Source organism: Astatotilapia calliptera, chromosome 15 (assembly GCF_900246225.1).
Source record: "Astatotilapia calliptera chromosome 15, fAstCal1.2, whole genome shotgun sequence".
In the NCBI taxonomy this organism is placed as follows: Eukaryota; Metazoa; Chordata; class Actinopteri; order Cichliformes; family Cichlidae; genus Astatotilapia; species Astatotilapia calliptera.
The window spans coordinates 35442576-35514664 of NC_039316.1; the positions used below are offsets into that span (position 1 = coordinate 35442576).

Sequence of the window (72089 nt, forward strand, 5' to 3'; positions counted from 1 at the left end):
TTGGCTGACAAACAGCGTATCGTGTCTCTGTCGGCCCATCTCCCCCCTTTCCCAGCCTGTGGTGAGGGTGATGAACAAATGAAGGTGGGGAAGACAGAGTGGCAGGTAAAGGGAGAGCGACAGTGCCAAAAAGAGAGGTAGAGAGAGACACAGAGGAAGGTATGTATCGAATTAGCTCACTCCTGCCAAGGGAGCTGAAGAAGGCTTGCATTATTGGCATTTTTCATCTCCAGATCATCAACCCGACTCATCCAGTGTCCAGGTTGCCAGATGCTTCCTTGGAGAGCTCCGGTTTCACTCAGAGAAGAGGCCTTTGTCCTTGCACTGTTGCATTCAAGATACATGGCCCTCTGGCAAGGGCATAACCCAGACCGAGGTCATATACACGATAACTGTTCCTACTAAGGGTGCACATTATAGTGCTGAGAAGTTCACTTTTTGTCACTATTTATATTTACTGTATCTTTACGTGTCCATGAAAGAAATCGCATCATCTTTCAGTCACTTCTTGACTAAAAGCTGCCACTCACATAATTGCAGACGATGGAAGGAGATAACAGGGCCAGAGAGAGTAAGAGACACAAAAAAGGGACAGATGGTGCGCTATGAGTCACAGAGGCCTTAGCAGATGTTTACTTCTGGGGAAAGAAAAAAACGTGACCAGCCATCGCAAGCCTCTGTTGTGTGGGGCCAATGGGAGTGAGACTAAATTAAGTTAACATCAATTAGCATTGCATCCTCCTTTGCAGGTCAGCTCTACATAAATACAATTCAAGCTCGTTCCAGCTCAGTTTCAATCCTCAAGAGGGCCATATCTAAATTTCTAAATATTTATTTATTTTTAAACAAAAGAAATTCAAAATTTTTTCCTCACCAGTAGGGCAGAAATTCAGTCATGATTGAGCAGAGCGTTATCTTTGGCACCATTACATCTTTACTTCAGGCCTGCCACACAGGTTTGTTATGGCTGTCCTTGCTTTCCACTTGTTATTCATGCCTGACTCTGTGCACTTTAACACGTGATAAGCTGGAGTTTCAGGCTTTTTAGCTGATTAAAAGATCTACCCTACTAAATGTCAAACTTTATGTTTTAGTTGGAAAAAGGCACCGTGATAGTGTTTGATGTTTTTCGTCTGATCAGTGTTAATAATCTAGACGATCACATCCCAGAGTTTTCGCTGTTAATGTAAAGTCTTTTTACTGTGTTTACAAGTCAGGAGTGACAGCTTGAACAGCATCAGTCCCAACAGTTAAGAAGGTTAGCGTTAGTAATCCAATATGGGAGAACTCACTGCAGCATCTTATGTTCAGGTTTAAACACAGTCACAAAACTGTATGCGCTCTACTTAATAGGCAAACATAGTCAAACAAAGGAGACCTTTCAGGAGAAAATCAAATCTGGATCTCAGAACCCAGTCAGGAGTTTGAAATGGGAGTTCATGGATGAGAATGAAAGAGCATTTGTGTTCTGCAGCGTGCATGACATGATGCAAGCGTGTATGCATAAGGAAGGAAGGAAATGTCCAATGTTTGTGTGTAGAGCACAAATTTTCTCTTAATTGAGAAGCCAAGTAAAAATTGCCTGTTCCTACCCAACTTCCTACTTCCAACTTTAGACCGAGGTCACCCTTGCACTTTCAGCAGCCCCATACTATTCAATAGAATATGACTGCAGTATTATTAATAGGACATGAATGCGTGATTACTGTGATGGCATACTGAGGTGTGATGGTCAACTTTAGCAGTAACCCACAGGGGAGCTCCTGGGGTTTTTTTGTTGAAGAAATAAATTTGAGTTTTCCTGTACAGACCAATGCCAGAAAAATGATAAAGGTCAGTGAGTCATAACTCGAAACCCGCATGCAGACATAACAAACGTACCCACACGGACAGAGTCAAGGCTGAAACACGAATACTTGTATAAGCACTGAGTGAGTAAAAAATCACATTGCCAAAACCAGATGTTCCACCAAAAATCAGAAAATAAAAGGTCAGATCAAGACCCAGATCGTCTTAAGACAAATCATAAATGTGATAGCTCACTGTTTAAAGAATTCTTCGTTTTAAAAAAGACATGGTTTAGGTTCATTTTTTTCCCTTTTTTGGTTCAAAAGGTAATTAATATCTCATCTCATCTTATTATTGTAATAAAGTGCAAAAGATTAAAAGCTATTTCAAGAAAGATAACTGCAGATGATTGGTAGTATAGGGCAGCCAGTACGAAAACCCAACCATAAGGTAATGGAGCAAATGAAACATGTTCTTGTTACAATTCTAAATGTGTTGCAGAGTGATAAATGGTCAAAGTGAGGAAAAATGTCTCCTTAGCAAATGGAGCTACTTACTACCTAGAATGCTGTAACAGTTGCAACATTTCCAGACGTTGCTCCAGAGACACTCCCATTAAGAGGTAACAAATAAGGTAAGATTAGATGTACTTTATTTATCCTAAAGTTGGGAAGTTCCTGAACGTCTGCGTGTTGTGAGATGTTTCCATTTTCTGTGTGTAATCTTACTGCATGAGAGTGTGAAATCCATGCTTACTCTGTGTTAAATGCTGTTCACTGATGTAGTGAAGTATGAAGAAAATAAAAGCCACCTGTGATGTCTGTTTACCAACTTTACTGCAAATTCCAGCTCAAATATTAAGCAAATAGCTTCTATTCCACTAAACGGAGTACTTGTATTTGATTAAATTCTAAAGCACTGCTGTGTGAATGATTTTCTCTTGTAAAGCACTGCGCTTTCCCGTCTTATTCTCTTAACCTTTGTGAGCAGAGAACACGAGTTCAAGGATCACTCTTCACAGTCCATAAATACTGAGATTTCTGTATTTTTAGTGAATAATATTGACATTCCAATGGAACAGAACATAGTTTCTCAAGCGTCACGCAGCAAAGCTTCTCTATCCTTACAGTCATTACCTCTGGTCAGCATCTTTAAATGTAATACAGAGCAGTTCATTTGATAGGGGTCATGCCAATCACTGTGGCGCTGCTATCATTACACAGTAATGAACATGCTAATGGATGTAGAATGAAAGGCAGGACGGTGAGACAGAGTGTGATGGAAAGAGGATGAAACAAAATGTGGCCAGTAATCACTCCTATACGGCACACGCACAAGTGGTGGCACTATATCTCTCTGGAATGACTTGTGAAGCTTGCAGTTCGGTCACTCATTAGAACTTTAGGAAAATTAAACAGATGGAAGGGTATGGATGAAATGACTGCGGTTGAAGCAAAGTCCGGTACAGGACATTTATTTATCTGACTAGCTTATTAGTTTAACCAGTGCCTCTATGTCATGCAGTGGTCTGTATGAGTAAGTGCACGAAATACAGAGGTATCTACTGTAAATGACTCCAAATGGCAATGACATCACACTGCGGTTGTGGCCTCAACCAGTCATGCACAGTCATGAAATTTTGCTCTAGAAAGAAAGACAAGAATCAGATTTAGAACAGCTGTTTTTGTGACTGAGACAGCAAAACAATGCTATTCTTTTCTTACTTGAAGGTTTAGACAAAACAAGTGCTTTGTTGCAGTGATGCAGTGTAAGATGAGTAAAAAAAGGTTTTTCTCTTTCAGTTATTGAGTGTTCATGGAGTCGTGTAGTAGTCTTTATTCAGTCATTCAGTAAATCCTTGTTTGTATGCCTCTAATGCTTAAATTCAAAAAATAAATTCTATTTATTGTTCTATTCATTCTGTTTTGAAAATCTTCTGCCTCCAGCTCCTCCTTCTCATTTATTCCCTGCACTCACTCTCCCATCACTTGCCATCTCCTTTTATGTTTTTTCTCCCCTTTCCTGTCTGCACATACAACGTCAAGGAACTGCAGCTGATATGATCCTTCTTCTCTGTAATGCAGGGGGGTCCTAATTGCTGGTCTTCCAAACAAACACACAGTGCAGATTTATGTCTAGCTGGCCACACTTCAACAGACAGCCCAGCAGCAGGGCAGCCTACACGGTTCAACCCCACCAGCTACCACCATCACCTTCTCCGTCCACCACAATCACTATTAAAAAGCTCCAATTAAACCCTTACCCTGAGGAGTAAGCAGGAAGGAGGCGAAGCAGGAAGAAAACTGAGACAAAAAAAACCCCACATGTATTAAAGACAGTGAGAGGACACGCTTGGAAGAAATATAAAAAATAGCATTGTTTTGCCATGTAGGGGGAGAAAAAGAAGAAGGGAGGGGTGATATAAAGAAAGCGAATTAGGAGCGTGAGATTTCTTGCTATTGCACAAGACACATTCTCCCTGTAGCATCAGACTATATGTGATGCTACCGTAAGAAGGAAGGAAGGAAGGAAGGAAGGAAGGAAGGAAAGAAAGAAAGAAAAAGGAGAAGAGATACTGAGGCAGTGATTTACGCTCCTCTCATCTTCGTGTCCAAGGAGCCTGGGGGTAAAGGAAATGGCAGAAGGCACAGAGAGATAAAAGTCTTTGTTCTACGGAGGTGTAGAGATCATTACATTCCACTAGATAGCCTTACACTCCTGTCTAGCTTGGCTGACTGGAAACGCAAGCAAATATAAGAAACTGTCTGAGAATACCAGACACCATCTTTCATTATGCTTTTGTATGGTGGGCGCCCTTGGCTATTTTTCAATGTTTCATAGGCTTTCCTTGGAAATACCCATTGGAAACAGCTGTCAATAGTTGCCAAGGGAAATGGTCTTGCTCAAGATCAGCTATAAAGACAAGGACATACATATTGAGTATATGTATATATAAAGCAACAAATACAGTGTCTAGAGGATCTGGGTTGGACATTTATCCTTTCTCACGCAACAAGATCTAGTTGGTGTCTCATACATTGTTATGAATATCATTGCAACAGCAGCTGGGACTCTGAGTGATTCTCGCAAGGGTGCTGCCTGTGCAGGAGGCTGAACTCATGACACTCGCTTGCTAGGCAGCTCTCCAGATCATTCACACATCAAATGGACTTTGTAATAAGGAGTTGGCAGCTTTAAGACTGTTTAATGTCCAATTTGTCCAATTCTAATTGATTTGGATGATTTTGTCCTCAACAGGTAATAGCGAGAAAAGTTCATGGCTGCAATTCATGTGAAAATGATTTTACTTATGCTCTCATAATCCAGAAAAAAGTACAAGGACTGGACCAAGAAATAGTCCAGAAGATTTTTACACTTTCAATTATATTTCAGCACAATCCATCTCCTCATCCCACTCTAGACATCTGAAATATTCAGTCAAAGGCTACAACCAACCCACAAGTGTACAAGTTGCCAGATGTGCACTGAACCAGAGAAGAAATGCAATCAGTCATTCCCACTACTTTTGAAACTGGTACTGAGTGATGAAGCCATCTCCATATGAGCAGACCGAGGGCTAAATGTGTCACCAGTCATGCCACACAATTCATTATTGGCCTCTAGCTACCTGGAGGGTTGTGATACATGATAATACCTTCTGTTTTGTTTGTCATAAATTTGGACTCACGGGCAATACGAAAATCACCTCCCAAGACCTGTGCTACCTATTTACTCAAGGCGGCCAAGCGTTGAACCATCTGTGCTCGGTAGTTCATATATTCACCGACGCACCCCAAGGTGTGATACATCAGCTATAACAGGCTGAGGGCAGGGCTGGCATTGGCCATTATGCAGTCAGAGCGGTGGAAAATGACACAAAATGTCTCGTTCGACTTCACTCCGAAGCCATGCCAAAAAGTTCTTCTGGCACCGAGGCCTTTAATTCCATTTAACAGAGGGATGATTTTAAATAGGCAACAAGTCAAGCTGAGAACACTGCGAATGGGCCTCATCTAGGAAAATTGCCACTAATAGATTACTGTAGGTAGGCTGTGATACTCATCTCACATCTCACTGATATTTATTGCAACGGTGTGTGACGAGGTCCGTGCTGCCATCCTTGTATGGCGACACTTTGTTGTCATAAAAAGAGAAAGCTTCATAAAAGGAAAGGGGAAAGGAATAAGAAAATTGTAGCGCGACCAAAGGTTAATGAGAGGAAGACAGAGATTCAGGGGCCACCCTGAGGCCTTTTCAAGTGTGTGTGTGTGTGCGTGATGGAAGAGGACGTCAGGGTTAAAATTCAAGATAAGATAAGAAAGACAACAGAGGGTGGGACTGTTTTATTGTGTTTATTCAGAGATTTGTGGCTGTTGTGAATGTGTGTGTCTGTCTGAGGGTGAGCACCTCTGTAGGTCAACATGGCCTGGGAGTCATCTTAACTTAGTTTGACACAAGGGAAATGGATGACCACTGAAAAGGGCGGAGAACCAATACACACGAGATGTTTCAGCAGTGTTTGTAGCATCCTGTCCTCTTCTCCTTCAATACCATACGTCAGAGGCAAAGATGGACGAGATTCACCCCCTAACTAAACACATAATCATCCCCTTGTGTATTTTTAACTCCACAGATCCACCAATCCCCCAACACCAATTCATTCAGGCAACATAGCAGGGCTGAAGGCACTGACAAGCTAAAACACCACCCCTAGTTCCGTTAAGAGAAAAAACACCACGCTAATGGACAGAATAGTATATTACCACTTCAATCATCCCTGACATGTGTATAGCTAATCTTTTTGTTAGCCCCTGTTTCAGTGAGGCCATTAAAGTAATCATCCTCCAGGCTGGGAGGGGGGTGGTCAGGTAAAGCACTACACTCTACCTCATACATTACCTGTACGCCATAAGTTCACCACCCTCAGGCATAGATGAATGATAATGCTTTCTATTGCAACAGTTAAGTGTTCCTGTGTTATCACTTATCTGGTGTTGTTTTTGATTCTGTGGAAGTGCAGTTCAGACAGTTAACTCCCCAGACGTGAATGCAGACTCTCACCCCCGCTGGTGCCTCATTTTTACATGACCGTCTATTTAAAGACAGATGCATTGATAGATAGTTGTGGCTATGATGGTGTGACCATAAAAAAAGTGGCCAAAATCTAGCTTGCGGTGAGTTTGAGAATAATGCATTTTTATTTATTTTTTTAGTTTTTGCTCTCACAATCCCACTGACTCAAGATAATGCAAGCCCTGACAAACACCACATACATAAGTATGCCCTCACACCACGCAAACACAGATGGATGACGTGCCGGTGAATGCTAACAGGAAGTATGACGAGTAGCAGAAACAAAGAGGAGATGAGAGATTAAGATATCATCAGCAGAGAACCACATCATGTATTTTATTCCTGCACATCCCAGAGTTGCCCAGAAAATTCCCACAACCTCCTTAATACCAACGACACACACACACACACACACACACACACACACACACACACACACACACACACACACACACACACACACACACACACACACACACACACACACACAGTAGTGAAAACAGAAGACAAACTCATCATCTGAGTCTGACATGTAGGGATGAAAAGTCCATATAGTCCATTACTGACTGCCTGCTTCTAAGCATGAATTATGTACAGTAATGTTTATAGTTTTGTAATCTCTATTTACTTCATTTTTTGACTGTTGTTTTTTATCCAGTTTTGTTGTTTCGATTTCATTTTTATTATTCGAAAACACTCAGTTTTACGTTAGTTTTGGTCATTTTTAAAGTATGATTGTATGGATTGAATATGTCAAATCAGTACAGGTATTACAAGAAAAACACTTAACTGTCTGAGAGGATGTGACTCACAGTGTTGCAGACTGTGAGCCAGCTGCATAATAAACAGGTCCATCAAAGACTCATTAGGCAAGCTTTTTTTTAACCAAACTAACACTAAAAACTATATATACATATATATCTTTATAGCTTTAGTTTTTACTCTTCTTTAACTAACTTCATTTTTACATTTATTTTCTTTGTTTTTCTACTACCTCTTAGTATAAGGCCCTCACTATGGCACTATGGCCATTTTTCTTCCATATAATGCTACTGTAACACAATAATTTCCCTTGTGGGATCCATAAAATATCTATCGCTCTATCCATCAATCTACATCTTCATAGGAGATAAAATAATATGTTAGACGCAAAGTATACACAAGTGGGTAAGTAATTAGTAAATATTTACACCACAAAAAGGATAGCCAACAAGGGACTAGAGAGAACACGCTGTAGAGGGTGTGTCTATAACTAGCCAAACCAGATACATCGCCATTCAAAAACTGCCTTTCTCATGTACAGGTACAAAAAAACCCCAACAAAAAACAAGACAGGTCATGACTCACTGATTAAATTTAACTTCTCTCTGTTTTTTTAATGATGGGAATGAACCTCATTGTTAAAAATGATATGTCAGTAGGGGTGAAGAATGACATCATGGGGTATTTCAGTAATGATCTCTCATATTGTTAGTATTATATATATGTATATATATTTTAAAAATACTATAAACACATCAAATCAATTGAGCAAAGTCATTCCTGTATTCTTGCAAAATAACATTTTTACATATTAACTGGAAAAAGAAGAAAAAAAAAACAAAAAAGCATTCCAGTAACACAAGAGAGTGCTTATCTCAGAGTAACTGGCCACACACAGTTTTGTACCATCTCCTACTAAAAAAGAAATGCACTTTGTCCCCCACAGAGTTTAAGAGAGGTTGGTCCAACCAGTCCTAACATGCCCGGAGTCTCTTGCATAGATAGGATGATAAGACAAGCATGAGCACACCGTGTGGGGAAGTACGAGAATGGAGATCTTTTATTTAGAGCTGATAAATGATGGTTCAAATATGTTTTGTTCGGTAAATCTCAAAACTCAGTTATAAAACATATAAATCGATTTTCTTATTTGCCTGATTAGGACGTGCCCTCCAGGCAGTTTCTCAACAAATTTGGGAAATTTGTATAGTTGACAAAATTCAAAGTGAAGTATAAAACAGCAGTAGGTTAAAGGTTTTGTTTGGACATTATCAGTTTGTTTTGTAATGTACCACGTGACTTTAACCCTGATTAAGATGATTAAATTGTTGTCGTGGCCCGAAGAATCGCACAGCCTCTGTGATCGCTATCGATAGTTTAAAATTCTGTCAGTCGGTGTCTGAGTGTTAGCAAAGCCAGGTGACTTCTGGTATTTCCAAGTGTTACAGCTGCAGAGAGAAGGAACAGGGAATGCTGTTTTGGATCACACTGGGATTACGGTCTGCAAATTACAGAGTGATTAACTTATAACTGCGTTGCTAATTATAATAATTCTGCAGTGCACTAATGTATTAATGTATTCACAGAGAAGCAAAACAAAAGAGCAACAGCTTTATACATTCAGGATATGTGTAAATTATTCATGCTGTAGCGTTACCTTAATGACAACGATTGAGAAAATGAGTAATATAGATTAGATCAGTTCAGCAGAGATTTGTGCATGTGATTGTTTTAATATGGCTCTTTTATGACACTGAATATGATTTTTTTTACATGAGTGATTTTTACATGTTACCCAGATTATGCATGTTGCATCCATGTAATGCAGTGCTCAGAATTGGCGATCAGTAAAACATCTGAGGCCATGCTCTGCGTTATTTTGCTAAGACTTTCTGTGCCATGGTGCCCCCAACCCCCAACGTTTTGAAGTAAGCAAACTTCAGCTGCATGTCAAATGCACCCTGGTGTAGTCACCTTTACATGGAGCAGAGCTCCGCACACTGTGGCGCTTTTTAGTATATGTTTAACATTGTAAAAGGGTCTTTTTTTTTTATTGTCTTAAATTTAGCCAGATTATCTTGTCCATCTTGTTTTGAACATTAGAAGCTAGTTTCCAGTCTCATGTGTTAGATGATTAGACTTGTTTCAAGTATGTATTACTTTTTTTCTTATTCAGCCTGTAAATCTAAAAATGAACCATTTTACATTTATTTCAAGCAAAAGTAGCTTTTACACACACACACACACACACACACACACACACACACACATATATATATATATATATATATATATAAAAAAAAAACAAAAACATTGTAAAAGGGTCTACTTCAACAGAAACTAAGATCATTTCCAAACCCTGATAAATTAGTTCTGCTGTAAACAGAAGTAGAAGTGAAATGAAATAGGTGTGAAAAATATGGTAGTTTTTTTTACCCCTGTGTATTTGTTTCACCACTAAACCAACTGCATACTCTTTTCTTGATTTCTTAAAGCAGACCGTTATGGTGTTTCCTGAATGCTTGCATGGGTTGTTACACATGGCAGGAAAAAAAACAAGCAAACAATAAACCCACCATCATTAGCTGGAAATTTATTTGTTTTACTAGTAAACCGTCCTGACCGTTAAACTTATAAGGCAGCTGCAAAATTGAAAGGATATGATTTTACTTGAGACTGGGAAATGAGTCAAGAGCTCTTGACAGGGCGCGGAAGGAAATTAAATTATGTAACAAATGGGACAGAGATATTATTGGTGGAGAAAAAAAGATACCACACTGAAATAACATTTTCTTGTGGTTAACATTAAGGCAGTTCAGTCCTGAAATTCTGAAGGTTTAGCACCCTGCTCGTTATTATTAATGGCAAGCAGGCTTATAATTATCAGAGGCAAAGCTTTGATTCTATTACCATAACTTGTCCAACTAACTCATTTGTACAGAGAACAAAACTGTAGCAGTGAGGTCTCCGCTTGTGACACTCTTTCTTCACCGCTTCAACCTGAACTCTAACATCATGTGTCGAGCCTTTAATTTGCTCTTCTTTGGGAGGTGAAATTGGAGGGCGTTTGGTTGGGGAAATCGATGGAAAATGGGATAGAATCTGCTGAGTGGATCAAAGTGAATGGAGTCAGCCCTCATGGGCATAAAGAGAACACTGGAATGAGAAAGTCTGGACAATGTTTTTAACTTCAAGGAGGCTGAAGACAGCAATCTACTCCTTCAAACCCCTTGCAGAACGTGCTTGTAAGATAAATTTCTTGTTTTTCAGAATTGATCTCTCCTTTACACGCTCATTTGTGCCTGATTCCATTCAGCTCTGTCTTTTGGACATCTGCCAGTGGCACCACACATTCCAAGCACTGGGGTAAGGTTTCTAGAATGGAAGTTGACTGGCAGTTTTGCTCTTTGTTTTGAATACTGCTGTAGGCTTTTCGGAAGAGGAGTTTCTTTGTGTGGTAGATGTGGTTCAGAGGTAATAAGTTTGAACTTGCATTGTGGCAGTTTTTTGTATTTTATAATGATGATCTTAACCGCTAGCATCCTTTTATAGTTTAATTAAACATCAAAGACCGATTTCAAGTCTAGCACCTTAACTTGGAATTAGGGCTTGTTTGCTTTTCATTCCCATGGTAGGAACGACTACGTAACTGCTTTTTTTGGTCTGTTTTTTTTTTTTTTTTGAATCTGATTGTAAAAGCATTGCATGGAACAATGAGAGTCTGAGATACAGTAAAAGCTGCTGGTGTTAAAGCAAACTAAATTCAGTTACAAAGTATATTTTGGCTTTCGTGTAAGGAAGCTGGGATGGTCAAATATCACTTTCATTTACAGTAATTCCAGGTACAATACCATGGTATGGTATTACATTTCCATCATCTAATGACTTACAGGTGGTATCCTGTATTGCTTAAATACTTCCCTTGTCTTACTATTCCCTCCATTTCCAAAGCAAATTGCTCCATTTTTCTCCTTTGAAATGACCCAAAACTGCCCTGGACAGTCCTGAAAATGATCCTCATTTAGCCAATTAGAGCTGCGCCAGGAACAAGCTCTCTCTTTCTGTCATCAGACTGTGTGTCATCATTGCTGCACACCGCTAGAGTACTGGACACCCTGTGATGTACTGTCATCTAGGCCTAGACAGCTAGGCCTGTCAGTGTCAAAGCAACCTGTAGTATGTCTGTGGCACTGCCAACACGGCACACGGCGCTGTCACAGAATCATTCGGAGATCAAATTTTTCTTTTGACAAATTACCACGCCTGCATCGACAGCTATCTCAAGCTTTTACTTTCGCCTCCTTCCCGCGTCCCGCTGATGCCCACATCTCCTTTTAGGCATTTTTAGGTTGGTAAACAGAAGAAAAAAAAACAACCACTGTAGTTTCATTTTAGAGCCTGGTTAAAAGGACCGTATGCGGGCACGTTGCTCACAGTGACGCAAAAACAAATAAGTTGAGGCTCTGGAGGTTAATTTGACAGCTAAACCTATTTGTTACTTCTCGAAAGAGTAAATCTTTATTTCAAATTGAGACATGCTCAGTCACATGAACTCTGATAGCTTGTGGTTAATGAGCTCAGCATGGAGATGCTCCAACTGGCAACATTCATACTATCACTGATACAAGTTTTAATGCAGAGTGCGTTTTTTTGACTCTTACTTCTTTCTCTGAATCACACATAATATCTCTTGAATTGTGAGTGATAAACATAATACATAACATAGTGTCCTGTTAATTTTTTCTTGGATTAGTGTCCAAGCTACAGTCTAATGAGAAAAGTTGGCACTGATAGCCAGTTTGGTTTTTTCTGCCAACAATTCAAGTATTGCACTACAAAATCAACTTGCAGTGATTATGAAAGTACTGAACTTTTGTAGTTAGATCATTTTGACACATGGGTAAGTACAAAGAAAAACTCTTTTGTGGTATATTCCAGAAAAATGATACCGCTTGTGTTACCACAGAAAGAAAGTGTGCATGAGAGTATCTGTCTCTGACGTGAAACCCCAACAACTGTACTGCACATTATAAATATGGTGTGGCATTGTCTCTGAATTTGGTAGCCATATTCCCCTTAATCATAACGGGAAAACAGTTTTGTAGGTTTTAAGCTGGGAAATTACAGTTTCATGGCAGCTAAAACATAAAAACTAGCGAAATAAAATAAATGAAATGTTACAAAAGATAAGAGCTCAGAAATATATAATTTTTAATTCCAAAAAGGAAGGAGCTCGATATGTGAGTAAATGAAAATCTAAATGTAATACAAAACAACTTTCTGTATCTGTCCTTGTGGCAGTGGAGATGGAACAGATGTTTGACAAAGTGCTCCACTATCTGTCCAGTAAGTGGTGTAGAGGGTGGTCCAGGTTTATTAACCATCACCACTCACCCTGGCCAGTGTCACCATCAGCTGATAGAGGAATCCAAACTGTCTGTGCAGTGTACTGCAAAGATAATTCAACAATAAAATCCTTTCCACATTCCAGGTAGCAGTTTAATATTCATGTGACCACCAATGAGAGTGCAGGATTCCAGTGTTAGGTAAATTCCCAGTGATAATTGCTGGAACACACACACACAAACACACACGCGTATATATATACAGTGGGGCAAAAAAGTATTTAGTCAGCCACCGATTGTGCAAGTTCCTCCACTTAAAATGATGACAGAGGTCAGTAATTTGCACCAGAGGTACACTTCAACTGTGAGAGACAGAATGTGAAAAAAAAATCCATGAATCCACATGGTAGGATTTGTAAAGAATTTATTCGTAAATCAGGGTGGAAAATAAGTATTTGGTCAATAACAAAAATACAACTCAATACTTTGTTACATAACCTTTGTTGGCAATAACAGAGGTCAAACGTTTACTATAGGTCTTTACCAGGTTTGCACACACAGTAGCTGGTATTTTGGCCCATTCCTCCATGCAGATCTTCTCGAGAGCAGTGATGTTTTGGGGCTGTCGCCGAGCAACACAGACTTTCAACTCCCGCCACAGATTTTCTATGGGGTTGAGGTGTGGAGACTGGCTAGGCCACTCCAGGACTTTCAAATGCTTCTTACGGAGCCACTCCTTTGTTGCCCGGGCGGTGTGTTTTGGATCATTGTCATGTTGGAAGACCCAGCCTCGTTTCATCTTCAAAGTTCTCACTGATGGAAGGAGGTTTTGGCTCAAAATCTCACGATACATGGCCCCATTCATTCTGTCCTTAACACGGATCAGTCGTCCTGTCCCCTTGGCAGGAAAACAGCCCCATAGCATGATGTTTCCACCCCCATGCTTCACAGTAGGTATGGTGTTCTTGGGATGCAACTCAGTATTCTTCTTCCTCCAAACACGACGAGTTGAGTTTATACCAAAAAGTTCTACTTTGGTTTCATCTGACCACATGACATTCTCCCAATCCTCTGCTGTATCATCCATGTGCTCTCTGGCAAACTTCAGACGGGCCTGGACATGCACTGGCTTCAGCAGCGGAACACGTCTGGCACTGCGGGATTTGATTCCCTGCCGTTGTAGTGTGTTACTGATGGTGACCTTTGTTACTTTGGTCCCAGCTCTCTGCAGGTCATTCACCAGGTCCCCCCGTGTGGTTCTGGGATCTTTGCTCACCGTTCTCATGATCATTTTGACCCCACGGGATGAGATCTTGCGTGGAGCCCCAGATGGAGGGAGATTATCAGTGGTCTTGTATGTCTTCCATTTTCTGATGATTGCTCCCACAGTTGATTTTTTCACACCAAGCTGCCTGCCTATTGTAGATTCACTCTTCCCAGTCTGGTGCAGGTCTACAATACTTTTCCTGGTGTCCTTCGAAAGCTCTTTGGTCTTGGCCATGGCGGAGTTTGGAGTCTGACTGTTTGAGGCTGTGGACAGGTGTCTTTTATACAGATGATGAGTTCAAACAGGTGCCATTCATACAGGTAACGAGTGGGGGACAGAAAAGCTTCTTACAGAAGACGTTACAGGTCTGTGAGAGCCAGAGATTTTCCTTGTTTGAGGTGACCAAATACTTATTTTCCACCCTGATTTACGAATAAATTCTTTACAAATCCTACCATGTGGATTCATGGATTTTTTTTTCACATTCTGTCTCTCACAGTTGAAGTGTACCTCTGGTGCAAATTACTGACCTCTGTCATCATTTTAAGTGGGGGAACTTGCACATCAGTGGCTGACTAAATACTTTTTTGCCCCACTGTATATATATATATATATATATATATATATATATATATATATATATATGTGTGTGTGTGTGTGTGTGTGTGTGTGTGTGTGTGTGTGTGTGTGTGTGTAAAAGCTACTTTTGCTTGAAATAAATGTAAAATGGTTCATTTTTAGATTTAGAGGCTGAATAAGAAAAAAAGTAATACATACTTGAAACAAGTCTAATCATCTAACACATGAGACTGGAAACTAGCTTCTAATGTTCAAAACAAGATGGACAAGATAATCTGGCTAAATTTAAGACAATAAATCTTGTTAAACTACAAGAAATTTGCAGTGTATCTCCTCCTCTGAGCCGTTAACTTAGCTCCAATACTGAAACCCTGTTTTCTCCTCTGCATCCAGTTCTATTTTTGTGCAAAGCTTACTGGACGTTGTGCTTTTTTAACATAATAATACAATAATATCAGTAGATGGAACACAAACTTTAGTCTGTTTTTTTATTCTAATTGTACTCAGCTTGAACCAGAAAAAAAAGAAGGAAAATAAAAAAGATCTCTATTTTCTGTTGCCTACATTGTAGAGGGTGACTTTGCCTCTAAAGAGTAAAATGTGTACAGACAGGGGTTAAAGTGGGATTCAGCAGGTGGAACCCTAAAACCAGTTATAATGGCTCAATGTAGGGGAAAGAATCATAACACACAATATTTTCCATTGAGAGCTCCAGTAGGTTTTCTTAGTATACAGGCTGTGATCAGCTGATCTGGTCTGAGGTTACTGCTGTTTGTGGATTCACACAACTTATCCAAACTTAACGATCTACAGTCAATTCTTCATATTTAAACTCTGCTAGCGTTACAAAACAGCTATTAGAATAATTTTAGTTGTTATATAACTAACAGAGTCTCCATTATTACATGTATTAATAACATTTGACCACTTCCTCCTGTGTTATTCATTATCTTGATTAACCTGCAGCAACACTGAAAAACGGATGCAAATGATAAGCCATAACAAGCTTGTATTTATGCATTTCAAAAATACTGCAACCACACAAACAATGCTACAGACTTTATATCACAGATACCATGAACAAGCGCAATGTATGTGTTGCACAAGGGGTTAAAATAAATAATTATCGGTGTAATAGAATACCATCATGTTCAGGAATGTTTTGACTTCACTGGGCCTCACTCAAAGCCATTAGTGGCCTCCATCAAAGCAACAGACTTGTGCGCAACTTACTGTATATAGCATTTAATGTCAAGTAAAGCCCGGCCACATTACCCAGCAATTTTAATGATACTCCCGTATAGCCTGTGCCAAGGGACTAATGATCAAACTGGAAATGTACATAAACATGTAAAAGCCACTCAACACTGCACTTAATAACTGGCTGAGTTGCTTTGGAGAGTTCATAAAACTGTGCTAAACAGATACTGTCTCCATTTCTCACGCAAGAGCTGGAAGCTAATTATTTCACCATTGTGCAATGGAGAAGGCTGCTGCATGGGTGTTCACAGTATGGGAGCTCCTTTGATGTCACAAACCTGTCCACTCTTCAGCCTCAGACACCAGACTGCTAATGATTATTTGGCTCTAGGTTTCTTTGTTATTCTTCAGCACACGTATACATTTAGACAGCCGCATGACAAGCAGGTTTTGCGCACACACCTTAACACAGCTCTGCTCCAACTCTGCCCCCATCTAAGCACTCTTTGCAAAGTTTATGAGTGCTTATTGTGACATGCTCCGGTGATGGCACCGTATATGTGCAACCAGCATCTCTGTGTTTCCACGTGGAAAACCAGCGGTGACACGAGGTCACTGATGCTCTGAGCTATGCAATGTGCTTTGTAAATCGCCACTTAAAGGATGTCTGTGAGCTTCCCTTCCTGTCAGAGCCAGCAGTCCACTTGAGACTCAAGTACCAACACACATTCACACAATCACCCAAAATAACCCTAGCAGTTTGCGGCAGCAGGGGAAAGGCAAGGGGCTGCCATTTACAGGAAAACAAACAAGATAAAAAAAATTTAAAAAAAAAAAGAAGAAGTGATATAGGATCTTGTATCTTGCAATGTTTGGCCATCTAACACCTTCCACTGTTTAAAAAAATGTATGGGTATGTTATTGTTAATGACAGAGAAGAACTGCTCTACTTGTTAACAGCTACTAAAAATGCATATCAGCTTATAGAGTAGCTGCATCACATTAGCCAGTGGCTGTCATGTTGTAAAGAAGAAAAAAATACTGCTCTTCTTGGGTTATTCTCGGACTTCTGTACTGTAACAGCTGCAGGCAAGTAAACTGCTACCTTTCTCTGCTAGCTGTCAGCCTCTCAGTTGAATTATTCTGTTTCTCCCCTCATCTCTCACTGTTCCTAGCTTGTAATGAAATTAATGCCACTTTAATTTGCATCAGCCTCTTGTTAAGTCTAGGAATGCAGTGCGAATGTGGCATTGTTTGACTGCAGGACTCGTGAAAAACACAACGCTCTGGCTTGGAAAACTGCCGAGTGTCTGTGTGTGTTAAGTGACAAGTAAATGGATCTCATAAAGTTTTTTTCAGCACTGCTACTTGCTTCAGAGGTGTGATTAACATATTGTTCTGTTCTTTGTTCTTTTTTTCCATCTTAGCGCCTATGGTTTCCTCACATGTCCATTAGTCCCCAGAATTGGCAGCAAAAGTGCTGCATGCCTCACTGGAGGTGTGTGATATGCCCCAACTCAGGTGATACACTGAACGATTCATTGTGAGAAAGCGAATAGCAGTTCATTGATCACTCTGCTCCCTCTTATCATGGCATCAGTCTCTCTGAGCAGAATCGGGGAAAAATATGTATTTTCAATGCAAAATGAGCAGAGCTATTACTCTGCAGGCTGACAACCAATCAATTCCACTACACTGTTCTCTGTCTTCTGTTGGAAAAGATGCTCGATAAAATGAGCAAGATAAACTGGGCATGTGAATCTGGCTGTCAGAACACTTCTACAGATGGACGTTTTATGAACTGGAGTGAAAGCCAGTATGACTGACAGCTTTGTATGCATATCCTCCTTAACTCCTGATAATAATTATGGTTTAATGTAAAATGTGTGCATGAGTGTAACTTTGTGTAGCTGAATGGCAGTGTGTTTCCTAGAGGTGAGCGGATCGATCCAAATTTGGATAGCGTCAATACCAATGCTGGTACTGTTATCAGATCAATACTAGCACAACAGGATCGATACTTTGCTGCCATCCTTTAAGGTCAGTATCTAACCCACTGAGCTGTATTAAATAAATTATTTTTGGGGGAAATGAAAAAATATACCTAAAACATGCACTGCGAAACCTTTTTGTGTTGACTTTATTTACAGCCTATAAATAGCACACAAAGTGCTTTAGAAACTGACACAAACCCCAAAAGCTAAAAGATGCGTCTTGATCCGTTAACAAAACATACCAATTGTAGCACAAAGTAAACAACGCAGTGATTTAATGGTCATTAATACGTGTGCAGGATTTGCAAATTATCATGACACACTGTGTCTCCTACATAATTTGCCTTTATAGGTTAAAATTATTTGTCTTGGCAGACTGGCCTTGTATTTATTTGGTATTGGATCAATAGCAAAATTTGCAGTATCACACAACACTAATGTTTCCCATTATAAGTACTCATTTTGGGAGGAATGTCATATAATAGCATTGTGTGAGTCTGGTTCTGACACAGCATCTTGAAATGGGTTTGTCCAAAGGATGTTTTACGATGCACAAACACAAAATACTCTACCTGCTAGCTGATTTAAAATATTTATTTCGTTTTAAGTATGATTTCTTTTTGTCGCACTGTTTCACAATACCTGCGGTGACCATAGTTTTGATTAGATGCTGGTCAGAATGAATAAAATAAGCAAGTTTTGCTGTGCATTGTAGTGTCTCTGAGTCAGATTTTTTCCACAACTGCTGTTTTAAGCACTCAAAATTATGCAGAACGGTGCAAATGTTTTGAGCCTCCACTCCTTCATTTAGTGGACAATCTATTAAAAGATGTGCAAACATAGATGGAAATATAGTATGTAAGGCAAAACCTCTTTCCATCTTTAAGAAGCTTTTTGTAATCGCCACCCCATCCTTTATTGGAGTGGCTGTAGCTCAGGAGGTAGACCTCTCCTGACCTCTTCCATATATTTTAACGATGATTTAAATCAAATATTGAAAGTTTGGATTCATCACTTGATAAGACCTGTAGCCACAGATTTTCAATCCAGCTCTGATGACACTTAGATGGGTCAACTGAATTATTTGGGACATGACTTTCAGATACTGCTCATGTGTTGTAGATTAGGGCACACCATGGCAAGTGCAAAAAAATACCATGTGCCCATGAAACTGTTATCTTTGGCATTTTGTAGATTCAGTTGCCTTTTTATCCTTGAGTGATTCATAGGTAAGTGTTCAGTGGTTTAACAAACAAACAAAACACAAAAAAAATTTCCTCTGAAACTGGTCAGGTTGGGTTGAAATAAGTGGAAAGCAGCCAATGTCCAAAAAAGAACTTAAGACCACTTGAAAGCAAAACTGAAGGTAGTTCACAGTCCCGCATTTCAAGGCCCATCTTGATGAATTTCCTTCAGTCTTGTTTGCATGCAGCAGAAAAAAATTTCAATTCATTTCCATTTTATTTACACAGCACCAAATCACAACAACAGTCGCCTCAAGGTGCTTTATAATGTAAGTTAAAGACCCTACAATAATACATACAGAGAAAACCCCAACAATTATATGACCCCCTATGAGCAAGCACTTTAATTAATGCATCATGGGAATCCCCCAGGAGCCTAACTATATGCTTTAGCAAAAACAAAGGTTTTAAGCCTAATCTTAAAAGTAGAGATAGTGTCTGTCTCCCAAATCCAAACTGGAAGCTGGTTCCACAGAAGATGGGCATGAAAACTGAAGGCTCTGCCTCCCGTTCTACTTTCAAATACTCTGTCATATCACCTAACACCACATAAGGGCTGTACATGTACCTTCTAATATTTATATTCAGGGAAATTCATGCATTCTTTTAAAAACACGTCACATTACTTTATGAGAGCAACATTTATTTCAACAAATGAGCACACCTGAGCCATGTTTCAGCCATGTTGTCGAAGGGGAGCTTGTGGTGGCATTTGTTTACTCAATTAAATCATGAGAGTCATCTCAAGTGTGACAGGTGAGCAAAACAGACGGCTGAGATTTCCTTCCAATCCCGTGGAGACACTAGCACCGAGAAGCCTGGCACTAATGATTTCATTAACATGGCTAACAGGGCATCGGTACACCTGTTCACAGGCATCTCAGCAGATACTTTGGTAACCTTGAGACAACGGTTCGAGGCCCCTGCCAACAGTCTTTTTTGTTTTATGGCTGCTGTCCCGGCTCTTCCGCTGTTTTATTCAATACTACAATGTGCTGATTTGGAGTTTTGTTTAAAGCTCAAAACTCTGCTCCACCATATGTGCTTTTTTGTGCCAACATTTTTCAGATGTATCTTAGTAGGCTACAAACTGACACTGAGTCCATGTAATTTATATGAATTAAAATAAGACCAACTCCAAAATGCGGTCTCTGTGATGCATGTCTCACTATCAAGGCTACATAAGAATTGTAAGCGTTATTCTTAGATTTTCTCTTAGCCTGCATCCACAGATGTTTTCCACTTGAAAGAGAATGCCAAAAAGTTTAGACAGCTACAGTAAAGTGTTTAAAAGTCTCATTTTCTCATATTGCACCACACTGACTGTTTCAGAACAAATCACACCCATCTGCTTCTCCAAGAAGATCTCAAAACAAATCATTTGCATACTAAGTCTGACCCCTGTTTTTTTCCTTTCTTTCTATCTTTTTTGTCTCACAGAAAAGTTGAAAGCTCGAAATTTTCCAGCTGGAGTTTCTCTGATCTGCCAGTTTTGTTTTGTTTTTTTTTATTGTCTAATATCGCTCTACATGGCTCTGGCTGTGTCTCTCTCTGGGCCTCTATTCTGACATTATCTGCATGCTTTAATGGTCTGTAACTTGTCAAGGCCTATCTGTCTCCTCGGACAATTATTAATTTTGTCAACACAAAAACATTAGCTAAAGCAACTTATCACCTAAACTTGAAATTATAAGTTATCCATCAGAACCTAAAAACGTAAATGCAGTCGGTTGCCTTGAGTTTTTAAGTTTTAGCAACGTTTTTTTTTTTACAGTGTACTCATCTGACAGCCTCATTGGTGTTTCCCCCTTCCTGCCTCAGAATATGATCGATAGCCCCTGAGCCCCCCATCCCACTGTCTTCACAGGTGGATATCATTAAGGGATGATAAATGTACTATCAGACAATCCTCTGTCCTCTGTGTAAACCGAACCGGTTGCAGAGTTAAGCTTTAATTGAACTTAATATGCAGTTTCACACAGACAGCACTAAAGTATGTGATAAACAAAGAGAGGTGCATTTTATTAATCCGTATTATCAAATATTCTTAAAGTTTGCCAACTGGTCAACATCAAAAACATGAAAAACTTAAAAGTACTTACTGTAACCTAAACTACACAGTTGTTTTTGTGCCTAAATCTAACCCAAGTTTACTTCCAAGAGTGTTTGTAGACTAAAGCAAATTATGTCACCCTGCCGAGGGTTGGGGGGTCAAAACAAAAAGGAACATCTAATCTGAAGGACTTGCCCTATCAAGAAGAGAGTTTTCTGCATGTTTTTGTCATAGTTGCAACATCAGAGCTTTTTGGATTATTTATTTAAGGAGTTGCTGGCAGTTAAACACATTTACTTGTGGAGGTGGACACGGAGAAAAACAGTAGGAGTAAAGGGGAAAAGGAATTCTAATAGTTATCCTCCCAATCTCTGCACTTTTTTTTTTATCATGCCAGCTCTTGCCTAACCAAAAGGACTGTTTAAAAAAAGGTTTGTGTAACAGAAACTCATGTCAGAAGTTGGGCCCCTTCTGTCCCTCAGTGGCGAGCTGCCAGTGAGGATGTACATGTGAATATCAGAGTGAGAGCACAAAACCCGGGGCACTACGGCCTACTCTGTCCGGGAGCCATGCTGTCTGTAAAATGAAACCACAGTTGAGTGAGTCTGCTCTGATAAATGCTAACTGCATTGTACTGTATGTCACAGATATTGGTGGATATCAAAGGATGGTTGACATTTTATGTTGCCACTATGTGTAATAACGTTTCTCTAGCAGCGCATATATACACATAGTAATTTTCAAACCATCTCGACTGATACACTGTTTGGTGGTTTAAATAAAATTTACAATAATTCTAATGGAAAAGAATGTAAAAGTAAAAATTCTTTATTAATTCGAGCAAAATAAAACTGTCACTTCATTTCCTGCTTACTGATCCTGAGAGAACGGGGCCGGCTTCAAAATGATCAACTCGAGGTATAAACCAGTGCTTCATATGGCGATCACGCTTTTCACAGCAAGCCTACGAAGACACCAAATAAAACATGATTTGTGGATTAGATCAGTTTGTTTTCTCAATCCAGCTGACATCCTCTGAAATACCGTACGCAGGTGTGGCATGTGGTCACATGCTAGATCCGCGCTGATAGAAGTCTACCTTTATCACACGCAGACATGTACAGGCATACAGGTGTCATACATTTCTTTCTTTCTGTGCCAACAGACAAATACCCACATGCACACTCACATGCAGTCAGCTGTAAGATCTTGTAACGGAGCAAACACTGTCCGGCACGCTACCTTACAGAGCCGAAAGGTGAGGTGAAAGCGGCGCAACCTCTAATGGTCTTATGTTTTTTTAAACTGCAGTGGAATAACAAAGGCTGGAACGCCACTGAAAATGAAAAGGAAATAGATAACTGAGAGAGCGGAGTGTTTGTTCAATCATTATATGGCCTCGATACTGACAACCAAATTGTCTTTTAAATATTGTAGTAAGTCTCTGAAGTGTTTCTAATTTTTGCTTCATTGCACTGCATGACAAAAAACAGTGGTGTCCAAATAAACGATAAATAATCCATAACTGTGTTATGAGGACTCAGTTTGCGTCCTTGCTCCAGGCTCGAAGCGCCCACTCCTGTCAAAGCGCTTTCTGTCTCATCTCAATCAATTAATCCCTGTTTAAACACACAAAAAAGATAAGGTTTAAGAGCGGTGTGGCACAACAGTTGCCTGAGTTTAAACAAGCATATCGAGAACAGATATGGCTTTGACCCCCTTTGACATAAAGGGAGGCGAAGATGTCTGGTTTGTCTAGAATTATCAAGAGCTGCACGACCCTCCCCAGGCTCTCTGAGTCCAATTACATGAGCAATATATCAAGCAGGGTGGGATGGGAGTAACAGTGAAGGAAGGATGCAGGGAGGAATGTCTGCCATGGTCCAGGTCCACATCTCCTTCTGTTTGAATTGGCTCACTCTTGAGAACATCACGGTAATCGAGAACCCGGAGAATGTGATATTGCTGTCCATTATCGCTATCTCCTCTACTTCTCGCAACAAAGCTGCCAAAAATATCATCGCGAAAACATCTTGTTTTAGACATTCTGTTTCGTATCATAATGCTGTAAATACGTGCCGACATGTGACTCTGCTTCTTTGGCATTTCAGTAGTTTAGTTTTGAAGACATGCTCGTCAAGTGTGCTTCCTCAGATCCATCTCACTTTCCATCCCCTGACAGGCAGCAGTCTACTCATGAAAAATCTTTTAGTCTGAGAATTTATTCCATTATTTTTTAATAAATATATCACTTAAGACTTAATGTTTTTTTTCCTCCTTGACCGCTGGGCCTCTTTGTTCAAGCATTCAGTTCTAATCAAACACACCCAGTGGAAATCAGACCAAAATTAGGCCACTAAGCACAAAACATTTAGACGGTTCAGTTAAATCAGGAGCGGTCCTCACTGGCCAATAGGCCTAATTGATTGACTGTGAACTCTAACGTGCCTACCAGAGGCTTTTATTGGAGAGAGGTGCCTTCAAATTAAGCATTTGTTCCCTGCCAAGAAGGCGGCCTCTCTTTTGTGTTTATACTGCAGTAAGCAAATGTATGATTGTGTCTAAATTTTAATTTGCTTACTTAGAGAACAGTGACCCCTGTCACATTTTACTCTCCCCAGCCAACATTATCACTGACATCTCTGAGGATGCTAAATTATATGGCCACTTAAACTCTGCTTTTGCAGCACAGCCCACTGGTGTGTGTGCGTGTTCACTCCTGCTGAAATGACCATTGTTTGTAGGTCATTGGGAAAAAATGAAAAATAAAACAGCCCCTGATCTTGACAGAAAAAGGCAGGATGTATGTAGTGTAACTGCTTTCCTAATTTTTCTTCAAAAATATAAAGATAGCATTTGTTACATGCAATGTTACACTGGTCATTTACCAAACAAGACTTTTATGTAGTTGCTTATTTCTGGGTCATTAGGCCTGAAATTACTGAAAGGAACCTTTGTTGGGCCCAGTGTTACGGTACACAGAGATTATGTTCCTCTTGTCGCTAAAGTGGAAAGTGGTGGGTGTGTCGCCCACCGCGCAACACAAAAATCTTTACATTATGACGTCCACGCATCATTATTAGGGGAAAGATTTCTTTTTAAAGGAGTTATGAGATATGGCAAATATCACTGTATAATACTTGTTAAGTTTGATGGCAAAGTCAGATCAGTTTCTGTTATTAAATGTCTTTAGTCAAGTGGTAAGGATGAATTTTCTCTGGCTGAATGTCTGTACTCAATTTTACAACTACATTCTTTTTTTCTCTGTGATTTCTTTTATTTCCTTTCATTTCCTTTCTCGTGAGAAGCACAGATAGCGATCGGACTGGTTGGCTTAAGCATTACTACTAGGGTTTTCTTTGTCTTTTGACAGTGTTTTGAAATGCTGCCACAAAGCCAGTTTAAGTACCTAGTCAAATTTTTTCCTTATGTAACACTCATATAATTACACGGTCAGACACGGAAGCACTTGAATGTGCCCCGAGCGCCTTCCGGGCATTAGAGACAAAGGGTTAAATAAAAAAATGAAAGTAAATTATTTAAAAATAAAACAAAACTCTTAACCTGGCCTTTAAGGTTTGCTTAATGGTCAAATTTTACATGTATATATGAAAACAAATAAGGAAAAATAAGGCAAAGAGATTTATGTTACACAAGTATGCACCCTCAAGTAGCAATTATTCTTAATCTTAAGTGTAATTATGGGAGCTAAGTTGTGTTCTCACTAAAGAAAATACTTAACCTTGTAATGGCACGCTTTTTCCATAATGGCTCATTGCTGTGAAAGATAATTGCTAGGAAAAACTGTGGATTGGGCGGCATTCAAAAAATGTCCAAGTGGGCTTTAGCAAGATTGAACATCACCCCTCTGTGGCATGAGAAGCTTGAGACTGAATGCTGAGAGATGCCACCCAAAAACATGAGAGTTGAACTTAATGCACGACAAGCGTTTTGGAAAGAATCTCCTAAATAGGGGTTGGAATTCATTAAAGTGTTGAGCTACCCGAGGTCACAGATGGCAATGCACTTGTATTGTCAGTATGTGCAGATCTTAGTGTCCTGTGCTTGAAGGTGAGTCTTCTGAGGAACAACAGTAAAATCCAGAGGAAGACATGTTCTTACATTCATCCAGCACTCAATCACATTGCATTTTATTTATATAGTGGCCAAATCACAACAAGAGTCACCTCAAGGTGCTTTATATTGTAAGATAAAGATCCTACAATAATACAGAATAAACCACAAAAATCCCCTAGGAGCAAGTAGAAGGACAAACTCCCTTTTAACAGGTAGAACCCTCCGGCAGAACCAGACTCAGGGAGAGGCGGTCATCTGCCTCAACCCTCTATATCAAAAACAATATAAAACAAGTTTCCATCAGTTTTTCAAAGCAAACCACAGATTCAGCCGACGTGATAGGCTGAGGAAGGCTGTTCCAAAGTTCAGGCACTCAAACAGGTGATCACCTCTGGTTTCAAAATAAGAGCGTTGGACAGTTCGGTTACCCTGATCATATTATCTGATTGGCCAGCTGCTGTTAAAAGGTTTCAGTGGCTCTGCTATATATGCAGGAGCAAAGAAGCAAATAGCTTGAGTAGTAAACTATTTAAAAACAAAATTCATCATATTTCCAAAAACACAAATATCCAGTCTTCTAGATACTAATTATGTGAACTACCTAGTAATGCTAATCATAAACAAAAATCTTACCTTGAATCTCCTACATGCTAATGAAGTAAAGGCAGTGGAAGGTTTGCCTTTACTGGATTAGATACAGAAACAGAGAATAATGCGTGCCACGGTGCTGAACGGCATAGACAACAGCAGGTAGAGAGAAGGTAAACACACACAACAAAAGACTCCTCACCTCAAAAAGTCACTGTGATGCAACTTTTGACAAAGATGAAAAAAACAGAAAACACAAAAACACTGCAGCTTGCGTGTGTGCAAAGGTTAGAGTGAGCAGTTGTTAAGCCCAACTACAACACACAATCAAAATAGTCGCACGAATCATTAGTTTGGTGAAGTTAAAGATTATAGATGTGCTGTTACCATGAGAGTATGTCTGTTGGAAGAGATATTTTCATAGTCTGTGCTGCTTTACCTTTCAAAAAGTTTGTCTTATCACAGCAGAAATGCTACAGTGCATGCCAGCTGCATGTCTCAATGATCCCTATCACTAAGTGTTTTTTCATGTCCCACTCTCTGATTCTCATTCTCAGATGCTTGTCTTTCTTGACCCACATCACTCAGTAGATCTCTCATCACTGTGGTACAGTAGCAAAGCGAAAGACAAGAAAGGGCAGGAGAGGGAGGAGGTCCGGATATGTGAAAGAGTTGCTGTAGCTAACCTCAGAGGACTACAAGAGTGATGACGGCTGTCCACACCTGTCGGGGACAACAGGAAACCAGTTTGACACCTGCTCATGCTTGTGGTTCACACAGCTTCTGAGAAACTATGTGAAACGGCTTACATTTTCATAACAGCTTCTTTTAAAAAGGTTGACTCATCTCGGATTTCTGCCATTTTCGGTTTCCATGAAGAAAACCAAAAAAGGTTTCTTCCATGAATCTCAAGTAAACAAAGCAAAAAGATCAAAGCAAAATCAATAGAACCTGACCTATCTTCACCTACTCTACACAGCTATATTCTGGACAAAGAAAAGTGTGACAGCTGTGTGCTTCACCTTCCATATGATCCAATTGTTCTTTAAGCTCTTATTACTTACTTACTCTCATGCTCTGTCTTGGTGATGTTACTGTCAGCTGGGATAGCTGCATCTATCACAACTGCATCTCTCAACCAGCACTATGTGTGGTTGGTTGGCCAGCAAGTGCTTGTCAGTGTGGAATTTCAATTCCCACTAGACCTTCGCTCTGCTGTGTATATTTGTTTCACAAATAGTACACAGCAAATTCAAAAGTGTTAAATGTTTGGTGTTAATAGTCTTCTTGCAAAAGTAGAGTTAATTTTACTCTAAGTAGAGTCACATTCTTTTAATGTAACTCTGAGGTGTAAAATGATAGTAGTTAAAATCGAGTGTTAAAAATGAGTGTTTCTCTGTCAAATCTGAAGGTGTTACAATGGAAACATTAACTCTTGACCTCTTAACTCTGAACTCCTAGAGGGGCTATGACACCAACAGAGTAAATTCACAGACTCCGCCCCCAGCACCATAGGCTCCAATCGAAGCTGAAGTGAAGCCGTTTCAGAACATTTTGCTCTACATATTTGAGTTGTTTGCCATACTTGGTAAGTCATTTTTTCAAAGATTGTTTCAATTATTATTATGAGCTTTTACTTCTGTGGCTCTTTGGAGTTGAGACAAAGCTGTGTGAAAGGCATTAGCCATGTTGCTCGGTGATAGCATAATATTCTGTTTTAGCTAGCTGAAAGGTATTGTTTGCGGGCAAATACCACAGCCTTGAAAAAAGCTTGCATGTGAATTTTCAGTCAAATTTTTGGTCAAATACACCTAAAACAATGTCTAGAATGTGAAATGTGGTATAATGGTGCTACTTGAAGCCTGAAACCGATCGCCCATAAAACAAAACGAGCAAACAGCAGTAGCAGACGTCCTGACTGGATTCTACGTTAGCATTTAGATCCCTCCAGAGTTTTGTGCACACGGTTTAGGTAAAAATGAAAAAGGTTGAGGTTTTACATTTAGTTCAGTATTACCTGTTGTCTGTGTCCTTGTCTTTTGGGAAAATACTTTACACAAGTAATGGCTCAAAGAGGATTCTTTTTTTTTTTTTTACTGTGCTGCAATTGTTTACTGGATTATTTGTGCCATTAATTAGTGTCAACTAATTTTTATTCAATCTCCACATAGGATATGCTTGTGAAGATGGAGTATGGGGGAGAGCAGAAGTGCGTTGAAGTTCCACAAAGTGATGAATGAAAGACATGCATATTGTATTGAAGAAATAAGTGATGAGAATGCTGTTATTTGCATTTACCAGCTCACCTATGTCAGACCTTTTGATAAACAAAATTCTAATGAAAGTGAGAACATGTACACTGTTACATCTTTCAGAAAATGTTTTGAAATTGTGGTGCGCAGTTCAGAATAAATGTTTTTCAAAAACCATTGCATCTTTTTAGTAAATGTTTATTTCCAAAAGAAATTTCTAGAAGTTCAGAACAGTAAAATTCCCACTTTTTAGAATGAATTAGAAGATAACTCTTACGTAGTTAAACTAAAATACTCTTTGAGAGTTAATATATAAACTCTTAACACCAAGTGTTAAATGATCAACTCCAGACAGATTTGGTGTTTAACACTAAATCAGAGTTAACGTACCAACTCTCCAAAAAGAGTTAAATTAACACTCTCTGGTGTGGACCCATATAGACACTTTAATAGTGTTGAAATCAAATCCGACAGTGTTAATTTGGACATGCTGGATTTGCTGTGTACCAACTCGCAATATTTTGCATGTTTTTTCATCAACATTAAGTACAACATCTAAAGGCCACCCTGTTATTACCAGCAGTGCGTTCCGATCACGTAACAAGAAAGGTTTAACCTGCAGTAGAAGACAAAGAGATTTCCACTAATTGGCTAAAACTGCTGCAGTTTACTGTAATCCCTCGTGTGTTCAGTGCTGTGTTAGCAGAAGAAATGAGAAACTGGAAACAATACACCAAAAAAGGCAGAAACAAGGGACATCTTGAAACATGTTGGTGTGTTTTACTCGAGGCATGCGCTACCCAAAATTTAAGTTGATAGTTAATTTGTTCTGTCGTGATGGAGACATATGTAGTCATGTGGTCTCTTATAGCAACATTAATAGCTATAAAAATGCCATCTCGTGGTGTTATTTTACACACTGTAACTTTAATGCTAATTTATAATTAATGGTGCATACATATAAGTAAGAATGTATACAGTTTATTCACTCAAAGCCATGTTCACAGGCACACACCTGTGATAATGCACAATTTTACACTGTGCCATGAACAAGTAAACTATAACAGTAAAGTTCTTCTAGGTCCTTTTTCTTTAACTTCAATAGAGTTTTTGATTTCATTCAATTCTCTTCCACTCAACATTTATGTAGTCTGGCAATTGAACAGCAGCTAGACAAGACTGGATCAAAGCTTGCTTTTAAAGCCACAGATAATTTAATCAGGCCTTGTTTCTTTGTGGGTGCATCCATTAGTAATAGTCAACATTAGTATGTGGGTTATGTTAATCCTACCACATTAGAGTATTTCACCTGTGAGGGAGATGGAATAGGTGGCTTCCTTCTCTAGTAAATGGGGATGATCAGGTCCTTGGGCAGCTTGCCACCTCCTAGGCCAAGCAGGAAATCAAGGTTTTCAACTCCAAACAGTTCCAAGAAAACCCAGCCTGCATAACAATAAACCATACGGTCATGGTATTGCAATCGTCTGTGGCCATATTTCAATGGGATATGCACTTCTACTATTTCTATAAATATGCTACAACTACTTAATTTCTTTTTTCTTTTTACAAAACAGCTTTACATTTAACTACAATATGTTGGTACAGACATATCCAATTGCAAGCCAAGCAGAGCTACAGCTCAGTTTCGACTGAAATTTAAAAAAATAAGAAATGGAATATATGCTTCTTTAATGAGTTAAAAATGCACATCTACAGTCCACACCACAGCAATAATTTAACATCCTCACCCACACACCCAGACGCATCCACTTCAGTGGCATGCTGTCCTGGCTGACATGGCAACACAATCGCTAGCTACATTAGCTTAGCTAGCCAAGCCATTAGCTTAGCCAAGATGGTCAGAAAGTGGTTAAACTTTATCAAGCTGGTAGCCTGTTGCCTCCCTCACTACTACTTTTACTCATACTCCATTTAGGAAGGTACAAACAGCTTTATTTTCATTGAGCTTGTTTGATAAGCTTTTTTCTTAGCTTTTTGATGTTAGCTGGCTTTTTTTCTGTTCTCTGTCAAAATTATCCTACAACTCTTCAGTAATGTGGAGGTCTGGACTCTGGGGAGGCCAGTCCATAACTGATAGGCTTCCAGTGTGTTTTTCTATACCTTTTGTATACTTTTACTGCAATTGTAGTGTGTTTGGGAACAGTGTCATGCTGAAAAACTAAGCTGCTGCCACTCAGACATGTTTCAGATGGTACTGAATGATGGATCAGAATCTAAAGGCACTTCTTTCTGCATTCAGAACTCGTCAGTTCTGACAAGATCCCAATCACCACTGGTTGAAATGCAGGCCTAAACCATGGTAGAGCCTCCACTGTGATTTATAGATGGCGGTAGACACAACTGTTTTACCTTTCTCCCGACCTCACCCGTCCATACTGACAATATTTTGAGCCAAACATTTCATATTTGTTTTTAGCCCCATACGGTAAAAAAATATATTTTAAAATACATTTTGAAATATATTTCAAAATATACAAAAAATGGCCAAAAAATATATGTGCTAAAATACATTTTAAAATATATTTATATATTTAAAATGTATTTTAGCACATATATTTTTTGGCCATTTTTTGTATATTTTGAAATATATTTCAAAATGTATTTTAAAATACATTTTGAAATATGTTTATGTATTTTGAAATGTATTTTAGCACATATATTTTTTGGCCATTTTTTGTATATTTTGAAATATATTAATAAAATATATTTCAAAATACAATTTAAATTTATTTAAAATCATTCAAAAAAATATAAATTTATTCCTTCATATATTTCTAAGAAAACACATTCACATGTAACATCTGAAAGAAATCTTTATTTGATGTTTAAAACATACATATAGCATATCAATCAAGCAAGGAATATTCATTTTATAAGTTTATTCTCATTACATACTTAAACATTCTAAAAGAAACACACACACACATATACATATATGTGTGTATATATATATATATATATATATATATACATATATGTGTGTATATATATATATATATATATATATATATATATATATATATATATATATATATATATACACATACACACACACACACACATATGTGTGTGTATGTGTATATGTGTGTGTGATTGTATGAACATAAGTCAGCATACTTAAAATGTAATTTCTTTTCCTTTTCCAGCAGTCTCAGTTCCCCCAGCTTTCACGGCAATCCTCAAAGCCCTTCTGGACACGCTGGGAAACCCCTTCCTTACCGCCACTGTAACAAACAAAAGTCACAGTTCTATTACTTTTATCAGAGTTAAAATAAAAATGTGATTTATGTTAGCTGGCTTCATTTAGCAAACAGATATTTCTGTTTATACAGATACAGATATTAATACAGATATATTTTACGCATAATTTTACCTCTTTTTTTTCCTAGATGGGAAGTCTATCCAGTTCACATTACAGTAATGCTAACACCCCTTTTGGTCGTCTCTCCTTACCTTCCAGCATTCATAAATCTGTTGACCTTCTTTGTCTGAGACCAACCACTACAATGCATCATCACCTATTTGTATTGGTAACTTACTTTACAACCTATTTTAATGGTTGCAAAGTAAGTTACTTGTGCTGTATGCAATTTTAGATACACAGAAAGTCTTCACTTACTATATATGGCTGTCATAGTGTCCTTATCAAGGGCAGTTCTTCACTCTGCGCCGATGTCCGTTTTGCTCTGTCCTCCTATAAAAAGCATGAACATTTGAGTGTTTGACTAGTTTTAGATTTCCAAAAATTTGATATTTGTACAACTAAACATTTGAACTACAATATATGCTATTGAGCGATACTTTTATGGGTAATTTTTGGTAAAGAAACTGGTGACAGAGTTGTAGGCTTTTTAAAGTACTATTAGCTAACCATTTGAACTGACTTTCAAAGCTGATTACCTTTTAAATTGCTGTGGATCAAAACCTCCAGTGGGAAGGCGGCCATTAGAAGAACACGCACCATTGAACCTGAAAATAACAAAAACAAACAAAAAACAGAACAATATATAAGAGTCCGGTAGGGTAATAAATCTCTTCTGAAGCAATATAGTTCATTTTGGGTGAAAAACAAAACATTCCTCTAAAATATATATACTGACATCAGCAATCAACATCATGATTGTAATTATTTCCTTTTTAGTACATCTACTGCTGTTTGCATGTGTCAAGCACTACGACTGTATCTATGCATATGCAATGTCTAAGCAGTAGTATTGGTCTGAATGACAACAAACCTAACTAGTGTTTTGGAAAATCTGTTAGAAAACAGTTATTTCAATAATTATGATTAGCATGTGACACAGACACCGCATAAAAAACTACAACAACAAATACTTACTTTAGGAGGATGGGGGAGGGCAGCATGAGGTTGAGACTTTGACATCTGTAAAAAACAAATTCATGTATTACAAACAAGTCACTTAAAAATACATTAATGTGGCAGACTGTTCCCTGTTCAGATGCAGTGTATAAGTACAATCAGGGCTGTCACAACAATGGGGTGGGGCCAAGTGGCTGCAACCCTAGGTACAATGTGCAGGTATATATAATTACATATAATATATGTGAATAAAGCAAGAATCTGTTTAGGTTAGTCACTGTGCTGACTGATGCTTGCTAGGTTTATATGATTGCAAACTGCACAAAAACAACAACAGCAACAACATTAATGACAATGACAAACAAAATTACTTACATTTATGTAAATCTCACATTAGGGAGATCTGCATTCGATTTCATGGGCTGAAATAAATAGGCAGAAACATTACTGCTAAAAAAATAAAAAACAAAAACTCTAAAAAGCCTAAAAATGACTTAAAAAGCAAGGAAATGTGGAACATTGTAATTAGCGAACATTAATAAAGCATAACTGTTCTTTGTTTCTAACCTTGGTAAGTACTCTGTAGCCAGAAGGAGAGGTAGGATTTCTGTGAAAGCCAAATTAAATGTGAATAGGCTTTGATAGTTATTGAGAAGGCAGAATAATAAGAAAAGGCAAAAGTACGTCACAATATAATTAATTAAGTTACATATTTTGATTACCAAATTATGGAAGCGTGGAGCTGCCACCCAGGCAAAAGAAAAATAGAGCTGTATCACGTTATGACATGAAATGTTTATTGTTCTAACATTATGCTTTTCATGTTTGTATAATATAATATCACGTTATTATAATATACATAATTGTCACGTTCGCACAATATTGTACGGACGTGATAATTATGTACATTTTTCGTACAATGTTGTTCAAACATGTTGTTCAAACATGATAGTATATTGTTAGAACGATAAACTTTTCACGTTATAACGTGATATACTTATATTTCTCTTTTGCCTGGGTGGCAGCTCTACGCTTCCGTTCCAAATACACGAGAATAAAGTAATATTATATGGGAAAAGGCACCTGCTAGCTTGATGATGGAGGCTTCTTAGACTGGCCACCCGCCTTGGCTTCTTGTCGCCACTTCATGAAATAAAGGTCCGTTTCCTCCATGCCGGCTAATTATTCATCCTCATTAAAATCTCGTATATGTTCAGTTGGCAGAATTGAGAATTTTACATCTTCCAACCACTTAATTAACGCGAACATAATCGGCTTGTTTCTTCCCGTCTCCTGTATCCGGCCGTTCCTCTCGCTGTCAGATTTCGCGCCTCAGAGACGTCGTTATTTTTCAAAAAAAAAAAAAAGAAGAAAGAAAGAAACAGCAACAACTACTAAAGAGAGTTTTTGCACGTTCATTGCACATTTGTGGGAATGTTTAAATATTTAATTTTTATTAATTACTTTTCATTATATCTTTATTTTTTAAACCACCGTGGCAATCCGCATGCGCATACACTCCTGCACGCAAAGGGCTTTGGAGTTGACGTAATGTCGCAATGCATTGTGGGAGCGCAGCACCATCTTGGCAGGTCACGAATCAAAACAAGATTGCTACGAACCATTCTGAAACGTAGCTCAAAAGAAAATGACGGTATAGAGACAGATTCTGTCCAGATGCAAAGAGACGGTACTTGATTGTTGAAATGTGGACCCGTATGAAATATAGCCGTGGAGTAGAAACCCTGAAGACCAAACCGCTATTGACTTAGCATGATCTACTCTCATACCTTGTCTGTGGAGTCAGAGCATACACGGCGCACCAATTTCGCAATTATAAATCTCTGGAAGCGCACATCCAATTCACCAAGGACTGGGTACAAGATTTGGCTATTTTTAAGCCTCCACGTTGTGAGTACGCCGTCATTCAAGCAAAGGTAAGTCAGCTTGAGTACTGCGAGTAAAATGCGTTTGATTCCCCCCAACATTCAAATTAGTGCTAGTAAAAATTCATTCGTGAGGGGGAAATTACAGTGAGAACATGTAGAGGCTCTGTTAGAGGGATAACATAGTAAGTTCAGTGCATTGATGTGACATTGTCCTGAAGGATTTAGTTATTCTTTATGGTTAAAGAAATTGCCCTAATTAATTCATATTTATTATAAATAATCCTAATTACACATCTTGCACACAAGAATTTCACTCACATGTGTTGTACCAATGTACCTGCACATGTGATGTGACAATAAAAAGTGATTTGATTTGTGATTTGATTTGATTTGCTTCCTTGTTTGTGTCCTGTGTCACTAAAAATACATTCATTACATACTTTAGGTTCATTTTTTGCTGATAGGTTTCTAAAAAGAAACATGCAGATTTAGAATATAACATGCAGCGTTCTATAGATGGATACATAAAAACACTTTATTTGTTACATTTATGATAAATGGATTTGAAAGTAAATAAAACACATTTGTGTCGGACTTGGCTTATTAAAGTTCTTGTCTTTAAATGAACTTTGTCTGTGTGTGTTTTAGGTCCTGCACTCTTAAAGACTGAATTGCAGCATTGCAGCCACAGGTCATTGTGAGCATCACAGGGAAGGTTGAAGCCGCCCACTGCAGCTGTATGACTAGAGTCGTGGAGACTTGCAGCCATGTCACTGCTCTTCTGTTTAATGTAGAAGCAACAGTGAGGATCTGTGGCACAAGGACTGTTACAGATGAACCTGCATACTGGGTTTTGCTGGGTAATATGACCAAGATACAGCCAGAGGTTGGCCATAAGATAGACTTCTCCTCTTCAGCTGCCCAAAAAAAAGGTTCTTGATCAAAACATAAACAGACCATTCGTTGTGACAGGTAAAAGAAGCCATCCTCAAAAAAGAAAAGTTCCACCTGCTACTGTGGAGGAGTTGGATCAACTCATGGGACAATATTTTTCCAAGCATAGTTCTGTTCTGAATAACCCATAATGTTTTAATTTAGGGGGCCATGTAAATACTTTGCATTTACTGAATATGTACTTACTAAATACCACTGTTCAAAAGTTGAATAAAGAAACAAAGAAATGTTTGCCTATTTTTAATTAAAAGCACTTTGTCGAACATCACATCAGTTACAATGTAGAAAAAATGTTATGTATAGTTTACAAATGACAAAATGTTCACATAAAATCATGACAGCATTTGTATAATATCACCCACTACTAGCATTCTGTAATTTACTGTCTCTTTTGAAAACTTATCACTACATAAACAGCACAAGACTTAAAAGTATTTAACAAGAGCATTTTTCCCTGGTTTTACTACCACACTGGGGCACATGTTCACCAAAACGCAGCAAACCTTTGCCATCTTATCCAGGAAGGTCACCTTTTTACCCTCACATGGAAGAAGTAATCTGATTGGCATGGTGGTATGTAGCATGTAGTTTGAAGCAGGGATTTCGTAGTGCCCCATGTGTAGTGTTGGAACCCAGTCAGGATTTGTTTCATTCATTTCATAGGCTGGTTTGTTGCAATAATGCCAAATAATTAGCAACTCTATAAATAGAAGGTAGTTCTGCATGTTTGTTCTAAGTTTGTGCTATTGAAAATAAAATTAACAGGCTATAAATAATAATATGAACTTATTTAGAACTTACCTGAATGAAAATACTGGAGCACACCAACAGATATCTGTGGCTGGTAGAGAACTGAATATCAGCTCGTCTCGCAGCTGCTATCCAGGCTAGACGCCTTCTTTTGGTAACATCCAACACATAAGCTCCCTCATGATGTTTCCAGGTGAGGAAACAATGAAAAGAGAGCCTGTTTTCAAGCTTATTCCTTTGTCGGTAGTGCAATCTAACATTACAACCGACCACACAGCAAGCATTTGTTTGGCCTGCTAATATGGCGCCTTGACCAAAAATCGTGGCTACGCCCCATCCCGTAAGATCACGCTCCAGAGCCCTATTAACGTACGGATCTAGAAAGAAGACGCTGCATTTTTAACTCTGAGGGAGATGGAGAATGAGCCTATTTCCAAAACAGTGGAGTGTGTTCCTTTAAATACTAAATTGTATATATTGTCAAAAACTAAAGTGTACATAGCAGTTGTTGTATCTTGTTTACTGTATCACTGACAGATAATTTCAAAGTCAATGAACGCTACATTATAGTGAGATATTGTGTAATGTGAAATACTGTAAGCAAATGAATAAACAACCTAATTCGTGATAGACCTTTGACTCTGTTTTGTTTGAATCCAACTGTTTTTTGCAGATGTGGATAAAACATGTTACTTTTAGTATTGTTATCATTATCATCATTATTGCACTAAATATATTTTAAATAAAGGATACTTTGATATACATTCTACTGTAAGGTTGGAAATGTATTTTCTTCACCCTAAAATATGTTTTGAAATGTATTTTGGTTTGAAAGAAATACATTTTCAATTTCAAAAATATATTTTTTTGGAGCATCACAAATACAAAATATATTTACCATATATTTGAAATATATTTTGGCCAGGAAAAATGTATTTTTTTACCGTATGGGGCACTTCATAAGATCTGTTGCCAGAGATTCCCAGTACAGTTCTTGTGCAATCTGACATCCTTCAGCCTTCATTTCCCTTCTTTAATAATGTGAACTGAGTGTTTGCCAAACAAAAACAAAATTCATCTGAAAATGGTCAGTTACACAGAAAAAACTGGCAAATTAAACCTAATAACTAACTCTGTGAGTGGTAGTTTACATCCAAATAAAATGGGTCAGCATGAAACTGGCTGAAATATTGGCTTGTTTACAACCTGTTTCAACATCAGTCCACGCTTTGTTGTAGCAGTTAAAGAGAGCAATGGACAAAATGTTGTTCTTACCAGATATCCCCAAAACTATGAAAATAAAGGCAAAGTTACATATTAAACATTAGCTATCTTTTAAGGTTTATCTGCCTGCCTGGTATTAATTTTTCCTATCGAGTAAGGAAAGTAATAATAAATGAATGAATATGAAAGACAGCAACAGAGCAGGAGAAATAGAAGGAATAAAGCAAGGAAGAGTATAATCCATAGTCTCTTGTACTGCCTACAGCAATACATCTCCCTGGAGAGGTTACTGCTGACAACAAGACATAAAGACAGAGAGAGAGGGAGAGAGAGAGAGTGACAGAAAAAAAAATGAGACAAGGAGAGAGGGAGGTGTGAAAAAGGTAATCACTAGCTACCAGCATGAGAGCCAGGTAGATGAGAGTACTGGAAACCTTAAACATTTTTTTGCCTCACTCAGTCACAACAATCGTCTTCATATAATCATATAAAAAAATAAAAATGGAAGGAGGAAAAAAAAACAGTATTAACCCTTTAACCCTCCCTGCCAGGGATTCGTGGCTATTTATAAAGAACCATTACAGGGAAAATTAATGCCAATATTCTGAATTTCACAGAGGAGACGATGATACTTTCACATCTGGTATAAACAGCTGCTCTTTGATTTGAAGGTACGGGGAAGTAACTGATGGGTGGAGTGGCATGGATGTGGGCAGTGAGAAAGTTTATTTTGTTCCTGTTCCTGTGGTCTAAGTCAATGTAAATCCAACTATGGGGCTATAACGTTTAAATGTGCTCATAGTAGAAAATCTTAGGAAGCAGCTGTCTTACTGAATTCAACCAAAAATCATTATTTTTCACACTTACTGTACTCTTCAGTTTAACCCCAACAATCAGACGATCCCCTCTGAGGAAGCACTAGCTGATGGTGGGAAGAAGAACTTCCTTTTAACAGGAAGAAACCTTTAGCTGGATCAGGCTCAGTGAGTGGGAGTGGCTTAGACCTTTCTACACATGATGAACTGGACACTAAATGTAACCTTCAATCCAAAACTACATTAGATAAGATGAGGGTTCCTTTGCTATGCCAGGATTTCAAAGCATTCAGAACTCCTGGTTCTCTTACATCTTCTTTTACCCACATACTACAAGGGTGTCTTGCAGTTAAAATAAATTTAATTTATTTTTAAAATTACATTTACAACACAAGAAGCAATCTGTGAGCGCAAACCTCCACCGAGGCTGCTCACTCTCTTACTTTTAATGGCTCTGCAATCCTACAAAGTTTTATCAGAATCCATTCAAACCTTTTCAAGCTTTCATGTTTACAGACAGAAAGATTGACATGCACACAGACGCTACCAAAAGCATAACCTCCTTGGTGAAGGTAATAAACCTTGTCAGTCCCCATCAAGAAGGCACATGTTCAACCGTTTCACTTGACAAACTGTTTACATTTCATGCCATTCAAACTGTGTTGCTAAAGCGCTTTATCTGGAAATAAAATCAGTCCATAATTTCTCTTCGCACTGGAAAAAAAAGTTCATAAATCATAAAGGAAATCATGATAAATGATAAATGGCCCACCTTTTGTCAAATAACTTTAGGAGTTTAGCTTACCTGCCAAGAACTTGAAGCATCTCATCTTAAAATCTTCACGAGTCAATTTCTAACGTGAATGATGGCCAAATATACAAAAAATGATATCCAAGTCCTCATAAATCACATTAATACTTCCACACGCATCTTTCATTAAATGTTATCTGTTTAAGTAAATACCCATTGCTCAGAGTGTTTCAGCTGTCTGATAAATCAAACCGTCTCTTTACTTGTCATCTGCGTTTATAAAGATTTTAATAAGGCTTCACAGCATGGCTTTGCTCTTAAATGTGTCATTATGAGCTCGGAGACAGCAACAGCTTCTGAGGAATGCAGGCAGCTGATTAGGTTTTCTTGGCACGTTCTGAGCTGACACTTGCAGATTGACACTGACTGACTGACTGTGCCTCTGGGAGACTACCAAAGGGTGTGAACCAGTGAGTGTTGGCGCGTGCGACTATATCTGTCTGAGCATGCGTCTCTGCGACAAAAGCACAGATGTGTGTCAGATTAACAGCGCATTCTTGTCCATCAACATGACTGGTTGTCTGTCTCTTATGGCCCGCCACCGTAGATTCCCTTTGGTTTACATATTGCTTCTTATTCAGCATTCCAAGAGAAAAATACGAGGTCACTGACCCACACTCATAAATATACAGACCGCACATAAACACCAAAAAACACAACTTTAAAACCAATGAAATGTGCGGTTACAGTTGTACCCGTCAAGGGTTGTGAGGATTTATTAGAGGCTGTGTTGGAAGTGAGAAAAATGGGAAAGAATGGCAAAGTCAGAGTAAGGCTACATCTACACTAATCCAGATTAATTTGAAAATGGCATTTTCGTCAAAAAACGCTCCGTGTCCACACTATCATTTTCAGTCGTTTCATGCTTACGTTTTCATGCGTGAAACGTGAGACGATTTGACCTGCATCATTTCTGTCTGCCATTTATTTACTTTCCGGCTCTTTGAAACGTTGCAGCAATATGTCGAGTAAAAGCACAGAGTTTTTTAAATGGACTGACACAAACTAACACAAAAGTACAAAGTATCAAGTATCAAAGTTGCAAAAGTGACTCTGAATTAAAGAATTAAAGAAAAGCTATCTGGAGCATGTTCAAACTGATATTAATCTTTAATAGGGCTGTTAAAATTGAGAGCAGACAAAACAGCTGCTGTATAATGCCCTCCGCTATCTTAGTGTAATTGGTAACATTACTGCATCATATGACTAAAATGCGTCATCGTTTCTGAAAGTCTCCGTTTATGGAGTCTACACTGCGATGCAAAAGCGGCGTTTTCAAATGTATCCGCTTTGGAGAGCGTTTTCAAAAACCTCTGTTTTCCTTGACCGAAAACGTCGTCTCAGTGTGGATGGAAGTCCAAAAAAATAAAGAAAAAGATGCGTTTTCAAACGAAAACGTATTAGTGTGGACATGACCTAAGGGCATCTCCAGAGCTGCAGGTCTTGTAGGATGTTCTTAGCCTGCAGGACTCCCAGAGACAGGGTAACAGGGTCATAGATGCCCAGGAAGCTTGATCTGTGTGGTCGCAGATCCCACAGAGAAGAGCTGGTGCAGCACAGATCGCAGAACATGGTGGATTTTAGTTTGTGTACGGCACATCTCTCTGAGCAGTGCCGTTGTCCCCACGTGCTTCAAGGCCACCACCATCGTCCCCGTGCCCAAGAAGTCTTCTGTGTCCTGTCTCAATGACTACCGCCCTATCGCACTTACACCCACCATCATGAAGTGCTTCGAACGGCTCGTCATGAGACACATCAAGACCCTGCTGCCCCCCTCACTGGACCCAATGCAATTTGCATACCGCCATAACCGCTCAACGGACGACGCCATCTCCACTGCACTCCATCTTGCCCTGACACACTTGGACAAGAAGGACTCACACGTCCGAATGCTGTACATAGATTTCAGCTCAGCATTTAACACGATCATCCCCCAACAACTGATCGGAAAGCTGAGCCTGTTGGGCCTGAACACCTCCCTCTGCAACTGGATCCTGGACTTTCTGACCGGAAGGCCTCAGTCAGTACGGATCGGGAACTGCACCTCCAGCACCACCACACTGAGCACTGGGGCCCCACAAGGCTGTGTGCTCAGTCCTCTGCTGTTCACACTGCTGACTCATGACTGTGTAGCAACACGACGAGTCAGCGTACAGAGAGGAAGTGCAGAGACTAACGGACTGGTGTAAGGACAACAACCTGTCTCTGAATGTTGACAAGACAAAAGAGATGGTTGTTGACTTTAGGAGGACACGAGGCGACCACTCACCGCTGAGCATCAACGGCTCCTCTGTGGAGATCGTTGACAGCACCAAATTCCTGGGTGTACACCTGGAGAAGGACCTCGGCTGGTCCCTCAACACCAGCTCCCTGCACAAGAAAGCCCAACAGCGTCTCTTCTTTCTGAGAAGACTGAGAAAGGCCCGGCTTCCACCACCGATCCTGACCACCTTCTATAGAGGAACTATTGAGAGCATCCTGAGCGGCTGCATCACTGTCTGGTTTGGGAGCTGTGCCATATCAGACCGCAAGACCCTACAGCGGATAGTGGGAACAGCAGAGAAGATCATCGGGGTCTCTCTACCCTCTATTGAGGACATCTACACCACACGCTGCATTCGCAAAGCCACCAGCATTGTGGCTGATCGGACACACCCCTCTCACACACTCTTTACACTCCTGCCATCTGGAAAAAGGTACCGAAGCATTCGGGCACGCACATCCAGACTGTGCAACAGCTTTTTTCCACAAGCCATCCGTCTCCTCAGCAAAAAATGGACTGACTGATAAACACGCACACACACACATACACTAACATTATCACTCAGCTTAACTCAAATACCTCAAAACATTGAGACTGGACTGACTAACCAACACAAAGCGCAAACACACTGACCTACACCACCAAACCATCGCACACACCAACCTGTAAATGCTCTTTTGCACAATATTATTACTAGATATATTATATATATATATTTTTTTTGCACTAACTTGTCTTGTAGCACCTTGGTTCCTGGAGGAACGTTGTTTCGCCTCACTGTGTATTTTCAAACTGTATATGGTTGAAGTGACAATAAAGTTGAACTTGAACTTGAACTTGATCCCTGTCCATTGATGAAACTGAGAATTGGGCCGTGCTCATCTGAAAGCTTTTTTTTTTACCTGTACAAAGATCTTCGTCTTGTTGGCTACACCCCTTCCTGGCCCTGATACTTATTGATAAAAGAGGGATTTTCCAGTGGGATAAAGTGTTCTACCACACAGCAAAAGTTGTTCACAAATCATGTGAGACAAAGATTTTAAGGTTTTTAAATCCTCCTATCAGATCTCAATCTGACAGAGCAGCTGTGGGTTGTGCTGGAAATTTGATCCACTGAGGCCCACACCTCCCAAATTATATTTCTATATTTCAGATACGGCTTTTCTATTGTTACTCTAAAGCCCTATTCACCATTTTCTCTAAAGAAGCACTGTCATTACGGTAGCAATGGAGCGCATTTTGCTTTAATAGCTAAGCTCTGCGAAGCATTGTCAAGTAAGCTGGACTTCAGATTTATTGAGCTGCGCCCGTGTCATCCCAGATTTAGACCTGCTCTTTTAAGTGGTTCGATAAACAAGTGAAAACACTTCACATTGCTGAGAGACACCGATGTCTTTAATGTGGTCTCCGTTGTAATTTAAAAAAGTCTAGCGTGTTGACATGTGTTTGTCTACAGACGACAGCAGCAAAGACAGTTCACCTTTGTTCCTAAGCCAAATAACTCAGGTAACTATGCACAATAACAGACATAAACAAAACCTGAATGATCTAGACGCAGATACGAACACAGACAGACGACAATATGGCGACACAGTTCAGAGACACCGCCTTCTGCGGTTGCTTTAGTTCAGGGAACAAGAGAACATGTTTGGCATTTACTAACTTAACACGGAAGTTAGCATACGGAAAATATAGCATGGTCTGTGAAAGAACCACGTTCACCAAGTGGATATACAGCACAGGGAGACATTGTGGGAACAGTGGGAAGATTCACAAGAATCCAAGTCTGACGGCAAGGAAGTTCTGCAAGGAAATTCATCCTCCCTTAACAAACATGAAAGCAACATTAAACCTTAGTAAAGTCAGCAACAGAAGCACTGTGCAGGGGGATTATGCTGGATTGGAGGAGGGAGATGCATCAGCAAGCACATTAAAGAATAAGCATATCATATCGCAGTAATTGGAGATCTGTCAGGTAATAATGGATGCCATGTACACCTACGTTACTGCATGCTTTTAATGCCTGAACTCACACAATGCTATTTTAAACCATTTAGCTAAAAAAAAAAATGCAAAACCAGGTACCACTAGGGTTCATACATTTGTTCATAATTAATATAAATAGCAGTTTACTGACAAGTCATTTGAAGAAACGAATGCTAAGTCTTGCTTATATCTTCGAATAAAGTATTAATAATACTGTGATTTTGTTTGCATTTGCATGTGATCTGCGAATGTCTACATATACTGTAGGCACATACACACAATAGTATTTGAGTAAAGACACACACATAAATATACACCAACATAGTCATGCATGAACACACCTTGGCCTGAGCTAGTGTTGTCCAATTATAGGAGGATCCCAAAGCCCTGCTACATCAAAATGAGAAGGACAGGATTAAGACCTTCGAATGAGGGAGGGTGGCAGTAAACTGGAAAGGAAGTGGATGAAAGACCCTTCACGCGCCAGCCTCCACTGTCTGCCTGGGCATGTAGTTGCACAGTATGTGTGTGTTAAAGGTTTATGTGCATCTCATCATGTACTTCACTTGTCATAATCTGCGCCCTGTACTCTCTGCTGCCAGATCTGCATTTATTTGGGTTTTCTCAATCACAGGGGTTTGCTAAAGTGGCAGGTAGATGGATTCTGTCACTATGTCAGCCATTGTGAATTAGAATGGCTGTCACACACTGGGCCTTGTAGGTGAATGATATGAAAGATGCCTGACTAAGATTGAGCTTTGCTTTTTTGTCGCTATTAATGTGTGCTATTTATACAAGTACACATTTATTTGACAGTGTTTTTTTCCCCACTTTTTCTTTGCAATGTGGATTGATTAATGGCGTCTAAAGTTCTAGGCACAAGCAATCTTGATTGAAAATGGGTCCACACCCTGTTGTTGTGAGTTCAGCCAAGCCAATTTCTTAGAGAGCAAATCACATTACGTTTGCTGCATTTTAAACACGCTCACATGCATGCATGAGGTGCAAAGGCTATCGCTTTCACCAACCTCAGCAACGTACTCTCGAACACATGACATACATATAGATATGTACACACACACACACACACACACACACACACACTTCGAACACATGACATATATCTATCTATCTATCTATCTATCTATATATATATATATATATATATATATATATATATATATATGTGTGTGTGTGTGTGTGTGTGTGTATTTAAGAGCTGTGCCTGGAACAGACGGCCGGTTTCACAGGCCTGTTTGTGAACTCCTGGATTGGGTCAATCAAACCATTTTATGGGGCAGGGAGAAGGAGGGGAGCACGGGGAGGCAACCTAAGAAGGAGGAAGCATTTAAAGGTAGAGAACACAAACTAATGAGACAGTGTTGCTCTTCTGCACACTTGGCTTATATACTTTCTCAGTCTAAATGTGAAGAGGTTTAAATGCATTGGAGACCTTTAGCACAAACATTTACTGTCACTTATAATATTACATCAAGCAACTTACCGGGAATGGTTATCTAAAAGCAACTATGTACAGTGTCTCTGTTTGGCATCTCGCCTGCAATGTCGTCTTTATTCAAAAGCAAGCACCAAATTCAACAGAATAGAGAGTGGAGCGGAACAAGTTCCACATAAAATCTTCAACCCAAATTGACAATCCAGTCTCAGAGCAGTTTGTGATATAGTCACAACCTATAATCTATAGATTTGTGTTTCTATAAACTAATTTTAAACTTTTATTCAAGTATTTTGTGTCCCTGAACATGATTTTTCCATGAGTCTGCTCTCATATGTCCTGAAAAGCAACAGTAAGTCTGCGTTTGTAGGCTGGTGGGGTGGTGGAAGATTAAAGAGGACATGAAACACTGCACATATAAAGGCTAATTTACATCATGGAGCCCTGGTCTGAAAAACTGACACAGATGTAACTCTGTCTGTGAAGCTGGATTTAAGAAATAAGTGTTTAAGTTTTTAAAACATGTGTAGCGCCATCTTCTCTCAGTACAGAAGGTTACATCATGTGGTTGGTTGTGGCTAATTGACTTACAAAAGTTTGTGTTAGCTAACCAGTGACAGGATCGATAACTCAGAGGAAGAAAATAACATCACTAAAACTCAAAATCAGTTGAAGGGGCTCACTTGTGGGCTGCCCCTGTCTGCAACAATTACTTTTATGTTAAGAAAATGAGGTTATACTGTCCACTTTCACTCTCTGTCTCTTTAGCAGTAAGTGGCTCGACGTTATTTGGCTAGCTGCACTCGAGAAAATCCACCTGTTAGCCGTAATGCTCGCGTTTGTAAAGCACTTCATGAATGACGACTGTACTGAAGAGAGCCTGTTTGAGTCACCAGACTAACAAGCTGGAGTCCAAACGTCAGCTTTTCTTTGCAGGCCGTGCACCAAGCTGGCAAAGCAGATGTTTGCAAAATGCAATCAGCACTCTTTAATGCAAAAAAATATTCTCTCTCAACCAAACAGTTTACTACAGAACAGGTTACTACATGTGTTTCACACCTTGCCTTTATATATTTAGTGTTTCATGTCCTCTTTAAGTATGCAACCCAAGTTTGAATCCTACCTGTCGCAGTTTGTCATTTTTAAAATACATTGATAATTACAAATATGTTGTTTACTTAGTGTTAAGCTTTTTTTTTTTTTTTTTTTTTTTTTAGTGTTAAGCTTTAAAAGCTACTTGGTTAAGGTTAGGCATTAAATGCTACTTATTTATATTTTTAAAAATATGATTTAGTTTAAAATGTAATGGTTGTAATGTATTTTAAAGCTTTGCTGACGTCTCCCTGCTTTTTCTACAAAATATACGCGCTCCTAAATAATGCATTATTGGCAAAATAGAGCTCAAAAAAATTGAACAAACATACAAATTCATGCGCATGATAAACCAGAAAACATATATTATGCTTTCATGACTATTTCAAAAACTTCTGTGCAATGAAATGGAACACCATGGACTCAGTGCTTAGAGTCGGGAGCTGGGGAGTATATTATTTTATATACTTAAATAATAACAACATGTAAAAATAAATCAGGAAATGGAAAAAACAGATATGTTCCAGTAAAACATTTGGCATCATGCTTTTACCCCCTAGTCACCTCAAACACTCTTTCTGTAGTAAGCATAGTTGTTTGTCTCAGCTGTCACAATACCAGGTGTGAAGCATCCACGTCTATTTACTCTTGAGGAGGCTGGTAAAACTCCCATGAGCAGTCCGATACGGGCGGATAAACTCTCATACAATGTCTGAATGTAATCAAACTGTTCGCCAGAGGGAAGGGGTGATTTTTATGACACTTGAGCCTAACGTTAGCTGGCAGATGTTAGCTTATAACCAACTGTTGCTGTTATAGCTGGCTTGTTCTCAGCTGTCCAGAGACGGGAGGGTCGCATGTCTAATCTGTGTGTGCGTCAGCATGCGTGCCACCCAGTTTGGAAGGAGAGTCGCCGCTGCTTAAGTGCACTGCCATAATCAAAGGGTAGGTTTGATTATACAGCGACAAACCCAAACCTTATGGCCACCTCAGCCTATGTTGTTATTTTGTGTGCTGCCAAAACTGCTCCCACCTGCAGGACGCACCTGCAGCATGCTCAGATGCTCAGACCCAGTCATCTGGCCATAATGCCTTGGCTCTTGTCAGTTGCTCAAGTCTTTACACCTGGATAATGATAATGAGAAGTGGCTGTTCACCTACTGCCTCATATATCCCAGACCTTGACATGTGCCACTGTTACAAGATAGTTAGTGATATTTCCTGGATCTGTGGTTAATATTGAAGTCTTAGCTGCTAAGATTGCAACCAGAAGAGTATGTGGCAGTAGAGCAGTGGCAAAATCGAGTTATCTCGCTGAACTAGTTTCTACGTCCTCTATTCTTCTGCTTAAATACTTGATACCGATTAAACAAAATAAATACATACACAAAAGAAAAAAAAGGGATGCTAAGTCCTCATGACAACAAATTTGATTTAAACTTAAGTCTGGAGAGCTTTGGAGTGACAGTTTAATTTTCTCACACAGCATTTTAAAAGAAGCTTGCAGAATTTAATTGCAAAAAAACCCCAAAAACCACGAGGAGAGTAGTTGGTTTTGTACAGTTTGTTCTTTCTTTCAAAGACGACCGAAACCTCAGACAAGGATCCAGTATAAGGATACGCTTGCTGTTCAGCGAGGTGTAGTTTACCCTTTCCCCAGTGAGAGTTCACCTTACATTTGGCCTCTCTGATCTGAGGGACAATAGCTTGTTAAGGCATGTGTCACACAGGCCTAAAGGCTTTGGTCGCTGGGGAAAAATATGTATTCCCAAACCAGATGGTGAATATGATTTTACATGTGCTGAAAGAGAAATGCATTTTAATTTCAGTGTCTGATATAAGCAAATTTGTTAGATGTTGGAGAAAGCAGGGAGGGAAAAATAGACCCTTGTTAACAAGGACATAACATGGCAATGAATACGGATTGAAAAGTAAGTAAAAACAAAGGTCAGAGAGGTAATAAATGGCTATGAAGTTTTATGATCCCGGAGAGCTAAATTTGCTAAATGGGAGTTCTTGCAGCGGTATACAGTGTCTGTGATATTGCTTCCCTTGAGACGTGATGCCTGCAAATGTCATTGTCCTAACAGGCCTCACGTCTTTAGGCTGCAGGAAGGACCCGCTGCTGACTTTGTGTCAGACCTTGGCAGGGATGACCCGTGTTTGTCCTGCTTTTGCTTGTTCATGACTTCTGCAATTGTCTGTCTCTGTCTGTGTCCTGTTTCAGCATCTCATATTCCTCTCATTCTGTGATGGTTTTCGTCTTTTATACTTACCCCTCACCTTGCCCTTTGCTGTCCTTGTTATTGCAGGCATTACCTTCTTCGGCAGAAGAACCTATTGAAGATAGAAAGGCCTGTGTTTTTCTCGCCATTCATGGCTGTCCTTCCCTCTCTGTTTAATCTTTGTCTTTGGGCAGAATACTATTAACCATGGTTGTAGAGGCGGTGGCGAAGTAACGCCTTGTTTATGGTCACTGTATTGGTTGTTGCGTGTGCCAGCTGTGTTGTCATCACAGCTCCATAAGTGTTTATACTTACTTCATGGCAGTCTTCTCCTGAATGGCTGGCTGTTGCAGCATCTGCTTCATGGTAATCTGGAACTTTCTGAACTCCTGTATTGATATATCATTAAAATGGCCGTAAAGACAAAGCAGCTCACACTCGTGCCTTCGCCTCATACATGCACCAGCTACCAAAAATTGAGAGGTGTGCAACAAGGCAAAACAATACTAAAGCCTACCAGCAGTGTGACGTCATACAAAAGGGCTACGATGTCGAGCATAAACAGGCTGTAGCTGCCAGCTGGAGATACTAACTCAAGAGCATTTGTGTCATCAGTGCGCTCTGGAAGATTGCTTCAGTTTCTTTTATTCATTTACGTGAATATGTGCTTCTTCTGCAAAGAAACACGTAGCGGAAACCAGTGGATGAAACCCAGAGGAACGGAGCTGTACAGTAAAGCCAAAAGATGCATGAGATAGGAAGAATGACAAATGGCAAAGGAGCAACAAGAAAGGGGAAAGGGCTGTGCAAGCCTGCGATGCAGATCAAAGTCTATGTGATACCAGGGGAAGGAAGTAAGGAAAAATAGGTGGAGAAACACACACGCACACACATAGTTTCATGTGTGTGAAGCCATGGAAGGAGCGATGTCTGCAAAAAAGAAAGGGCACTGATCAAAAGAGAGATGAGGTGATGAAGGAGGCAGCGGGGATGACGCCAGGAAGAGGGGGAGGTACAGTCGGTGCCACAAGACCGTATTGTTCTGTTTACTATCTATATGGGAATATGGGAATGTTTTCATTTCATGGTCATCCTCCCTCTTTTCGTCTGTCGGATAGATGCAAACATCCACCCACACATTCAGACACACACACAGTAAACTGTCACAACCTTTCTTTTGCATCTGCCGGGCAGGTAAAACTTTACAACCTTGAAATATGTTGCCACACTGTGCCTCGCAGCTTCACCTTCTTACCCTGACCACCGCAGAGAACCCATATTTAAAGTAAATAAAGAGTCAGCTGATGTCACTGATGCCATGGCCGCTATCTTGTATCACCTCATGTGCTGGGCTCGTCCGGCTAATGAATATGACTAGTGGAGGCCAAAACGGCAAAACAGCAGGAACGTTTAAATACACATGGCTCCTGCGCAGCAGCAGAAGAAATTATTTACATAATGCCTCTCTGATTACCCGCCTCCCTGCCAGCTTGCACTTTTATGTGCTGGCCTTGTGGGTGAGGAGAGGAAGACGGGGAAAAAAAGGAAACACGGACAAAATTGTGATTTCCTGTGTAGTGGTCCGATGCCTAATAAGATATTAATTTGCAGCACTGACATTCGTGGATACGGGATGCACAGATCAGAGGGAGAAGAGAGAACATTTGTCGAAGCAGGAGGTGTGTCTGGAAAAAAGAAAACTAATTTGTTTCCATTCTGGGCTGCTTTCACCTTATAAATTTAATGAAATAGATTCTTTAAATTGGTATGCAGAACAGAAATACAGGAGGGATGAGTCACAGCAGTAAAGACAACAACCCACACATTCATATTAAAAATCGTTAGGCTGCATTAAACAGTACTTGCACAGGGACATAAACTAATTATGGTTGTTTTTCTTTTTTACTTCAGCTGTTGACTTTAAACTGTCATTTCTGGCAATTTTATCTCCTCAGGAACAAATCAGAATATCTCTGTCTACGTGTAGTGTCCTGCCAAAACACCAAACAGTGCATAAAAAGATGAGTTAAAGCAATAATTCACATTTTTCTGTAGCTTTCTCAAAAAAGACAGACAAGATAAAGGGTTACAATAAAAATATGTGTTGCTAGATTTACGCTAACATTTGCTTGTGCCACTAAAGCTGTGAAATGCTACTTTTCAAAAGTTTGGCAAAAATGTTAAGACTGGGTTTCCCTCAGATAATCTACATATATATTAAATGCCTCATTTCAGATGATTCACCAACTTGAGTCCCTCCATAATTCTGTCGACGGTCAAACCGTTGCACAGGCCTCTGAACACCATGTACACTCAGAGGCAGGACAGAACATAACTCACAAAAGGACACTGAGCGGCCAACCTCAGCCTAGAGGTTAGAACTGATCCAGAGTTTCAGATCTTCTCTTTACCCTTATGAATGATGCATGACTGGCTGGAGTTTGGTACAGTTTAGAGAGAGAGAGGAAGTGAGAGACAGCAGCCATCGAGGCAAATAAGCATTGACTAAGGGTGCTACAGTTACACTGACCTCAGCTAATTTCTTCCAGTGGGTGCCACCAGGAGTGGGAGAACAGGATGGAAAGTGATGTGTGTGTGTGTATTGTGATTGCAGCTGTGAATTCTTTCCTTTTTTCCCTGACTCAGGCACAGAAAAGGGGATTAACAGAATTTCATTTTTGGGGAGAAGCAATCCAGTGTGTAGAATGTACGGTGTACATTTTAGGACATCGTCAGGTTTCAAGAAAAAAGTTGTCAGGTATCAGACAAAAAATTGTCAGGTCTCAGTTCTCAAGAAAAAAGTTGTCAGGTATCAGAACACAAGGTACCAGAGAGAAAATCTTCCTGCAGGTGGCGGTGTTGTCATGTCCCACCCAGTGTTGCCAACTTAGCGACTTTGTCGCTATATTTAGCGAGTTTTCAGACCACCTTAGCGACTTTTTTTCTGAAACGCAACTAGTGACAAACAGTGTTGGTCAAGTTACTTGAAAAAAGTAACCAGTAACTAATTACTGATTACTTCCCCCAAAAAGTAATCCTGTTACTTTACTGATTACTTATTTTCAAAAGTAATTAATTACTTAGTTACTTAGTTACTTTTTAAAAACACGATTTACAACCTGAAGAGGTGATAAAGCGATAGATCTTTCAGCCCAATTCTACTTTTTCTGCATAATCCATCATACAAAATGTAATCAAATGGAAAAGTCTCTTTTTTTTTACTTGTTTATCAGTTTTAATCTTTTAACTTTATGCATCAAGCAAAACATTTAATTATATGCAACATTCTCTGACTTGAATAAATTAGTTTAACATTTAAACCTATTTTCTGCACATTCCAGCACATAAAATAAAATATTTTTTGTGTTTACACTCACTCTTTCAAATAGATGCAAGTAAAACACAGCAGAAAATAAGTCAAAGACTCAGCGGTCCTGTTGCTCTATTTTCACCTGTAAAGCAGGACTGAGGTAGGCGGGGGTTTACCCTGGTGCAGGTGTGCCGCGGTCAGTTGAAGAATCCGCGTGTTTTTGTCACTTTTTATGGAATCAAACTCAAAATAAGGTCAGTACTTCAGTACTCTCAGTACTCTCTCCCACAATCGATATATGATCCATTGTTGATCTGCACACAGCTGTTGTCACCAACGGCGCACTCGCTTACGTCACTGTCATGAGACATTCTCGCAAAAAAATCACGGTTTTAGTAACGCAGTAACGCAGCGTTCCTACGGGAAAGTAACGGTAATCTAATTACCGATTTTGCAATAGTAATCCCTTACTTTACTCGTTACCAGAGAGATGGGCAGTAACGCGTCTCTGGTGACAAATCTGGTAACTTTTTCTGGCGTTATTAGAGACTTATTTATGGCGACTTTTTGACGTGAAAGCGCGTATCGCTCTTACTCTCAATAAGCAGCGGGTGCTGCGGTGGGCACCTCGCCCGTGCCAAAGCGCTCACAGGTGGAGGATAGTCCTCCCCCAGCTGCTATCAGGGCAGGGCTCCCGCACTGACTGTAACGCAGTCAGTTCTTCTTTTACTGTTATGTTGTTTTGTGGACCACAAAGTTTAAAACTACACACACACACACACACACACACACACACACACACACACAATAACTCCACCAGAGTGCCTGTTTCGGGTCACTTTTGCCGGTCCAAGCCCGGATAAAGGAGCAGGGTTGGAATTGTGACATTAAAGAAACAATAATTCATCCATCCATCCATTCGCTTCCGCTTATCCTTTTCAGGGTCGCGGGGGGCGCTGGAGCCTATCCCAGATGTCATAGGGCGAGAGGCGGGGTACACCCTGGACAGGTCGCCAGTCTGTCGCAGGGCCAACACACAGGGACAGACAACCATTCGCACTCACATTCACTCGCACTGTTATGCCCCCAGAAATGTGTTCTTTGTGTTCTCTTTATCTCGCTATCGTAGCTTAGAGCGGTGTGTGTATTTTCGTAACCATGACAACACGAGAGCAGTTTACGCTGAGAGTCAGGAAGTGAATCTACTGTGTGACTCGGGATATTAGCGTGTGGGCTCATTCAACCGCCAGCTCCGCCGTTACAGGATTAATCCTTTTCTCTTCGCTAAGGCATAGTCTGTGAGTATAATTCATTTTGTACAATTAAGCGGTGAAGCGTTTTGAACCGTTGTCTGTTATTCGGTTAGCTTTATTGTGTCTCATATAAGCTATGCGGCTAGGCTGTCAAGCTGTGATAATTAGCCAGATGCTTTGAGCTTATTGCATCTATAATACATTTCATATATTTCATTGTATTGTGTTTACAGTATATTTCATTGTATTGTGTTTACAGTTTCACAAAAGTGCCCAGTAAAAACTTCTGGAATCCAATCGTCTGAGTCCTGGAGATTTTCTTGGGAGTGTTTAAGCTGAATGGAAACTTAGTAGCCGCCTTTGTCTCCGAACAGGCGAGCCTGAGCGCCAAGGGTCTATCGGCTACAGAAAATAACCTTCCCCCTTCTCAGCCAGTCACTCACCCGCATAACGCGGCTCAGACCCAAGCTGCTATTACGCCACACCAAGCTCTTCAGGGCCCTTGGAGAAGCGACACACCAACACGACAGAGCTCCAAGTCACCCTTCTACCCCCCTCCAACTCCACTCCTACAGCAGAACCCCAAACGAGATTCTACGTTTCCCACGCATCAGCCCGTCCACGGGACACTCTACGGAGGTGATTACGACCATTCTACAACCACTGACCTCATCAAATATCTCGCTCGTAACCACTTGGTGACTTCAGGTCTCACCGCATATGACGACCAGCCAATAAACTATTGGGCCTGGAAAACATCATTCCAGAACGCCATTGCCAATCTAGACCTGTCTGCTGCAGAAGAACTCGACCTCCTAACCAGACACCTGGGAAAGGAGTCAACAGAGCAGGTAAGAAGAATAAAAACGGTCAACATCAGGAATCCAACTATTGGACTGTGCTCAGCATGGGGGCGCCTCGAGGAACTATATGGCTCCCCAGAAGCCGTCGAACAAGCTCTGTTCAGCAAACTAGAAAGCTTCCCAAAGCTCACGACAAAAGATCCACGGAGACTCCGGGATCTAGCCGACCTGTTGTCAGAGCTACAAGCCGCTAAAGAAGATGGCTACCTCGCGGGCATGTCGTACTTGGATACCTCCAGAGGAATTAAGCCCATCATCGAGAAACTTCCATACAGCATACAAGAAAAGTGGCTATACCACGGGACGAGATACAAACAAGAACATTTCGTCAGCTTCCCACCTTTCTCCGTGTTGGTGAACTTCATCCGCACCGAGGCGAAAGCACGTACGGACCCAAGTTTCAACCTCTTCACGCCAAGCCCCCCAAAAGAGAGAATGAATAAATGGGAGAGGCCCACGAAGACGTCCGTTCACACCCACAAAACACAAGTCTCAGGCACTGCCAAGTTCGAGTCTAAGGAAAGCAGGGAACGTATTGACCCGAATAAACATTGCCCCCTGCACAAAAAACCCCATCCTCTGAGGAAATGCAGAGGTTTCCGCGAGAAGAGCTTAGATGATCGCAAACAGCTTCTGAAAGAACACTACGTCTGCTTTCGCTGTTGCTCGTCAACAGAACACTTTGCACAGCCAAGATAACATGCACCGAGTGTGGTAGCGCTGCCCACGTGACAGCCCTCCACCCTCACCCACCTACCTGGAAATCTAAATCGTTCCCCTCCATCTCAGAGGATAGCGGGGAGGAGGACAAAGCTGATAACCAGGAGGTCAACGCAACGTGCACACAGGTATGTGGGGAAGGTCTGAGTGCTAGAGCGTGTGCTAAGATCTGTCTCGTCAGGGTGTTCCCAAACGGACGAAGAGAGGAAGCCAAGAGAATGTACGCTATATTGGATGAGCAGAGTAATCGCTCCCTCGCGCAGTCAGAGTTCTTCGAAGCCTTCAAGATCTCCGGGCGCTCGTACTCATACACACTAAAGACCTGCGCGGGACGTACGGAGACATCAGGAAGGAGAGCCAGCGGCTACACCGTAGAGCCGTTGGACGAGAAACTGAGTATCTCTCTGCCTACACTCCTCGAGTGTAACCAAATTCCCAACATCCGCGCGGAGATTCCCACCCCCGGTGTGGCCTATCATCATACCCACCTAAAACGCATCGCTGACAAGATACCACCTCCGGACCCAGACGCCAGCATTCTTCTCTTACTGGGCAGAGATATCTTACGGGTCCACAAGGTCCGAGAGCAAATAAGCGGCCCAGGAGATGCTCCCTTCGCCCAAAGGCTTGACCTGGGATGGGTCATCGTCGGAGACGTGTGCCTCGGAGGTGCTCACAGACCACCGGAGGTGAGAAGCTACAAAACAGCCGTTCTAGGGAACGGTCGTACAAGCCATCTCCAGCCATGTAACAACCAGATCAAAGTGACAGAGGTGTTTGAACAAGCACGTGACTATCAACAACATCCAGCGCGAACCCCGACGACGCTAATCGGAGACAATTTGGGGCAAACCGTCTTCGCTCGCACTCCCAACGACCACAAACTTGCTCCATCCAGGGAAGATTTGGAGTTTCTAAGGATAATGGAAGCCGAGTGTTGCCAAGACAGCTCCAACAGTTGGGTCGCACCTTTGCCGTTTAGGTCACCGAGGCAGCGACTCCCTAACAACAGGAAACAGGCTCTCGAACGCCTCGTCTCACTTCGGCGCTCACTGGAAAAACGACCACGGATGAAAGCCGACTTCCTAGAGTTTATGGAGAAGATGCTCAAGAAGGCGCACGCAGAAGCTACCCCTCCCTTGCAACCCGGTCAGGAGCGTTGGTACTTGCCCCTGTTCGGCGTGTACCACCCCCGGAAGCCGGACAAGATCCGCGTGGTCTTCGACAGCAGTGCATCCTATGAGGGAGTATCGCTCAACGATGTCTTACTCAGTGGTCCCGATCTTAATAACAGCCTACTAGGTGTTCTTATGAGGTTTAGGAAGGAACAGGTTGCAATCACCGCCGACATCGAGCACATGTTCCACTGCTTCATCGTGAAAGAAGACCACCGGGATTTTCTCCGCTTCCTGTGGTATAGAGACAATGACCCTACCTCTGACGTCGTGGATTACAGGATGCGGGTGCATCTCTTTGGTAACAGCCCCTCGCCTGCCGTCGCAGTGTATTGCCTGCGGCGGGCGGCTAAGGCAGCAGAGGCCGACTACGGCAGCGATGCTAGGAGATTCGTCGACCGCGATTTCTACGTCGACGATGCCTTAAAGTCTTTCAGTACAGAGGAAGAAGGCATCGCAGTTCTCCAGCGAGCGCAGAAGATGCTCGCGGCTTCCAACCTCAGGCTGCACAAGGTTGCATCAAATCGTTCCGCGGTCATCAGAGCATTCCCCTCCCAGGATCGCTCTCAGGATTTCAATGGCCTGGATCTCTCCATCGATGATCTGCCTATCCAGCGTAGCCTGGGACTGTTCTGGAACATGCGCACGGACACTTTCACGTTCCAGATCGAGATCGATCAGAAGCCGTTCACCCGCAGAGGGGTACTCTCGACCGTGAACAGTCTATACGACCCCCTAGGGTTTCTAGCACCCATCACAGTTGATGGAAGACGGATCCTAAGAGAACTCACCTTGCAAGCGGAAGATTGGGACGCACCCCTTCCCAAAGACATGGAGACCGAGTGGACTAGATGGAAACAGTCTCTTCAAGACCTGGAGGGGCTCCAAATACCACGGCCTTATACGTCCCTCTCCACCACAGGCGCCCTAAGGAGAGAACTCTGCGTCTTCGCCGACGCATCGGTCAGAGCAATAGCGGCCGTAGCCTACATCAGGGTAACTGGCAAGCAGGGACAAACTGAGATTGGGTTTGTCTTTGGGAAATCGAAGTTGGCTCCCCAACCTAGCCTAACTGTCCCTAGACTTGAACTTTGTGCTGCTGTGCTCGCCGTCGAGATCGCCGAGATGATAGTCGCAGAGATGGACACAACGTACGACAACATCACCTACTACACAGACAGTAAGGTCGTACTGGGATACATCCATAAACAGTCAAGGAGATTTTATGCCTACGTACACAATAGGGTCCAACGTATCCTTCAGTCACCCTGTCCCGGCCAGTGGAAGTACATTCCAACGCATCTTAACCCAGCTGACGTTGGGTCAAGAGCTGTAGCATCAGCCCTGCTCAGCAGTACACCATGGCTCAAAGGACCAGCCTTTCTTTGCGACGCATCAGGTCATCCATCCGAGCTTCAAGAGACGTACAATCTTGTCGACCCCGACGCCGAAGTGCGTCCACAGGTGACGACGAAACTCACCCATGTCGCTAAAGGCGTGGTATGCCCTCAACGCTTTGAACGCTTCTCCAAGTTCAGCACACTCCATGCAGCCATTGCACATTTGATCCATGTAGCTAGCTCCTTCGCTCGCTCGACGCAGGGCGAATGTCGAGGCTGGCACATCTGTCGTCCTACGGAAGAGGAGCTGCTGAAAGCCAAAGTGTGCATCGTAAAGAGTGTCCAGGGTGAGTGCTACGCGGAAGAGCTCAAGTGTATCGGTTCTGGAGTCGACATACCATCTTCCAGCAACTTGTGGAGATTGCATCCCATTATGGACCAGGATCGACTACTCAGGGTAGGAGGTCGGATCGAGCAGTCAGGCTTAGGCATGAACGAGACTCATCCCATCATCATTCCTGGCCGGCATCACCTCGCAACTCTGCTTGTGTCCCACTATCACGAAGCAGTAAAAAACCAGGGGAGACATCTTACTGAAGGTGCCGTTCGGGCCGCAGGTTTTTGGCTCGTGGGAGCCAAACGCTGTATCAGCAGTCTGCTCTACAGATGCATCACTTGTAAGAAGCTGCGAGGGAAGGCCGAACATCAACGGATGGCAGCCCTGCCGGCAGAACGGTTACAAGTAGCACCTCCCTTCACCTACATAGGTGTCGATGTCTTTGGACCGTGGGGCATCGTTTCACGCCGCACAAGAGGAGGAGTTTCGAACTCCAAGCGATGGGCGGTGATGTTCTCGTGTATGTGTTCCAGGGCAGTGCACATTGAGGTGATCGAAGCCATGAGTGCCAGCAGCTTTATTAACGCCTTGAGGAGATTATTTGCGGTCAGGGGCCCCGCGAAGCAGATACGCTCGGACTGCGGAACTAACTTCGTCGGCGCTTCCCGTGAGCTGGGGATGGACAAGGAAAACTCAGGGTTCGACAGGGTGGAGAAGTACCTCAGTAAACAGAGCTGCACCTGGGTGTTTAACCCACCCCATGCATCCCATATGGGTGGCGCATGGGAGAGGATGATCGGCATTGCCCGCCGTATCTTGGACTGCATGCTGCTTGAACAGAGAAAGTCTCGCCTGACGCACGAGGTTCTGACCACGCTTATGGCCGAGGTAGCAGCAATTATGAACGCAAGGCCGATCATTCCAGTGTCATCCGACCCCGAGTCGCCCTGCATCCTCACACCAGCCATGCTCCTGACTCTCAAAACAGGCTCCGCGCCTCCTTTGCCGTCAGGCAAGTTCGAGGAAGCAGATCTCTTCAGGGAGGAGTGGAAACAAGTTCAGGGCCTGGCAGACATGTTTTGGAACAGATGGAGGCGTGAATACCTCAAAACACTGCAACTTCGACACAAGTGGCAAGGGAAACAGCCGAATCTTCAAGAAGGGGACGTAGTTCTCTTAAAGGATGATCGGGCAGAGAGAAATGAGTGGCCCATGGGCATCATCACGAAAGCCTTTCCAGGGAAGGACGGTCTGGTCCGGAGAGTCGAAGTGGAGGTCGTTAAAGATGGAAATAGAAGAGGATTCTCTCGTCCCATTACAGAAGTAGTTCTGCTTCTTTCTCCAAAGTCTGACTCTGCCAATTGATGTGGGCTCTTAAAGACCCCAAGCGGGGAGTGTTATGCCCCCAGAAATGTGTTCTTTGTGTTCTCTTTATCTCGCTATCGTAGCTTAGAGCGGTGTGTGTATTTTCGTAACCATGACAACACGAGAGCAGTTTACGCTGAGAGTCAGGAAGTGAATCTACTGTGTGACTCGGGATATTAGCGTGTGGGCTCATTCAACCGCCAGCTCCGCCGTTACAGGATTAATCCTTTTCTCTTCGCTAAGGCATAGTCTGTGAGTATAATTCATTTTGTACAATTAAGCGGTGAAGCATTTTGAACCGTTGTCTGTTATTCGGTTAACTTTATTGTGTCTCATATAAGCTATGCGGCTAGGCTGTCAAGCTGTGATAATTAGCCAGATGCTTTGAGCTTATTGCATCTATAATACATTTCATATATTTCATTGTATTGTGTTTACAGTATATTTCATTGTATTGTGTTTACAGTTTCACAAAAGTGCCCAGTAAAAACTTCTGGAATCCAATCGTCTGAGTCCTGGAGATTTTCTTGGGAGTGTTTAAGCTGAATGGAAACTTAGCCCATTACACGCACATTCACACCTAGTGGCAATTTGGATTATCCAATTAACCTATCCCCACAAGCTGCATGTCTTTGGACGGTGGGAGGAAGCCGGAGTACCCAGAGGGAACCCACGCAAACACGGGAAGAATATGCAAACTCCACACAGAAAGACCCCAGCAAAAAAAACAATAATTGCTAAAAGAAATTTAATTTGTAGTTCTAAATAAATTCTAAATGCATTTAAGACGTTTTTTACTGACTTTATGTCTCTTCCACGATGTTATTTCTCTCTCCAACAGCGTAGGTTACAATTACATTAGCATAACCAATTATGCAAATTAGGGATGACATCATTTAGCGACTTCTAGCGACTTTTAGGACAACCAATAGCGATTTTCCTTACGTCATCAACGTGTGACAGTGGGAGAGCGTAAGGTCATTGACCTCACCGGAGTTTTACTGCGGTTCAGGCTCCTAACGACACAAGGGCTGTATCCCAATTCAGGGTCTGCAGCCTTAAAGTGCGCAGCCTTAACCGTCCACAAGGGCCGCGTACTTAAAGGCCGGAAGTGAGAGGCTTGTGAAATGGGACGGTCTAGCCTCCGTCGCGCTGCCCTGGATGCCTAGCAACCATTACACTAACAGCTGGAAACGTTTCATACAGCTTTGACAGAAATGAAGGAGAAAATCTTTTGTTCATTTGTTTGTTTGTTTGTACATGAGCTTTGATTTGATAAGTATCTGAGGCTGACTGTGAAATCATGATTATTGGGCTTCACTTCTGTACAGAACAGTCATTTAAGATTACCTAGTAAATAACAATTAGCTAATGTTGTTCATGAGATTAAAGTCATCTCACTTTGGTAATGTAAATATAATATGGCCAATATTAAAGTTATAATTTCAATCATTATTAGTTATTACAGCAGTGAATGAACTCTGTTTCAAATACTGAGCTTCAGTAAAGATTCAAGCTGCATTTATTTATATTATTTATATTTCCTGTCACCTTAAATCTTCACTCAAAGACAGATTTCTTTGACACAGTATATATAACTGTGTTATATATATGAGAGACAAATATTGTTCTTTTAATATGTTGGCATTACTAAATTTGTCTCAGTGCTTAATTTAAATATCCATAAAATCATCACATTCTCTGTAAGATTAAGGTCAATTATTGAACGGCGTATATTTTAAAGTAAAGGCTTTAAAACCAAGTTAGTACAAACATTGCTAATGTCACATAACTTTGCCAACATTTGGCCAACAGTAATGTTTTAATGTTCTTCGTTATTAAACATTCACACATAAATAAGTAACATAATATTCAGTACTTACTTTTAAAAGTTTACTCTTCGGCCGCTCCTCTTCGGCCGTTTTTTTTTCCGGCAAAATTATCCACACCCACCGCCCCGCTATGCATTCTGGGATATGTTGGGCTACGAAGTCTACACCGCCACATCCTTAAAATTCAATGAAATGAAGGACGCATTTGAGGACCGCATTTCGAGCAGCCTTTGAATTGGGACAGCCTTCGTCGTGTCGCTGTGACGTAATTGGCCTTAAAATGCGGCCTTTAAGGCTGCAGATGCTGAATTGGGATACAGCCAAGGTAAGTTTAATTTTGGTCGTGTCCAAATTCATGGGCTGCATCCTCCTGGGGCCGCATTTGTAGACCGATTACGTCACAGCAATGCGCCGAAGGCTGTCCAAATTTGTAGACTCCTCCGAATGCAGCCGACAAATGCGTCCTCCTTTTCCCCGAATTTGAAGGATGGGTCGAGTGTGTCCTTCGTGGCCTACCATATCCCAGAATTCATAGCGCGGCCCAGCCAAACTCCAGTTTCCAACAATGACGGCTGCTACTAAGTTTTAAAATTACTCATACTAATCTTTCTGGGTCACAAAATAAACTTTTAACATATTTTCAGGTGAGAAAGTAGCTGTGTAAAAATCAAATATCTGCTTGGTTTATGTTAAAATCCAGTGGCACCAAGGTATCATACAATAAAATAATGTGATTAATACATAAGTAAAATAAATTCCTATACATGCCCCTTCCTGATTTCTTATGTTTTAACATGTTTGTTACACTTACATGTTTCCAATTTCAAATGTTAACACAGATGTTCAGAGTAAATACAGACTGTAGTTTTTTAAATGATGATTTCATTTAGTTTGGGGAAACAGCTCTCCAACTTTACCTCATGTAGAAAAAGTCATTTCCTTCTAAACCTAATAAGTGGTTTTGTCATCTAGCAAGAACTGCAATCAAGCATTTGCAATAACTAATAAAAAAAGCACTTGGGACAATTGTGTTGGTGACAGCTTTTGTTATAATATCAATAATATTTATATGAATATGGGATACTGTTACATGTTTGCACAGACTTTTGTGAAATATGGAGACACTCCTGGCATTATATGACCAAAGTGAGACTCATTTTTTAGGGTTCGTGCAGATGAGTGTGAAGATCCAAACAATCCCTGTCAGTGATGGAGAAGCTTTGATGGAAATATTTGGTAAAAAGTTCACCAGCATGAAGGAAATGAAGTTTCAAACTTTCCTTAGGAGGACCCCAGCACGCCTGCTTAAAGAAAAGTGAGTGTGGCGATGTGGATGCTTGCAGCGACTGCTGTATAGAGGCCATCCTGCTACACATGAAACACATCAGAGTCATAATTGTTATTTTAGTCACGTGTTTATTTATTATCCTTATTGTTTTATCTGGGACTGTTTGCAGACATCTCAGCGAGAGGAGACACCAGCATCTGAACAGAGACTCAAACCAGCAACCTGCAGCTCCCTGCTTGGCTGCTCCAGTTTTCTCCTCACTCATGTTGCCCACCAGTGATTTCTAGCTGCCCACCCACACAGCAGGCTAGAATAAGCGCTGAGCCTCAGCACCCAATACTTGGACATGTTTTCTTTATTAAATAACGAACCAGACCCCAAAAAGTAAACAGCTGTTATTGCTAGGCAACGGGAGCAGCATTTGGTGATGCAGCACCTGACATTCCTGACCATGTGGGCGGAGCATGCATGAAATGGAATGTTAGTAGAACTGTACAACACAAGCACTTAGTTACAGCATTTTTCATTGTATCCAGACACAGCTAGAGACACATCTACAGCAGCATCTCTGTGCAGGACAAACGACAGTTGACGAAGAAAACATCGAAAACTTCACTTCACTCCTCTACAAAACGTTGGCTCCTTTGTTTAAAAGGCCAAAATGAATCGAGGGAGAACGAGAAGAGCATCGGCGAGTGCTTCACCTCACAATTCAGTACAGCTGATTAACCTGCAAGAAGAATTTCAAATGATACAGGCTGAAAATGTCAAATTAAAAGAAGAGGCAGAAAAATCAAGAGGAGAAGCTAAAAATTCAAAGTTTGAAACTGAAGTAGTATTGCAGGAATTGCTGCATGTGGGTCTCAAACTTAAAGGAGAGAAAATGGGAAAACAACAGGCAGAAAACGAGAATGAAAACATGAAGAAAGAACTGTTGGAAGTTCAAAAAGCGTTGGAGGAAGAGAAAAGCACAGCACAAGGAGCCAAAAATAAATATCAAACTGCAAAGAAGGAGGCAGGAAATGTGATTCAGGAATTACAGGAGGTGCAGGAAGCTTTTGAAGAGGGAAAAAGGAAAATGCAGTTGGCAACACAAGAAGCTGCAAATGTAATGGCTGAAGCTGAAACACTAAGGAAGGAATTACTGTATGTAAAGCAACAACTTGAAGAGGAGAAAAAACGTAAACATGAGGCAGAAAATGAGATTGAAAATTTGAAGAAAGAATTGTTGGAAGCTCAAAAAGTGTTGGAGGAAGAGAAAATTAAAATACAGGAAGCAAAGAAAGAAATGGAAGATACAAAGAGTCACACTGAAAACATGAAGAAGGAACTGATGAAAGTGCAAGAAGAACTTGCAGAAGAGAAAATTGAGGTGAAGGTATTCAAGAAAGAAATGACGGTGACCAAGAAAGACTGCAAAGACGCACTGAAGGAAATGCGAAAGCACAAAAAGGAAGCTAAAGAGCTCCTCAAACACAAAGTGAAACTGGCCAAAAAGCAGCTGAAAGAAAAATTTAAAGATGCCGAGGAGCAGCTCAACAAAACCTTAAACGAACTGAAGGCAAAAGAAAAAGAAAAGAAAGCCGAGGACAGGAGGGGATTCTGGAGCAGACTGCTGAGAAAGAACTGACCCAGCAGCATCAAGTTTGAGGAGATCAATAGTTTCTTCCTCCTTCCCCCTCTCTCCACCTTTCTTTCACCCCATCCTTCTTCTTGGGACGTTTGTTTGTTTTTTAAAAACTCTAATCTAAATACATGTACTGAAATGCACAAATAAAATTGCCATAACTTGACCTCATGTTGCCTGCTTCTTTTTTTGTGTGTCTGTGGATGTAAAACAGTAACACACTTTCTGCTCTGTGTCTTTAATTGTAAATAAATGCAATATGTTTTCATTTTAAAATGCATTCCAAAAAACTTCTGCTCTAAATCTTTTTTTTTTAGCAAAAAGCTTTTTTTTTTTTGGCTGTTGTGGAAGTTTTCCATTTAAATAAAGCCTGCAGACGAGCGGTGAGCGGTAGCTAACATTCTTTAATCAAACACACAAAGAACAGACAACCAAGCTTGATGAAGTCCCTGCATGACCGCGGGACAGACGGTCAGCAGAGTCTCCCTGAGCCTAGCATGGCTCTCAGTTAAATACCTTCTCCAGGAACAAAAGGCAGTACACAGCTGTTTCACACCTTAACACTAGAATTACTGAGCCTTTTTCCCCTGGTGCAAGTCCCTACTACTAGATTTACTAGCCCTGCGCAAATTTGCGTAAATTCCACTGGCACTGCGTTGTCTTTACAGTCCCTGGCATAGCAGCTGCAGCAGCTTCAGCAGCCTGCGTCTGTGCTAATATTTCCTTGTGCTACATGAATCTGCAACGAAGTTCCTGAGCTAGAATACTCAGAAACAATCTTCCTTTTCCTGTCCACCCTGTACATGCCTTGTACAAAATGTAGGCATTCACCACCGCCAGGTCCAGCATATTGTAGAAAACCGCTACTGACCACCTGCGTGTTGCTGCTCTTATGGAATACATCCACACAAGTTGAGTAAGTTCACGCCAGACTTTATTCACCGTGCCCCATAATGGCGTTTTGCGCTGCAGCAGTCTGTGCGACAGTGACAGTGAAGTAAAGAAATTGTCTGTTGTGACGTTTCTCCCATCATCCAAAAACGGCTCCATCAGTTTCATGACCACGTTCTCTGCCAGCCTCTCTCCCTTCTGATGACTGGGGTCTTTTCCTAAGTAAGGAGATGCACTGCAGACATATTTGGTGTCCAAGTCCGTGGCCATCCAGAACTTGATCCCAAATTTGTCTGGCTTGGTTGCTGTGTGAATGGACAACGAACCTTGGTAGGGAACAGCTGTTCATCTATGGTCATGTGTTCTTCTGGAGTGAAACTCTTAGCACAGTTCTTGTTGAACTGTGTCCAGATGTCTGAGATCACCACAAATTTATCTGTTTTCACCCGTTCTGCCCGCGTGTCCTTGTCATCAAATCGAAGGTGTTGCATAATTGAAATGAATCTATCTCTTTGATTACTGGCATCAGAAATCTTTCTGACCAGCAATCCACAATGGCACCAACAGGACACATGACTGCTCTTACAAACAGGATTGAAATGAATGCCATCAGTTCATGAACTGACAAATTCCAGTCCGGCTCTATTCTGTGGGCTTGATGGACCATACACTCCCTGATGGTCTGCAGCATTCCCACGTCTAACAAGCAAAGGAAGCTTTGGAGCACACTTTTAATCATACGCTGTCAGAAGATAAACAAATAGAGAATGGTAAATTTACATGGACCTCACGGGTTTATATAAATATCATATGTAATCTGGGAGTGACAAACCTTAGCAGACTCTGTGGGTCCAGCTTGTGCAGTGAAGCACGAGCGATTTGCTACTGCACTGGGCATTCCAATGTCCAATGTTTTTTCTTGAGAACTGAGATCTGACATTTTTTTGTCTGATACCTGACAACTTTTTTCTTGAGAACTGAGACCTGACATTTTTTGTCTGATACCTGACAACTTTTTTCTTGAGAACTGAGACCAGACAATTTTTTGTCTGATACCTGACAACTTTTTTCTTGAGAACTAAGACCTGACAATTTTTTGTCTGATACCTGACAACTTTTTTCTTGAGAACTGAGACCTGACAATTTTTTGTCTGATACCTGACAACTTTTTTCTTGAGAACTAAGACCTGACAATTTTTTGTCTGATACCTGACAACTTTTTTCTTGAGAACTGAGACCTGACAATTTTTTGTCTGATACCTGACAACTTTTTTCTTGAGAACTGAGACCTGACGTTTTTTTTGTCTGATACCTGACAACTTTTTTCTTGAGAACTGAGACCTGACAATTTTTTGTCTGATACCTGACAACTTTTTTCTTGAGAACTGAGACCTGACGTTTTTTTTGTCTGATACCTGACAACTTTTTTCTTGAGAACTGAGACCTGACAATTTTTTGTCTGATACCTGACAACTTTTTTCTTGAGAACTGAGACCTGACATTTTTTTGTCTGATACCTGACAACTTTTTTTCTTGAGAATTGAGACCTGATAATTTTTTGTCTGATACCTGACAACTTTTTTTCTTGAGAACTAAGACCTGATAATTTTTTGTCTGATACCTGACAACTTTTTTCTTGAGACCTGACGATGTCCTAAAATGTACACCGTAAGAATGACAACGATCATTGGGGCAGACTCATTCCCAGTGGGAGGTGGACTCTGCAAGAGCTGGCCTTTGTCATTGATTTTGTTCAAAAATTTCATGACAGAATTTCTAGATGTAGCCAAATGGGAGACGTTCTCCACTTTGGTGGCTGCAGGATCTCGTCTCTGCTTTTTGCAGATGATGTGATCCTGTCGACTTCATCAGTTTTTGACCTCCAGCTCACAGTGGGGTGGTTAGCAGCTGTGTGTGAAGTGGCAGGCTTGAGCGTCAGAGATGATTGAAGATGAATAACTTTAAGTAGCCTTTTTCCACTAATTCCTACTCGGCTCAACTGGACACAGCTTGACTTAATTTGATTTTCAGTCACACCACTTACTAGTCAATTATGCCATGTCCACACTATTATGTTTTTGTTTGAAAACGCATCGTTTTCTCTCCATTTTGGCTTCCCGTCCACACTGAGACGGCATTTTCACTCAAGGAAAACGCAGCGTTTTAAAAATTTCTCTTGAAATGCATACATTTGAAGCTCTGTGAAAATGACTGAAAACGATAGTGTGCACGCGGAGCGTTTTCAGACGGAAACGCCGTTTTCAAATCTATCCGGGCTAGCGTGGACGTAGCCAGAGATGAGTGAAGATGAGTAGGTTTAAGTAGCCTTTTTCCACTAATACCTACTCGGCTCAATGGGACGCAGCTCGACTTAATTTCATTTTTGGTTAAAGTTTAGTGCCACCTAAAGGTGTGGGGTCAATATGGCAGCATGGCTGAAAGGCCTGTAACATCATGAGACACTAACACCACAACAATGGAGGACATTGAGGTAATGGCATACTTGCTGCTAGGGGGATCACGTTTTGTCAGACTCAAGGATCATGGTGGGTTTTTTATGTTGGCTTTTCTCTCATTGCCAGGTTTAAGAAATGGTGCTTTTGATTTTCATGAAGGAGACGCTATCATGACTCAAGTCACACCACTTCACCCCAGTCAGTAGCATGCAGTCTGCTGACATCAAATTTTCGAATCACCTCAGATTGTTTGGAGCCCCAGCAAAGTAGGTACTAAAAAAGTACCTAGTACCAAGTACGATCACTTAATGGAAGCGATTTGAGCCGAGTAGGTACTAGTGGAAAAGGGCTATTAGAGTCCTGGTTACCACTGATGGGAGAGTGGTGCAGGAGATTGACAGATGGATTGATGCAGATGTTGCATCTCTCTGTTGTGGTGAAGGGAGAGCTGAATGTATAAACGAAGCTGTTGGTTTACCTGGCGATCTACATTTCCACCCTCACAAGTTCTTGGTAAGTACCAAAAGAAGGAGATCACAGATACAAGTGTGGAATTGAGTCCCTTCTGAAGAGCGACTGGGCTGTCTTTGTACGAATTTGACCATTTGTAAGTAAGTAAGTAAGTAAAACTTTATTTATATAGCACCTTTCAAGATAAAAATCACAAAGTGCTTCACAGAAGCTAAAACCTAAAAATAAAAATCAACTAAAAGCAAGTTTAAAAAGATGGGTTTTTAGCTGTTTTTTAAAAGCGACCACTGAGTCCACAGATCTCAGGCTCAAAGGGAGAGAGTTCCACAATCTGGGGGCCACAGTTTGTGAGGGACTTGGACTCCTCCATGTCAAAAAGCATTAAGCGGGGTGGTTCAAGCGTCTAAGTGGAATGCCTCCTGGGTGTCTTATGGGGAAGGGATGGGTATCGTTTAGGTTTTATCCAATACCAGTACCAAACCGGTACTTTTGAAACGGTGCCGGTGCTTAAACGGTGCTCAAACCGGTGCTTAAAGAATGGAGAACACAAAATTGGTCCAAAAACCTCTCATGTTCAACTGTTTTTTTGTAAAAAGATAACAATGTTAGCCTTTTTTGCAGCTATAGGGGATTTATGGTATCACTCTTGGCTGGAAGCAGTGCTTAAACAATGGAAAACACAAACTTTGTCCAAAAACCTCTCATGTTTAGCTGTTTTCCACTTTTTCTTTGGTCATTTTAGCCTTTTTGGCCAGGGTGAAGGGAGTATCTGCCATCAAACAAGAAGACAGCCGCATGTAACTACGCCGGTGTTTGCTAGTTCACCTTACATGCATTAATGTAATAACGTGGTTAGCCTACTCAACGTAAATTACACACGAACATCATTCAGCTACTCACGCAGAGAAGAACGGCTGCCATCATCATCCGTCATCATTTCTGCTACACTGGCAGGGCTACAAGCCAGGACTCTACTCTTTGGGTTTTTGGGGGATGTTGCTAACTCCAGGTCAGATAACAGGCAACCCACGTGCAGTAGATGTGCTCGATGTGAGGTCTCGCAGCAAGCTATCAAATACGGCGCATTTCTCAGCTTTTAACAAAATGCTATACCAGATGTTTCATCAGATTTGAGGACTTACCTCCTTTGCACAGTATCACCTTAAAGCACTTGTTGCAGGCTGCTGAGTTTGCATCTTTTGCTGTGAAGTACAGCCAGACTTTGACCGCTTCGCTTTGGGCATTTTTAATCTGTAGCTTTGCTCTAAAAGAACGTACGTACCTGGGCCCGCCTACTACGCTCACAAAGGTAAAATGATTGGCTGGAATCCAAAGTGTATGACATCTCAGGAAAAAAAATAATAAAGCACCGAAATGTACGCTGCTTTTCGGTCTGGTTACTACCGTTTATGTCAGAACCTGGTGCCATAATGGCACCGGATACCGGTACCCATCCCTACTCCTAGGTGAGGTATTCAGGCATGTCATACTGCGAAGATGCCCTTGGACAGATGCACTGGAAAGATTATATCTATTAGCTGGGCTGGAAATGCCTCCTCAGGAGTTGAAGGAGGTTGCTGGGGAGAGCGAGATCTGGGCATCTCTGTTTCGACTAGTGCTCCTGTGACCTGGACCTGGATAAGCAATAGAAAGTGGATGGATGGATACATGCCAGAAAAATAAATAAAGCTGTTCTGTCAGTGCCAATCACACCTCTGGAGTATACTGTGGATTAAAACACATTCAGAATTCAAATGAAGAGGTAAAAGAAGCAGTGGTTGCATAAATCACAAGACTGTGTTTGTTTGTTTATTTAGGTTTATGCAGGTTTTTTTTTTATTTCAGTTGTTGTTAAATTTGTTTTAACACACTGGTTATGTTTCAGCACCAAAACTTAGAAGAAGTATATAGTATAAGTTGCCTCCGTTCACATTATTGATGAAGGTTACTCAACATGTTAAAATCTGACGTTCAGGGTCATCACCAAAACATTCCTATGTGAAGAACTGGGATTGAGCCCTGGCTCAAAATTGCTTCGCACACATGCCTGCTTTCTTGTCTAAGGTATGAAAATACCGTAAGCTGGACTGTGAGTAGGTGACAAGGATAAAGTAGGATAAGGTGGGAAAGAGAGAGGTGTGAGATAAAAAGGAAGGATGAGAAGAATGCAAGAGGGAAGAGGAAAGGTGATACGGTGGGCTAAGGAGTTGACAGATTGATGGATGACTTCGCTGTAGATGGATAGTGAGCTGAAAGAGAGCAGCAAAAAGTCACCTAAGCGCTGCCTTCACACACATGCAGATATAACCCAGATGCAGATGCATTTATAAAATCAAGTGAAACAACATATAAACTGTCAAAACTTTAACCCTCAGACTACCGATATATTTAACACATGTGGACGACCAAACGGGGTCACTCAAAGAATAATTTACTGTGGAAAACAATAACAAAATAAAAGTAGCAAAAACTTTTTCTCTCTCATACATTATTAGAGATATAATTAATCTTATCTAAAGATTTTATTGCAATTAATGTGCATATTTTGTGCAATAAAAATCCAAACTTCTCTTAAACAGAGCTTGCAGCTTTTATCTCAGCTACAATAACACAAATCGTATTTATCATCCTTTAACCGTGGTGTGATTTAATTAAAAAAAAAAAAGATTTGTGTTCGATTTGCAGGATGAACCGAATTAAGGTCATTTTGACTCCTGTATAAAATAGTTAAAACAGACACACAACCAGGCAGCCCAGAGATCCGGGCCTCCTCCATGTAGATCATGCTCTAAACACCTCACCCAGCAGGCATCCTGGTCACATGGCCAAATCACGTCAACTGGCTCCATTGATCTGGAGGAGTAGCGGCCATACTCATACTGAGTTCCTCACCCAATTTTTAATGTAAAGCCCAGAAATCCTTCAGAGGAAGCTCATTGTATCTATGATTTCATTCTTTTGGTCACTATCCACAATCTCTAGGATGAGGGTTAAACCAAAATTGTCATGTAGTAAACGTTTAATCGCTCCTCTTCACTAACACACACACATGCGCATTATTAATGAGTATCATGCAGAACAGAGTAGTGTATTGACTAATAACTGTAAACAAGTATCTCCATGGGGTCTAATAGTGATTACTATCATTATTCTTCCTATGATTGCTTAGGCTTGTAGATAGAACATCACCCCAGCCAAATATAACACTACTTATTTAAATCTAGTACATCAACTCACAACATGTGTCACTGACATGCAAAGAGAGCTAAAGACTTCAAGCTGTCAAAGATATAAAAGTCAATCTTGGTTTAATTTATATGGAACACGAGCTTACTTGTTTTATCAGGCAGGAAAAGAGCACCTAATGATTTGTTTTCTGGCACAGTAGCTGTAAATTATGCAAACTGATCACATGGACTTGCAGATAGTAAATGCCAAAAAGGTCTCTACACTCGCAAAACTGCAGCCAACTGTCAAACTTTATGTGGTGTCTGATGCGTCCACACTAAATAGGTGAAAGTACTGGGGCATTTATGCATTACACCTATAGGAGCATGGAAACCCATGCCATGAAGCTCCTGGTACATAGTTTTTGTGCTGATGTTAATGTGAAGGAGTAACGTTAAGCTACTGGCTGAGTTGCTGTGGTTCCTGGACTTTTATTCTTTGTAATAATCCCACTTACAGTTGATTGTGGAATATGTAGGAGGTAAGATATTCCACAAACTGATTTGTTGCATTCATGGCATGCTATTAAAGTACAACACTTGAATTCAGCAAGTTCTTTAGAGCTCATGAATTCAACAATTAAGAGGTGGGTCTCAATACTTGTGTCCATCGATCCATGCATACATCCATTAATCCATCCATGCATCCATCCATTAATCCATCCATGCATCCATCCATGCATCCATCCATTAATCCATCCATGCATCCATCCATTAATCCATCCATCCATCCATCCATCCATTAATCCATCCATCCATCCATCCATCCACCCACCCACCCTCTTCTGCTCATCCTTATCAGCATCGCAGGGGGTCTGGAGCCTCCCACCTACCTTAGGGCATGAGGTGGGGTACACCCTAAACAGGTTGCCAATCTAATGTAGGGCTAAATACATGTATCCATGTCTTTTATTTGAAATTCAATAAGACCTTAGAACCATCACGTGTCCTATTGGCATCAGATTTATGGTTGTGAAGCAAAAGTAAATATATTAGTTTAGAGTTACTTTGCAAAAATTAAATATATAAAAATCTAATATATGCATGTAACATGTTAAATATCCAATACAAAGTATTTTCTGAAGAAACTTTCAAAGGGTTTCTCTTGTATAAATTAGAGCACAAGCGCTATGCTGTTAGCTAAAGTCACTGAATGCACCATGGTTACAAACACTATCTCAGAATTGCATGCAGCAGTGCAGCACTGTGTCACACACTTACTTCAACACATTTCTCTCCCAGTTACCAATTCCATGCATTAACCTAACCAATTTGGCTACTTTAAAGCTAAACAGTGTTACTACAGCAAATAAAATGTGTTTTTAAAGCAACTTATCTACACATTCTAAAAAGAAATAGCAAAACTAATAAGAGCAGAGGGAACCAATGCTTTTCTAGAGTAAGGTGTGAAGCAAAAGGCAGAAAATGTAATATTGCTTCAATCAAGACACTTTCATTTCCTTTTTAATAAGTTTATCACCTTAAACTGAAACCCACCATAGTAATGCACTTATTATTACATGAACTGCTGTCACATCTCTTAATGAACTGAAGAAATGTGATAGCAGGAATGCAAACCCACATCCTCCACACAGAGTTCTTGTAGATGTTACACTCTTTGATCATGATATAGAGCATCGGCATCACAGCTCCGCTCGCACAGACTGCATATGACTGGATGACTGAGTGTTTGTGTTTATTTATGTGAGAGTGCACATTTGGGGTTAGAGCTTGTTTTAAGTGTTATGTGTGTTTATCCGCCTATATGAAAAAAACATTTTCTTTTAGGTCTTCAAAGATTGTGTCATTACAGTTATTCAGAGTAGGGAAACTGTAGTTTGTGGGGATAGGTTAATTGGATAATCCAAATTGCCACTAGGTGTGAATGTGCGAGTGAATGTGAGT

The 72089-nt window shown here is 40.7% G+C and overlaps 1 protein-coding gene and 1 long non-coding RNA gene across 2 annotated transcripts; one reads left to right on the forward strand and one right to left on the reverse strand.

Moving 5' to 3' along the window:
- Positions 1-31338: 31338 nt before the first annotated feature.
- Positions 31339-33708, reverse strand: LOC113006552 (uncharacterized). Its single transcript, XR_003269774.1, has 7 exons — positions 33648-33708; positions 33132-33171; positions 32940-32986; positions 32583-32627; positions 32144-32212; positions 31863-31937; positions 31339-31467 (listed from the first exon to the last, which is right to left on the reverse strand). It is a non-coding gene; the product is annotated as an uncharacterized LOC113006552 (long non-coding RNA).
- Positions 33709-57331: 23623 nt separating this feature from the next.
- On the forward strand, positions 57332-58948 carry LOC113006742 (uncharacterized). Its single transcript, XM_026142894.1, has 2 exons — positions 57332-58644; positions 58859-58948. The coding sequence occupies exon 1, from the start codon at positions 57403-57405 to the stop codon at positions 58390-58392; it is 990 nt and encodes a 329-aa protein (XP_025998679.1). The 5' UTR covers positions 57332-57402; the 3' UTR covers positions 58393-58644; positions 58859-58948.
- The last annotated feature ends 13141 nt before the right edge of the window (positions 58949-72089 follow it).

Excerpts from the sequence above, each read along its gene's own strand:
- LOC113006742 (XM_026142894.1), top strand. The coding sequence starts at position 57,403 with ATGGCAGCCCTGCCGGCAGAACGGTTACAAGTAGCACCTCCCTTCACC.